At 47.0% G+C, this 52,504-nt stretch overlaps 1 protein-coding gene across 1 annotated transcript; it reads left to right on the top strand.

Annotated features, from left to right (window-relative positions):
- Positions 1–10,112: 10,112 nt before the first annotated feature.
- LOC124704756 (ent-kaur-16-ene synthase, chloroplastic-like) lies at positions 10,113–18,651 on the top strand. Its single transcript, XM_047237016.1, has 14 exons — positions 10,113–10,164; positions 10,537–10,580; positions 10,666–10,942; positions 11,076–11,256; positions 14,143–14,360; positions 14,445–14,565; positions 14,639–14,736; positions 14,819–15,033; positions 15,141–15,253; positions 15,354–15,449; positions 15,526–15,741; positions 15,845–15,986; positions 16,092–16,337; positions 18,316–18,651. Exons 1-14 carry the CDS (start codon positions 10,113–10,115, stop codon positions 18,649–18,651), a joined length of 2,355 nt encoding a protein of 784 aa, XP_047092972.1.
- Positions 18,652–52,504: the final 33,853 nt, after the last annotated feature.

Raw genomic sequence — 52,504 nt, 5'->3', positions numbered from 1 at the left:
TCAAGACGATGGGCCAACAGGGCGAAAAAGAAACTCGTGCATGCGTTTTCCTTTCATTTTTTTTATAAGAAAGAAGAAGGAGAATAAACGGAAGGGAGCGGGCCGGAGACGTGGCGATGGATCCGTTTTCCGTAGCGCACCAATTAAAGCTGGCGAGGATGGATGGATCGGTCGCATTCATGCCAGCGTTGGACAGCGACGTGCGGATTCATCGGACAAGTGCCGTGGCGAGGGGGGGAAGGGCGACGTGAACCGGTTGGGCAAACAGAGAAGGCAACCGCCAACCGGGTGGGCACGCGCGCGGATTTTGATTTCGATTTTTCGGGAAGAGAGAGGCCCGAGAGGCGGAATGCGTTTCGTTTCGTTTCGTTTCGTTGGCTAGCTCAAAAGTCGTTTCTTCGAGAGGGTGGCAAAGAGGAGAACGCCACCATATGCATGTGCACAGCTGGAGCGTGTCTCGTCGCGGTCGGTCTTTGTGCTGCTAGCTCAACACGTTCACATCCATGTGCGGGACGGCGAAACGAAACAGCGCGCCCAGTAAATTTTGGTTAATTAAGTTAATTTTTGGTTAAGTTTAAACTTATTGTATTAAGTTAAAATTAAACTTATTGTATTAAGTTTAAACTTATTGTATTAAGTTAAAATTAAACTCAAATTTTAGTTATGTTTTTTTTGTTAACTGTAGTTTTTTTTGTTAAGTCAAATTTGAGTTTCTTTTTAGTCAAATTTTAGTTTTTTTTAGTTATTTTTTCTTTCAAAATTAAAAAGAAAAAAAAACCCGGCGGCCCCTTCGATCTCTCTCCTCACAGAGAGAGCAAAGCGCGCGCACCGGCCGTGCGTGCGGCAGAGGGGCGCCGGCGTGGGCTGCGTGGTGAGGGCCGGCGGCGCCCACGGCCGGGAACGGTGGCGAGCTCCGCACGCGGGCCTACGGCGGAGGCGGACGGCGCGGTCTCGTGCGCGCGCGGCGGCGCGCGGCCGGCGTCTCGTTGTGCGTGGGCGGCGACTCTACGGCGGCGGCCGGGCGGAGGTGGCGGTTCGTCGGCGGCGGCGACTTACGGCGGCGGCGGTTCGTCGACGGCGTCGTCGGCGGAGGAGAGAGCCTCGGAGCGCGGGCGCGGCAGCAGCCGACGGCGGCGTCGTCGTCCGCGAGGAGCTCTCGATCGGCGGCGTCGTCTGCGAGGAGATGAAGCGATGAAACCGCCTCGCGGCACGCGCGAGTTTAAATAGGGAACGACCTTTGGTCGCGGTTGGGGTCACCAACCGCGACTAAAGGACCTTTAGTCGCGGTTGGTGACCCCAACCGCGACTAAAGGGTATTTTCGCCGGGTTTTCGTTTCCCGCGGAAAAATACCCTTTAGTCGCGGTTGGTGACCCCAACCGCGACCAAAGGTATTTTCCAAATTACTTTTCATTTCAAAATCTGAAAAATACAAATAATATATCAAAAAATTCAGAGAAATAAAACTAATTCATTTCAAAATCTGAAAATACAAATAATATATCAAAAAATTCAGAAAAATAAAACTAATACAATTCAAATTCTTAAAAATACAAATAATATATCATAAAAATCAGAAAAATAAAAATTATTCAATTCAAATTCTTAAAAATACAAATAATATATCAAAAAAATCAGAAAAATTAAACTAATTCATTTCAAAATCTGAAAATACAAATAATATATCAAAAAATTCAGAAAAATAAAACTAATACAATTCAAATTCTTAAAAATACAAATAATATATCATAAAAATCAGAAAAATAAAACTTATTCAATTCAAATTCTTAAAAATACAAATAATATATCAAAAAAATCAGAAAAATTAAACTAATTCAATTCAAATTCTTAAAAATACAAATAATATATCAAAAAAATCAAAAAAATAAAACTAATTCAATTCAAATTCTTAAAAATACAAATAATATATCAAAAAAATCAGAAAAATAATATATCAAAAAATTCTTTCTTCCCGCCACTTTCTTCCCGCCACTTTCTTCCCGCCACTTTCTTCCCGCCTCTTTCTTCCCGCCTCCTGTCTTCCCGCTCCCATTTTTCCCGCCATTTGTCACTACATATAGGTAGCCCGGCTTGGCCAGCATTATCACATCTCTACAATCTCTCATCACTCTCTCATGGCTTCCAGCAGCACCCACTCTAACCTACCGGCAGGTGGAGGAGCTTTGCGCCTCGAACTACCCTTGCCACCGGGCTACCGCGTCCCCGCCGGCCGGAGCCTAGCGCCGGCGGCGTGCCGGTCCCTCCCGTCCCTCGAGGTACTGCGCGCCGGGCGGCCATCACGAACCACTACTACCTCGACCTCACGCCGGAGCAGCGGATGAATCCCCGCCGGCATCCCGATAACCAGCATACTTGGGACGCCTTCTTCATCAATCGGCGTGAGAGGGCACTCGCCGTGTATGAGGAGGACGGTCCGCCTCCCGGAAACTTCCACGAGGCCGGCCGTCGGCTATGGTGGTACGGCCGGACTCGCGGAGCGTCATGGACTACATCACGGCCGGCGATATCCCCCGCCTGCGCTACCCTCGGTTCGAGCCACGAGCGCCGCCCGACGACAGCCGACGACGGCAGCCGACGACGACGCCGGCAACTTAGAAGGCGACGACTACCAGTACAACGGCGGCGGCTATGAAGACTACGAGTATGCATATTATACGCCTAGGCAGGAGTATGACTAAATCACTCCAAATTTCATGTATGCAGGAGTATGACTTAGTCACTCCAAATTTCTCGTATGCGGGAGTATGACTTAGTCACTCCAAATTTCATGTATGCGGGAGTATGACTTAGTCACTCCAAATTTCCCGTATGCGGGAGTATGACCGAATCACTCCAAATTTCATGTATCATCGGTGCTATCTCGAGTCAATTGAATCATTCGAAAATGGACACCAAACACATCACGGGTAATATAATTCACATGATTCATTCAACAAAGTTTGGTACAATAAATTATTACACATCATTTCTTCCCTTGTGTCCCTGCTTGCTTACGATTGTGCCGTATCCATGGAGCATCCTCATCATTTAACTTAATGCTTGGGTCGGTGTTCACTTTGAAGGGCGGAATTTCAGCAAACATATTATAATCTTCTGACATGTCCGTCTTGTCCTCCACTCCCACGATGTTTCTTTTCCCTGAAAGAACAATGTGGCGCTTTGGATCATCGCATGATGTACCGATCGTTTTCTTATCTTTCCGTTTCCTCGGTTTGCTACTCATGTCCTTCACATAGAAAACCTGAGCGACATCTTTCGCTAGGACGAATGGTTCGTCAAGGTCACCAAGATTGTTGAAATCCACCATTGTCATTCCGTATTGCTGGTCCACCTTTACCCCACCTCCTCGTTAGCTTGAACCATTTGCACCGGAACAAAGGGACCCTAAAGGAGGGTCCATAGTCAAGTTCCCATATCTCCTCTATGTAACCATATTATGTGACCTTTTGCCCATTCTCGGTTCGTTGCATCAAAGCGGACACCACTGTTTTGGTTGGTGCTCTTTTTATCTTGGGTGATCGTGTAAAATGTATTCCCATTTATCTCGTACCCTTGGAAAGTCGTTATAGTCGAAGATGGTGTCTTGGCCAACATGTACGAGCTGATCTACAACATGATCGTCATTCATTAAATGTTTTCTCAACCAACTGCCGAAAGTCTCCATGTGGGCCTTCCTAATCCAGGATTCGAGGCTTCCCGGGGTTGTCCGAGCGTAAAATATTCTTGTGTTTCTCAAAGTACGGAGCCACCAAGCTGGAATTGGTCGAAGCTGTGTGGTGTGCTTCGGTCGGAGAATGGCCGTCCATACATATCGTTGATTTCCTTCCGATCGTGCCTTTTCCACTTAGTCTCCCCTCGTGCCGCGATCGAGGAAGACCAATCGGCTTAAGGTCAGGAACAAAGTCAACACAAAACTCAATTACCCCCTCATTTCCATAGCCCTTGGCGATGCTTCCTTCTGGCCTAGCACGGTTACGAACATATTTCTTTAATATTCCCATGAACCTCTCGAAGGGGAACATATTGTGTAGAAATACAGGACCGAGAATGAAAATCTCATCGACTAGGTGAACCAGGAGGTGCGTCATAATATTGAAGAAGGATGGCGGGAACACCAACTCGAAACTGACAAGACATTGGATCACATCGTTCCGTAACCGTGGTAGAACTTCTGGATTGATTACCTTCTGAGAGATTGCATTGAGGAATGCACATAGCTTCACAATGGCTACTCGAACATTTTCCGGCAGAGCCCCCTCAAAGCAATCGGAAGCAATTGCGTCATAATCACGTGGCGGTCGTGAGACTTCAGGTTTTGGAACTTTTTCTCCGCCATGTTTATTATTCCCTTTATATTGGACGAGAATCCTGACGGGACCTTCATACCGCTCGGGCATTCAAAAAAGATGACCTTCTCTTCTTTGGTCGGAGCGTAGCCGGCACGACCTTGAAACCGTTCCGGATGCCGGTCATCGGGGTCTTTCAAACTTTGCTGGTCCTGCCGTGCTTCCTTTGTATCATTTGACTTCCCATACACGCCCAAGAAGCTTAGGATGTTCACGCAAATATTCTTCGTAACGTGCATCACGTCGATTGCGGAGCGGACTTCTAGGACTTTCCAATATTCTAGCTCCCGGAATATAGATTTCTTCTTCCACATGGCTGCGTGCCCGTCGGCTCCCTTCGGAACCGATTGTCCGCCGGGACCCTTTCCAAAGATGACTTTCAAATCCTTGACCATATCAAATACCTCGGCACCGAGTGTGTTCCGCAGGCTTCGGCCGGTGATCTGCCTTGCCGTTGTAATGCTTGCCTTTCTTTCTTACTCGGATGACCTTTCGGAAGAAATCGACGATGCCCAAGGTACACGTTCTTCTTACAATTTGGCAAATGTACACTTTCAGTCTCATGTAAGCAGTGCGTGCATGCATTGTATCCCTTATTTGACGAGTCCCGAAAGGTTACTAAGAGCAGGCCAATCGTTGATGGTTACGAAAAGCAACGCTCGTAGGTCAAATTCCTCTTCTTTGTGCTCATCCCACACACGGACACCAGGTCTGCCCCACAGCTGTAAAAGTTCATCAACTAATGGCCTTAGGTACACATCGATGTCGTTGCCGGGTTGCTTCGGACCTTGGATGAGCACTGGCATCATAATGAACTTCCGCTTCATGCACAACCAATGAGGAAGGTTGTAGATGCATAGAGTCACGGGCCAGGTACTATGGCTGGAGCTCTGCTCGCCAAAAGGATTCATGCCATCCTTACTTAGACCAAATCTTATGTTCCTTGCGTCAGCTGCAAAATCTTTGAACTCTCTGTCGATCTTTCTCCATTGCGTTCCATCTGCGGGGTGTCTCAACTCCCCGTCCGACTTACGGTCCTCTTTGTGCCATCGCAACAACTTGGCATGCTCTTTGTTCCTGAACAGTACGTTTCAACCGTGGTATTATAGGAGCATACCACATCACCTTGGCGGGAACCCTCTTCCCGGGTTTCCGGCCCTCAACATCGTCATCGGGGTCATCGCCTCCGATCTTATAACGCAATGCGGTGCATACCGGGCATTCATTCAAATTCTCGTATTCACCGCGGTAGAGGATGCGATCGTTGATGCATGCATGTATCTTCAGAACCTCTAAACCTAGAGGGCAGACAACCTTCTTTGCTTCGTACGTACTGGCGGGCAACTCGTTATTCTTTGGAAACATATTCTTCAACATTTTCAGCAATTTTTCAAATGCCGAGTCAGCTACACCTGCCTGTGCCTTCCATTTCAGCAAATCCAGTGTGCAGCCCAGCTTTTTCAGGCCATCATCGCATCCGGGGTACAGCGCCTTCCTGTGATCCTCTAACATGCGATCCAAATTCTCCCTCTCTTTTTCAGTTTCGCAGCGTCTCCGTGCATCGGCAATGGTCCGACCAAGATCATCAACGGGATCATCACGTGCCTCTTCTTCACCTTCCCCTTCACCTTCAGCATCCTCCATGAAAGTATCACCGAAATGAGCAAGATAGCTTTCATCGATGAAATCATCCCCTTCTTCATCTTCTTCCATTATAACCCCTCTTTCTCCATGCTTGGTCCAACAATTATAGCTTGGCATGAAACCGTGCCGAAGCGGGTGCATGTGAACATCTCTTGAGGAAGAGTAACCCTTCCGATTCTTACGAGTTAACACATGGACGAGATAACAAAACCCCCCGCTTGTTCGCATTAGCCACTACGAGGAAATCTTTCAAACCCGTACTGAACTCGCCGGAGAGTCGGTTACACGTACATCCATTGTCGATTCATCTGCATTATTATAATATAAAATATATAATTAACCATCATGCATTTGTTAAACTAACTAGCTACAAACAATATAAATTAAACAATGAACTACACACATGCATATTTTATCAATGACACATCAAAGGTTCAAGTTGCTAACCGCGATCGAGGAGGAAAAAATAAATGAGAAAGCTCAAGTGTGGCTCCAACACTTCATATCATGTTTGTTTCATGCTCTTGGGGCATTTCATCAAACACCTTATGTGCATAAGAGGAACCAAAAGCAAACCTAACACCCACTTGTGAAGTTTGTGAAGAGAATGGCTCCAAATGGCTAAGTGTTGGCTGCTGGATGGGTATATATAGGGGAGGGGCTTTAGTCCCGGTTGGCTCGGCCAACCGCGACTAAAGGCCTTCGGGCACCTTTAGTCGCGGTTGGCCAGGCCAACCGCGACTAAAGCCCCCCACGTGCACCAGCTGGCCACCGAGCGCCCTGGGCCCAGGCCTTTGGTCGCGGTTCGCCTCCCGAACCCGATAAGTCTTACGCCAGGGCCTTATGGCGCCCGGACTCAATCCCGCCCGTTCGGGATTGCTGGAGATTCATGCATGGCTATTTTGAAAAAAGATCCCTCCACTTTCTGCTAATTAGGAAATACTCCATGGAAGGGGCGATATAAATTGGAAAACTCGGGCCAGAAACCCTAACAATTTCCCTCACCCACTAATCTCTAGCCGCCGGCTGCCTCGAGGGCCTCCTCCGCGCACGGGATCTCCGGCCGGCTGCCGCCTCCTCGTCCACGGCCGGTCCAGCGGGATCTCCGGCCGGCCGCGCCGCCTCCTCGTCCTTGTGTGGGCCGCCGCTTTCTCCGGCCGGCCGCGCCGCGCCGCCTCGTCTCCGTCGGCCTCTCCACCTGCTCTCCTCCTAGAGGCCCTCTCCGGCGCGGGAGCCACGACCGGGCCGCGTCATCCACGGAGCTGCGCCGTGCGGCGGCTGGTCTCCGACGGGTGCCGTGCCGGCGCACCACCAGATCTCCTGTCTTTTTTTCTTTTTCTTTTTTCTGTTATTTGGGATCTCATTGAGGCTCCTGGATCCGGTTCTAGAAAGAAATGGATCCAACACATGTTTCTTATGGGTGTACTGTTAGATATCTTTGTATAGATCTTCATTTGGATCTTTTTGGGTGGATAGCTTCTTGATTTCTGTTGGATATTCATGCCAAATTAGTTTTTGTATGAAGATCCGTGAAGAAGTTTACATATATCTGATAAATGATACCTATAATGGCAACAGTGGATACACACTGCATTTTTTTGTGAAGAACATTTTTGACTGTTAGATCTTCATCTTCAAATTCAGAAGAACTTAAGGATGACACTATGGATCCACATTGGATTATGTGAAAGAGTTTATAAACAACAAGGACTACTTGATATGAATCCAGTAAAACCTAGGATCTTTTTCGCAAAAGAATCTCACCAATCTCGATGCAATGGACGGTGGGAGATAGAGTCCTGGCGCCATAACGCCCTGGCCAAATGCACGTCCGAACCCGATAAGTCTTACGCCAGGGCCGTATGGCGCCCGGACTCAATCCCGCCCGTCCGGAATTGCTGGAGATTCGTGCATGGCTGTTCGCCTCCCGAACCGCGACTAAAGGTCCCATTAGTCGCGGTTCCTATAGCTTCGCGACTTATGGGGCTGGAAGCCTGTTTTTCTACCAGTGATGTAAAAGACAAATTTCAGCAAGGGAGAATCTTGCGGACGAAGGACACCATCAAATGATGTGCGCCAACTTTGCTCTTCAAAATTGTCTACACATCCAATATAATGGCTACGACTTGTCTGGTGCAGGTGCAGCAGGAGTACTAGTCAGCTTGGTAATTGGAATACAGGATAGATCTCAAATTTTTTTTTTGGAATACAGGATACATTCTCCTCAGCCGATTGAAGTTTCCTCGACCGTGGGCATTTCTCACAAGGGAAACGCATGTATCTAGCCGAAGGGAGTAGCAACCGCGTTTGCGATCGAAGACTCTTCATGGAGTCGAGATGCCTGAAATAGGTATTTTTATTTCCTTTTTGGCCGCTGTCACGGGCAACACTTGATCGCAAAATACCAAACGGCCGTATGAGATAGTCTACCACGTGGGCACTTGTCAACAAGCATTGGCTCCAACTACAATGATCTAGCTAGCTACTATTCCTGCATTGGCGTAATATATAAGGGCATGCAAACTGAATTGCTGAACCAACCTCTGGCTGAGGTCATTCCATCCTCTTCCTCTCGCTTCAATTCCAGTATGTGGTCGATCTCGAACCCAACTTTCCCTGCTGCGGTAACGGCGCCGTCCTTGCCAAGGTCGTCTAGATGCCACCATCTCCGAGCAAACCCTCGTCGCCTCCAGGTCTTCTCTCGAGGCTGGCGTCATCATCCTCATCTCCTGTCCGCGCTGCGCGTGAGGACTCGCACCATGACTGCTAACTGTTTAGGTAAAGGACCTCTGGCAATTGTATTTTTTTTTTAGAATCAAGCAGTTGCAGCAGCGCCGGCTCATCCCTTGTAGCAATGGCGATCAACCTTGGCAGCAGTGCCGCCAGCGCCATGTAGCACTAGTGCGCCCAGCGGTGGCAGAAGCGCCGCCTGCCCCTTGTAGCACCGGCGGTTAGCCGTTAGCCTTTTTAGGGACGGCGCAAGTGGTATGTAGAAACGGCGCCAACGACTTGCAGCGCCGGTGGCCAGCGGTCGCAGCATCGCGGCCTCGCGGGCCTTGTAGCGCCGACAGTCAGCCCTCGGGCAACGCCCTCTGTTCCTTGCAGCACTAGACGAGCAGGAACCGCCGGAGGTTCTGGAGAATACTAACGACGGCGACGTGGCTCACGTAGACGGCGGCGGTTGCGGAGCAGGAGCAGGTGGCGGTCAATACCGCGGCACCTCGCCTGTGGTGGAGCACAAGAGAAAAAGGAGACATGGGAAGTTGCTGGGTGCAGGGCGAGAAGAAGGGTGAAAGACGAAGGAGGCGACGAGAGACATGTGGAGGAAACACGTGGTTGGGCCCAAGCGCCTGATCAGTATTTTATGTCCACTCTCACCACTAGGCCCAACACTGATCACCTCACCAAGCACCCAAAATTTTCAAGCTACACTGCTATACCTAGGCTACTGCTAGCTTCTTTTAACGGTTTCCGGTATTATTAGTCCAGTTAATTACAACACACCTTCTAAAAAAATTGTATCTCTGGGGTAACATTATACAAGATAATCACTTCAATGACTTGGTATTAGATTCTAAACAATTGCTAAACAAGTAAACATGTGCACATACTGATGCATATATACTAGCACAACGAAATATTTTTTTCCCTTCAGCACTTAAAATTACGACATAATTGCATAAAACCACCAAATTTGAGGCGGTCACCAAAAAACCCACCAACTATTGGGGAATTACGCAAAAAAAAAGCACCGGTCTTGACGTGGCAGCGGTGGTAACGACAGAATTAGGCAGCGATAACGGCAGCCATGGATATGTTTCTGCTTCTGGAGCTAGTTATGGCGCCGCAAGAGCACAAAATCACACTGCGGAATAGATTGGTAGGGTGGTAGGGAAAATGTAGTGTGGTCAAATATGGGATAGTAGAAGATAGGGAGTACACATAAGAGACACGTAAAAGGAGTAAGGCAACCTGTACCATAGTCAAAGATGGGTTAGCAGACGATGACGGATGCGACTTTTGGAATATTTTTATAAGGTGCTCTCTCTAGTTCTAGTCGGTGAGCCGACGACGCATGAGGCATTCGTTTTGGCCAGCCGACGATGGTTGTGTCCAGGGAGCTACGTCTCGTGCCTATCGTCGAGCTAGTTGATGGTGCGTTGTCACCTTATTTAGCGGCTTCGGTCTGTGTATCTGTTGTAAGTTTTTTTTTAGTTTTTGTTGAATAAATAGTAAAGGTCGCATGTATCACTTTGATACACACGCTGGTATTTTTTTAGATAGTGGACGTCCGATTTTAAATTAATAAATTCTGGAGTTCAACAAGTTTACAGAACCACACACCTAGAATATGGTTTCGAAACAAGGATCATAGGCCGGGATACTCCCCCTTTCTGAAAAAAGGATCATGCACCTAGAATATGGTTCCTTTTTCAGATACTCAGAAGAGTGTTTACTAGATATTTACTTATGTCTGATATCAACACTTTGTAATTGACGCGTGATATAAATCTTTGCTTCAACTAGCCGAGAGGAGTTTTGTAGCGGAAAATGCAGGCCTACGAAACAAGGTTTGAACATCTCTCTTTCGATCATTTTTTTTATCATTCATGAGATTGTTGTCTCAACTAAATGATGTGATAAAATGCTGCTTAGGAACGGGAGGCTAGAATAAAGAGAGAGCTCGAGGAGCCTAGACTGTCACCATCTCCATATGACATTGGATGGGTGGCTATGGTGCCCTCACGAGGTTTTCGTCAGACTCCATGCTACCCTCAATGCGTGGAATGGATATTGCAAAACCAAGAGGATAATGGATCTTGGGGTATCAGAGAATTGGATTTGTCGACCAGCAAGTGTACTCTCTTATCCACTTTGGCATGTGTTATTGCACTTAAGAAATGGAATGTTGGCCCACAGCATATTGCGAGAGGTATGAAAAGAGATAAATCTACTTGTTAGTGTTATTTTTAAATTCGTTTACTTGAAGAAATGAAAGATCTCAATGACATAAATGATATATATACTCACATGAATACTTTTTTCTCTCCTTTGGTGAGACACAGGACTACACTTTATTGGAACAAATTTCTCCATTGTTATGGATGAGCAGATTACTGCTCCTATAGGCTTCAATATTACCTTTACTGGAATGATAAGCCTAGCCACCGGAATGGGTTTGGAATTTCCTGGTAGACAAACTGATGTGGACGCGGTTCTTCATATTCGGGAGAAGGAATTAAACAGGTTCATCATACGACAATTCTACCATAAAATGTGTTTGTGTTTTTCCTTTTCACTTGTATACTGGTAGGAGAAACGTTTTCTTTGGAAATGGAGGATGGACCCCTAGTCTCTCAATCGAAAAGATGCATACGCATTTTTTATTAATTTACTTAACAACGATCAGATAAATATGATACATTAAAATAATCTGAATCCGCCATGCAACACTTAAACACCCGACAATGAGGTAAAATCATGCCAATGGGGTCTTATATGCCCTAAAAATACGAAAACTATGTTTATGTTTTTCCTTTTCATTTGTACTTGTAGGAGAATTGATTGTTATTTTTCTAAATGGAGGATGGACCCCCAGTCTCTCAATCGAAAAGATGCATAGGACTTTTTTATCAATTTATTTAACAAAGGTTTGACAAAGATGATACATTAATATAATCTGAAGCCACCATGCAACACTTACACACCGGACAATGAGGGAAAACCATGCCAACGGAGTCTTATGCTCTAAAAACACGAAAACCACATATCAACTAGGAACCGGGAACATCGTATATCACGAATCACCATCTAGGTGAAACCGGAGCGCTTATCTCATCTAGTAGATTCTTAACGAGCATCTCATGCACACACTAGAGTAGTTGTCGACGCCATTGAACCGCTGAGCAACCTTCGGGATAGAAAAAATTGGTGGCGTTCCTGCCATCGATGACACCATGACGCCAGACTCTGCCTCCGCCTTGCATGTGTTGAACATCACGCTTCTGCCATTGAGGACCTGCCATGCCATGCCACCTTCGACACACCACCATTGATGCCCTAGTAACAACACCGCTCCTCCAAGTAGACCACCTCCAGGCATCTAATTCTCCAAAATGGTGTCTGCAGAGAGAGAGAGAGAGAGAGAGAGAGAGAGGCTACCACGACTCCAACCGTCGCTGATCTGAATGGAGAGAAGTCTTGACGACATCCTCTGCGCGATCAGTAGATCTGTTGCGGGATGACACACAGCCACGCCATGGCCATTGCCACCTAGCTCTTCAACGCCAACAGCACCATGGTCCTAACTAGCCTACGCAGCCAAAATGAACAGCACGCCCCACTGCCTATAGCCACCGACCCGGATGCCCCGTTCGTAGCTATAGGGGCGGCACCATCATGCGTAGGGGGCCCCCATAACTGATCTCCTCCAGCGACCCGGAGCATCGCGTCGCCAAAACCCAACTGCCCCACCTCCACTGCTAAATGAAGGGATGCGCCACCCATGGGGAAGGGCCCTGCCCCCTCCATCCGCTGTGTAGGCTATGCCCAGCAGCCTCTTCTAGCGACAGCGAGGAAGGAGATGGGGAGGGTGCCGGCTTGGGTTAGGGGGAGGGGGATGGGGTCGGGAGGATTCGTACATATACAAGAGGTGGTATTGTGAATCTATGTTTGTTTGGAAACTTTTTTTTTCTCTTTCATTCATGCCTAAGCTTCTATTTTTTTGAGGCATTTTACGGTAGGGACAAACAAATAACAGCCGTCCATACCAATAGATTAGACAGTCCAGATTTACCGATACTTGTTGATTTAAGCAGTAGTATATTTTCGTCAAAGGGCAAACTCGGTACATGCATGCAACAAAAAAATCCGGCACGAATGGTGGAACAGATTGTGCCTGCCATATGTTGATTCTCGTAATCTCTTAATTTTCCACTTAACAACTTTCTTATTTTAACCTTTCCATGTACGCACTAGATTAATGGTATAGCGCTAACAAACCTGATCAATGCGTACGTATAAATCGTAGGGAAAAGAAGAAAAAGAACCGTGACTTGCAGAAGTTTTAAATATTTGATTAAAACAATCGTGATCTGTAGAAGTTTTAAATATTTGATTAAACTAGTGACGCAATGCGCTGCGGGTTCTCCTTCTTCAGCAGCGGCGACAATGCCTCTTTATGGGGTGCCGGAGAAAGAGGCGCTCCCGAGGGAGCACCGACTCCTTCTTTAGGACGTGGATCGACTCAGTCTTTTGGACGGGGAGGGGCGCCTCCCAGAAGAAAATGCCGATAGAGTGACGTGGTAGGGCGAAGGCTCCGGCTTGAGGCCAATCGGCGGTGTCGCACTCGATGATCCTCGTTTTTCCACATATTACACTATGTTGTAAATTTGAAACTTTTGATGTTAAAAGTGCAAATAAAAATAAAATTATGTAATTGAACTTTAAATCGCTTTTTTTTCTTTTAAGATAATACATTATATTTCATACAATTATATATTTCCTACTGTGAATTTTTATTGGCTCAAGATCAGATCAATGTATATAAGGTACTCATACTCCAGTCATTTTTTCCAGTGCATCTCGAATCAAGCTAAAATTGAGTAGATCTCGAGCCGTTCGGGAGTTTTCCTGAGCCGCTCGTAGAAAATATTTGTCGTGTTAATATTACTTGCAATAGGTACCATATAAGTACTTTTTTTTGCGGGATACCATATAAGTACTTGCAACAGTACCATATAAGTGAAAAAATAGTGTACAGTACATAGACCATAGCAAGCAAACCAGCACGTACATGTAATATAACACATTCACGTCCACTTCCAAGGAACCTGACGACCACGTTGTCTTTCTGCAGTAACAAATCAGATCTGATCTCTATCCTAATTTTAAAATAAAAGGAAAACCCATAATACCCCTTACAATCAAGGGTGAATGTTACTCAATACTACTAGTCCATAGGACTAGTAAATTGCACCGTAAAACACCTCATTTTTTAAGTACTTAGAAGATCCATAAGTAATTCGAAACGAAAAGTGATCCATGATGTCGTTGACATTTTTTGCAACGAATATAGAAGTAATAAACTATAAAATGATGATTGTGATTTAGAAAATCTTTATATTTGTGCAGATATGATGTGGATAAATCTTATGGGAGAGAATCATATATGGCATATGTTGCGGAAGGGTTGGGGAACCTAGTGGACTGGAATGAAGTTATGAAGTTCCAAAGGAAGAATGGGTCATTGTTCAATTCTCCTTCCACTACTGCTGCAGCATTAATCTATTCTTATGATGACAAAGCCCAACAATACCTAAACTTACTTGTTAGTAAATTTGGCAGTGCAGGTGTGACTATGTACCTTTAATTATGAGTTTCTTTTGCAAGGATTGGTCTGATGATAAATATCTTACAAAATTGGTCGTTTGCAGTACCAACTGTGTTCCCAATAAATATATATTGTCAGCTGTCGATGGTAGATTCACTTGAGAAGATTGGAATTTTTCGTCATTTTTCTAGTGAGATAATGAGTATCCTAGACAGGATATATAGGTAATCACCACGAGTAACTCTTTTCTATATATATATTTAGTAGGTTCTGAACTTTACTATATCAATCTTGTAGTTTGTGGTTACATAGAGATGATGAAATCATGCTGGATATAAAAACATGTGCAATGGCATTTCGTATTTTACGAATGAATGGATATGATGTTTCCGCAGGTATTTCCTTGTGATGGAATTTCCCTACTTACTAATTTTATCTTCAGATCTTGACTTAACTCAGAAGTTTCATTTTACGCAGATGAGCTGTCCCATATGTCTGAAGCCTCCGCTTTCTATAATTCACTTCAAGGGTATTCAGATGATACCGAATCTTTATTGGAACTATACAAGGCTTCAAGAGTTAATGTATCAAAAGATGAAATTATCCTAGAAAAGATAGAATATTGGGCAGGCAACGTATTAGCAGAAAAGTTATGTCCTGATGTGTTGCATAGGGTGCCATTCTTTGAGGAGGTGCTTGCATGAAAGCAATACAATTTTGAAAATTATTGATATATTTATATATATATATTTGATTAAGATCTCAATTTACATTAAAATCTATGTTTATGTAATTTCAGGTGGACTATGCTATTCATTTCCCTTTTTATGCCACAATGGAGCGTCTACACCACAGGAGAAACATTGAACATTTTGATGTTACAGGTTACCAAATGTTGAAGACAGCATACTTGTAAGATTCTTATATTTCCAAAAGGAAGTATTGGTGTGGTTATATGTATGTATATATTTTCCACCAATTTCTCATATACATATATATGTTGCTAAATTAGGCCATGTAGTGTCAAAAAAGATCATCTTGCTTTGGCTACTGAAGATTTCACATTTTCTCAAGCTATTTACCTGAATGAACTCCTGGATCTTGAAAGGTAATCTGAATTTGTTTTATTATCATATATTATTAAATTCCTTTTTTACATGATATACAACTTCTTTTTGCAACAGCTGGGTGAAAGAAAATAGGCTGGACCAGCTAAAATTTGCAAGACAAGTACAGACTTATGCCTTTCTCACTGCTTCTGCTTGTATTTTCCCTCCTGAATTATCTGATGCTCGGATTTCATGGGCCAAAAATTGCGTGCTCTTAACTATTTGTGACGACTTCTATGATGTGGGGGGATCAAAAGAAGAGTTAGAAAACCTTGTAGCATTAGTTGAGATGTAAAGTTTCTCAACTTTATCTCTTTGTCTAGTTTTTGTCAAGTATTGGCATCTTGTGCCGTTCCTAATATGCTATCTTGTGCTGGCCTAATGGTTTTCTTAGGTGGGATGAGCACCACGAGCTTCAATTTTACTCTGAGAGAGTAAAGATATTATTTTGTGCTATCTATGCTACAGTCAATCAGATTGGAGAAATGGCTTCTATAGTACAAAACCGTGATGTTATGGAACACCTGATAGAGCAGGTGATTTTTATTTGTGACCCACTAATTCTGAGTTGTATTATACTAGTAAGTATTACAAGTTCCAAATGATATTTAAGATATAAATGACTTCAAATTCATCTATAGTGGATACGTACATTGAGGTCTATGATGATTGAAGCCGAATGGGGGAGGACGAAATATGTGCCGACAACAGATGAGTACATAGCAAATGCATATGTCTCCTATGGACTAGCGCCAATTGTGCCCCCGTCATTGTACTTTGTTGGGCAAGAGCTTTTGGAGTCGGCTGAAAAAGATCAAGAGTATAATGAGCTATTCAGGCTACTGAGCACGTGTGGTCGTCTACTGAATGATCTCCAAGGCCTTGAGGTATTTGGGTTGCTCTATGATAATTTTTTGTATCCTTGTAAATTACTTTCCCATTCATTCGTCATAGATTCATAAAAAATTAATTGCTTACAATTTTTATTATATGATTCACATATGAGTATAACTAACCGCTGAGTTTAGTGATACCACTACAATATTTAAGTCTAATCAATGAACTAGAAATTTTAACATTATACTCCTACCATATGGAAATTACTAGTAGTACCATATTCATAATTAATGTGATTGGAGCCATTAAGTGTCATGGCTATAAGAAAGTATTCACGTCACATAATAATTGACATGGGGAAAATATGAAATGACATATCAAAATCGGGATTTGTGAATTTCTCATCAGCAGTAGATGAGTACAAAATCTGAATTTTAAAGCATTGCCCTTGGAGATAAAATCTAGAAAAACATTTGGAATGGTGTGGTGATTGCGGTGAGGAGTTTTTTCTGCACTCTCTCCATATAGATTTGAGGAGAGATATTTGGGGAGGGGAGCGATTTTTGGGGAGGAGTATTAGTTACTTTTCGGGGTTCCATTTTCTTTCTTTTCTGAGGGAAAGGCAGGAAGGCTAATTTCCTTAAATCGGCATATGGATACATCGTTTGACAGAATAGAAACTAAGAGCATCTCTAGCCGCGTCCCCCAAAGCGTCCCCTAAAGATTTTTGGGGCGTGTCGGACATTTATTCGTTCCTAGCCGCGCCCCCCAAAGCCTCCTTCCGTCCGACGCGGCCCTATATACTGTCCGGCGTCCCGAGCCCGTCCCCGAGGTCCACGGGAGACGCTCCAGGGACGCCGGATACAACGAGAAGCGAGGCAGAGAGTGGCGGGTCTGACGCGTCATTGACACACAAATAAGTTTGGAGGGTCGTGGAGGACGCGGCTGAGGAGCGACGTCCCCAAAACGCGGCACGAAGAAAACACATCCCCCAAAGCTCGATCTAGTGCTGTTTGGGGAACGCTTTGAGAGATACAGCTGGAGATGCTCTAAGAAGTAATTGGGAGGATCCTCATGCCAAGCAATTGACATAGACCCTTCTAAATGACTGGCTAGACTATGTGCCGCTAAATTAGCTTCCCTAGAACAATAAGAAATTGAAGTGATACAAAATTATGTCAAAGGGAGGAACATTCTTCATAAATTCCTGCTGCTGGTCCCAGCTGCTCCTTGGGCCATCGCATTTTTTTCCGTATTCGTGGACCCCTAAGCAGGTTCTAGCTAGTACAGCATTGAGCTACTACCAGGCGGTCCAGGCCGGGGCCCCTGACTCCCTAGGGCCCAGGGTGGGCGCTCCGCTCTATGGGTCGGCCCTTGGGAAAGGTTCCGACTGCGGTTATTGACGTGCTAAGGTCTCGCTAACTATTAAAATCAACCCCCTCGAAAAAGAAATTATTAAAATCAACGGTTCAGATCATTCAATGTAAAGTAAGTCCGAGCATGCTAAAAAAAGCTCCACTCACAAAGACATCGTTGTCATCTGCTCTACGTATGTAAAATTATGTCAATTCTCCAAGTTAGTTTGGTGGATCCTAGGTAAAATGTTACAGATTACTCAACCGCGTTTTACAGTATTACGTATTACAGTACTATGTATTACATACTATTACTTTTTTCGGGTTGCAGTATTACGTATTACATACTATTACCAAACAAATGTACTCCCTCCGTCTCATGAAAACTGTCTGAGATTTGTCAAAATTTGCATGTGTCTACGTACAAGATAGTATCTACATACATCCAAATTTTGTTGAATCTCAGAGAAGTTTCATGAGATGGAGTGAGTATATATTTTAAGTAAAGGGGAAATACTTACAATACATGTAGGTTATGTGTATCCAATTTCAAAAATGATATTTTTGCGGGAAATTTCCAAAATGAATTTGCAAGCCAGTAATAATACTGTTGGTTAAACCTGTAAACTGTTTCTTGGAGATTCTGACAAAAACTTTACCTACTCTTGTGTAGAGGGAGAGCATCCAGGGAAAACTGAATAGTGTTTCACTACTTGTTCTCCACAGTGGTGGTTCTATGTCTGTAGAAGCAGCTAAAAAGAAAGTACAGGACCATATTGCCTCGTGTCGGACAGAGTTGATAAGGTTGGTTCTTAGGGAAGGTACTGTTGTTCCTAAGCCGTGCAAGGAGTTGTACTTGAGGATGTACCAGGTTAATCATTTGTTCTACTCTAACACCGACGGGTTTAGCTCGCCAACAGAAATGCTCGGGGAGGTGAACGCAGTTATCTATGAGCCTCTCAAACTCCAAACCAACAACCCATCTTTGGCAGTTAAATCAGCACAATAATGATTTCCTAAAGGATTAGATGATTTCTCGAAAGGAAAAGGGATTCTGGTGCAGTATAAATGGTGACAATGTGAAGCCTCGTGATGAAGGATTGCAGGATGATCGGTCTCTAGTATAGTTCTGGTTTCTTGTGTAAACGTGTTGCATGTCTAGTATTGCCCTTGTTTTTTTTTTTTTTGAGATGGAACACACTGATTCCATTAAACTGGCTCAGCAGACTCGCTGGCCACAACAACGTTTACATCATCTGGTACATACTCTGGCCAAAGCAGCCGTACCTCATTTTGGCTTGAGCCAAAAGCAGCTAACATGTGTGCAGCTTTATTACAACAACGGGCCACATGGGAAACTATGAAAGAGATAAAGTTTAGTTGTAAGAAAATGCGGATGTCTCGAAAGATCACTTTTTTTTAAACATAAGGCTATGAGCCCGGCTTTATATATAAAGCCCCAACGGAACCGCATAAGCGTCAGATACAACACACCCAAGATCTCAACAAGTCTGCACGGCAACCCTGCCTAGGCCAGCACACATGCCCACACGGAGTACTCACGAAGATACATCAAATGACAAGCCCTGGAGCGGGTCAAATACAGTAGTAGCATAGCATAAGCAGTCTCTGACGGCGTCTTCTACCCTCCGGCTCTACTCCTCGCGTGCAGCAGTCGTACCGCCTCGAGCGCCTCGTCCAACAGCGCCCTGTCCCTCCGTCTGACCAGTACCCTCCAAGACTGCATGTGAAGCATCATATGGTAGAAGGCGTCAGTCGGGTTGTTAATCAGCTTTCCTTCAATAGTTAGGTTATTCCTAATGTTCCAAAGAGACCAAGACATGGCCGCAAAGGTGAACCAAACTAAACTACGAAGAGGGCCTGAAATGCCCTGGGCTAGCGCAATGAAATCCCCTATCCCGCCCGGGTTCCATTCGCAGTGCAGCAGTTCCCTAACTCCCGCCCACATGAATCCCGCCATGTGGCAAGTGAAGAAGATGTGGTTGCAGTCTTCCACCTCTCCGCACAAGGATCATCGGCCATTAGACGGACCACGCCGCTTGGCCACCTGCTCAGACGATGGTAGCTTGCCCCTGATAAGCTGCCAAAGAAACACCTTGATTTTTGGAGGCACCCGTGCCCGCCAAACATCTCTAAAATGTGACACCGACGCCCCCTGCGTCAGTCCGTAGTAAACTGACTTAGCCCAGAACATCCCTGAGGGTTCCAAGGACCAGGAAACTACGTCGTGTTGGTCATCAGTGGGGAGATCTTGTATCTCGCGACAGAGGTTGTCCCACTCGACCGTCTCCGCCAGGCTGAATTGCCTTCTAAAGCGGATGCGCCACGCTCCCGGCGCGCCGCCCCTATCCCTTGCCGCATCCACCGTAATGAACGGTTGGTCACAGCAGCTAAAAAGCCTAGGGAATCTCGCCCTGAGGGGGCCAGGTCCCGACCACCAATCGAGCCAAAATAGGTCCTTTTCCCATTCCGGACCTTGTGCCTTGCTCCAAGTTCGAAATACCACTTGATCTTATGAATGGCGTTCCAAAACTGGGAGCCTCTAACTGGCACGTCCCTATCAAATAAGTCCCTATCCCCTAGGTACTTTGCGCGAATCAAATCAGCCCACAGCCCTTCTGCGTTCTGATAAAGCTTCCATATCCATTTAAGCATCAGCGCGATGTTCATAAGCTTCGTGTTGAGGATACCCAACCCCCCCCCCCCCCACTTCTTTCGGCTTACAGACCGTAGCCCAATCAACCATATGGTATTTGCGCTTGTTTCCCACTCCTTCCCAAAAGAAGCGGGATCTCGGTCTGTCCATGGCAAGATGGGTCGTGTCATGGAGCAAATAGATGCCCATTGCGAACATAGGTAAGCTAGACAAACACGAGTTAGTCAGCTCAAGGCGCCCGGCCGAGGCAAAAAAAAGGCCTTGCCATGGGTCGACCCTATGTCCCACCTTCTCGGGGAGGAAGCACCAGTCCGCTACCCTAAGCGGGCGATCGCTCACTGGCAATCCCAAGTATTTCATTGGTAACGAGCCCAGTTTGCAATTAAGCATGTCCGCTACTCTATGCTTCTCCACCGAAGAGACCCCTGTCACAAAAACCTCACTCTTGTCGAAGTTGATTTTTAGCCCGGACATGTTCTCGAAACTAAGTAAGAGAAACTTGAGGTTAGCGATCCCCAGATCGGACGGCTGGATCAACACCATCGTGTCGTCCGCGTATTGTAAGTGAGTAACCCCCCAGGGATCAAGTGTGGCACCACCCCTTCGATGTGGCCTGCCTCATTGGCCTTAGACAACATGGCTGCCAGGCCATCGACCATAAAATCAAAGAGGATGGGGGAGAGTGGGTCGCCCTGACGCACACCCCGAACATTACGGAAAAAGGCCCCGACCTCACCGTTAACGTTGATAGCAGTTTGGCCACCCATGACCAGCTGCATCAGGCGGTGGACCATCATCCCAGAGAACCCCTTGCGGAGCAAAACCTCTCTAAGGAAATCCCAGTTGACGCGATCATAAGCCTTCTCGAAGTCTAGCTTGAGCAAGAGGCCCCCAAGCTTCTTGGCCCGCAGCTCGTGAGCAATCTCATGGAGAGCCAACACTCCCTCGTGAAGGCATCTGCCACGAATAAACGCCGTCTGGCTCCGATCAATGATCCTGTGAGCCAACGGGGCCAGCCGAATCACGTAAGCCTTTGCCACAAACTTGAATATGACGTTAATAAGGGCAATAGGCCGGAACAGTCTGATCAAGTCCGCGCCTGGGACTATCGGAATCAGCGAGATAACACCAAAGTTGAGCCTTGCGATATCCACCCTCCCAAGGACGAAATCGGTAAGGAGCTGCAAGATTGGTGCCCGAAGGGTTCCCCAAAACCGTTTGAAGAAAGACACCGGCAGGCCATCCGGACCTGGGGCCGTGTCCGTCTTCATACTCAAGAGGACCTCGTCCAGTTCCTCTTGAGTGAAGGTGAGCTCCAAAGCCAGGTTCTCTGCCGGCGAGACCCGCTTCTCCTCCCCCCAGAGGTTTGGAGCCAAGGAAAATACCCTCTCTTCTTCGGATGACCCCATGAGGCCAATGTAGAAATCGTACACGTGCTTCATGAGGTCGGTTTGGTCCTCAATTTCTCCATGCTCAGTGATCAAGCGCGGTATGGCGCACTTGCGTCGCCTCCCATTGGCAATCGCATGGAAATACGCCGTGCAGGAGTCCCCCTTTAGGGTCCATTGCACCCGACTGCGCTGTCGCCAGTACTCCTCGTCGAGCCTATCCAGCGAGATGAGCTGGTCCTCCAGGAAATACCACAGCGCCCAGTCATCCTCGTCAAGCCCTGACGAGTCTGCCCGACGATCGAGATCCGCGACCTGAGCGAGTAGGCCCTCCTTGAAGAGGCGCTTCTCTTTGCCCAGGTTGGCTCCCCAGCCCTTCAGGAATTGGCGCGAGTTGCGAGCCACCAGCTGCCAAACATCGATCGAACATCGGTCCAACCCACGCGACTCCAGGTAGCTCCCTAGCTTTCCTGTCATCAGCTCCTGGAACCCTCGGACTCCAAACCACCACGTCTGGAAGAAGAACCGCGGTTGTCGGCGCGGAGCCTCCTCACCGCTGTCCAACAGGAGGGGGGTGTGGTCCGAGCCGATCCGGGTAACAGCCATCAAGGAGCACAAAGGGAAGGCGGCCTCCCAAGCCGGCGAGACCAGTACCCTATCCAGGGCGCAACTAATGGGGTTCAATTGCCTATTGGTCCAGGTAAACCTAGCGCCAACCCGGCACAGTTCCCGCAGAGCCATAGAGGCAATGGCCTCATTGAACCGGCGCACCCTAGGCCAGCAAATGTTGTCGTTGCTCTTGTCGCCAGCCGTGCGGATGAGGTTAAAGTCCCCACCAACCACAACTGGGAAAGGAGCCGCTAGAACTTCCCGTTCCAACTCGACAAGGAACTCGTCCGTCCTGCGGTGATCCGCAGGACCGTAGACGAGGAAAAAGCACCACTTCAGCCTGGTCTTCCGCTGAAACACCGAGGCGCTAAGGAAGAATGTCCCCTTCTTCCACGAGCCTACCTCGAAGCATTCATCCCGAAAGCCGAGAAGCAGGCCCCCTGAGTGTCCATCTGCTGGAAGCCAGTTCCAAGCAAACTGTCCCCCACACTCCAGGCTACGAAGCTCCGCCGTCGAGAAATCCTGTTTAATAGTCTCCTGAAGGCCAAGGATGTCCAGACTATGTTGCTTCATGTAATCTCTCAACTGTGTGCGCCGGCCCCCACTGCCGAACCCACGAAGATTGTAAATGAGGGCTTTCATTTGGCGCTGGACTTCTTGCCCCTTCCCTTCCGCACGGTCAACGTGGACCTGCGAGGAACCCTAGCGCGAGTCCGCCGATCCCCCTCGGCACCTGTCGTCTGCGGGAGATCCCCTCCCAGCCCTGCAGCCAACCCCTGGCCACTCTCGTCATCCTCCACGCCGCCCACCCCCTGGTCAGCGCGAGGAGGGTCCTGTGCCGTCGCGGTGGACGACGCGAGGGACTGCGCAGCCTCCCTGGCCACGCCCTCAGCTGCCTCCTGCGCCTGGTGGCGCGCGACCGCCGCAAGCGAACCCTGCAGCCTCTCCTTGGCCCGGATGAGTGACAAGGCCTCCGCGGGCGTGCCCGCACTCGGGGTAAAGACAAAACAGCAATCCGAAGCCACGGAAGATAAATGCGAGTCAGGGAGATGGTCAAGAACAACGAAATTACCTGTCTCGAGATTCTTCTCCACGGCACGCTCCATCGCCTTCTCCAGCACCGGCTTCGACGCCGTCGTGCCCTTGTGCCTCGAGCTCTTGCGCAGCGCCGCCGGAGTGGACGAAGATGGCACCGGCACCGCCTTGGAGCGCCTGGCCCTCGCCGTGGCTGGTACCGCCGGCACCTCCAGCGCCACCATCGCACCCGGCGCGCCCTGCTGCACCCTCAGCTCCTCCTCCACCACCAGAGTCTCAACACCCTCCATGCTCCCCTCCAGACCGTCAACGCAAGCCATCTCGTGCGTCGCCAGGGGCCCAGCACCCGTCCCGGGGCGCGCCGAGCATGGGCTGGGGAGGAGCCACGCCTCCACCGGGTCAGTGACCTGTGAAGTAGTCTCACCGGACACCAGCGAGACGTCCTCGCCCCCAAGCCCCACCTCCATGACTTCCGCCGGCAACCTCTTCTTGACCACCAGCCCCTCCTGGTCGACCGCGGTCGGGATGATGGCGCCCTTGGTCACCACCGCCTCCAGCAGGGAAGGAAACGCCCCCAGGTTGGAGCCGTATGCGGTTGTCGATGCGGAACGCTGGTTTACCCGACACCGGGACACTCCACGAGCCCCCGCCGCGGGAGAGCTGCGACGCGCCCCCCGCCTCGGTTTGAGCTCCCTGCTCCGCAGACGACTTGGCCTTGCCGTTCCCTTTCCATCCGTGCCGGTTCCAAGTCTCCACCTCCCCGCTGGGGTCGGACTCGTCGCCGCCGTCCTCGCCACGCGGAGCCGGGGGCATGGGTGGCACATCCGGGGCCGAGCCGCCCGACGCCCCACCCAGCTCCGCCTTCACTCCGATCGTGTATGGCTCCCCATTCACACATAGTTGGAAAGAGCCCTTGATGCGCTCGGGATGGCGGCATTGGAACCGCACACGCACCGGCTCCGTGGTCCACTTCCTGAGCGATAGCTCATCGACGTCGATTGGACGCCCCACAAGGACCAGGGACGCCATGAGCCGGTCCCGCACCAGCACATCCCGAGGCAGGCCAGTCAGTTGAACCCACACCGAGGGGAATGGCTTCCCGGGCTTGGGCGCGACGAAGGCCTCCCGAATGTACACGTCAACGTCGCTCAGTGGGAGGTGCAGCTTGCCACTCCCCGTGCTCAGCTTCAGCGTCGCCCTCGACGGAAACTGCACCGAGAACTCCGACTCGGACTGCCTAGTAACCTGCCAGTCCCAGCATTCATCGACCAGGCTCTTCAGCTCTCCCGAGAGCTCCGCCTCCGAGAGGGGGTTGTTGGCAAAGCGGATCACCGCGGTGAACTGCGCCCCCTTGGCCTCCTCGCGGATAGGATCCACCTCGATGTTGTAGAACCCGCACCCTGTGAAGGCATGCTCCATCTGCTGGAGCATGAGAGGCCTTCCCTTGTCGGACAGTTGGCCGAGATGTGGCCCTCCTTGCTGCAGAGAACGCACAGCGGGTCAAAGCTGCAGTCGGACTGGAAATGCCCCGCACGCCCACAGCGGAAGCACTCCCCCCGACCGCCGCCCCCTGGTTGTGGCCAGCTCCCATCTTGGCCTTGCCCTTGACCTTGGCCGGGTCGTGCGCTCCCTGTGCTTTCGCCGGGCCAGCGCCAGAGCCGGAGCTCCCGCCGCCCCCCTGCTGGCCCTTGCCGCGGCCGCCATGGTGCCCCTCCTTGCGCGCCTGCCCTTGGTGCTGATGTTGCTGTTGCGGAGCCGCCCGGTCGTCGCGCTCCGGCCGTCGTCCTCGCTGGTCCGCCTCCGCCCAGCGCTCGCCTTCTTGCGACCTCCGGCCATCCCCGTCGCCTCCACCACTGCCGTTCCCTTCGTAGCGGCGCTTGTTGCTGTTGCCTTGCCCCACGCCGCCGCCGTCCCCGCCGCCGCTGCCACCCCTTCCTGCCTGCCTCCCGTCGTTGCCTCCACGCCCCTCCATGACCAGCACCTCCGCAAACGAGCGCTCGAGTGGTGGTGGGTCTGGGATTCGGAGAAGCTGGCGCGATGTGGAAGCAAGCCGCCGCACCTCCGCCTTCCTCGCTGGAAACCCTAGATAGGGATTTTTGCAACCCCGGGGCAGCCAGAGCCAGCCCTTATATACCTGCCTTTGGTGGGCCTCCTGGACCGGAGCAGATAGTTGGGCCGTTCCCAGGCCATCCTGGGCCAAACCAGGCCACTCCAGCCCACACCGCGTGGAGGCCAGGTCACCCGGCCCGCACGAGGCCCCCACCTCGTCCGGCACGTGCGGCGCCAGAGGCCGCGGCCCAGGCCTGTCCATGACCTCAGCCCCAGCAAGGTCGTCATCCTCGAACCCTAGCCCCGCCGCCTGGTGGACCGCCGCCGCCAGCAGCTTCGCCGGCGCTGACCGGCACCCCTGGCCAGCCACCCGAGCCGCTCCGCACCGCCGCCGCGCGTTGCGCCCACACGCATCAGCACGGGGCCAGCTCGCGTCTGGCCGTCGCCGCCACGGCCCTCCTCCGGCGCCAAAGCTTGAGCCCCTGCCTCCAGGCGCAAAAGCCCGCCGCCGTTGAGACCGCAGGGAGCCCCCAAGCTCCGCCGCGCGAGAGATGAAGCTCTCCAGGGTAGGCCGCGCCGGCGGTCGTCGCTGCGAGTCGGACCCGTCCGACCCGAACGCCTCATCAAGCGCCTCGTCGTCGTCAGAAGCCTCCTGCTCGGAGGACGACTCCCAGAACTTACCTCGCACCGACGAACCGCCCGCCGCCGGCGTCCCTACTGGCGCCGGCCAACTCCAGCCCGCGCTGCGCTCGCTGGAGGCCCCGCCGTCGCCATTCAAATCGCCTTCCGCGTCGCCCGTGTCTGTCCGTACCGGGGTACCGGTTCGGTCCATGGCCACCTCTCTCGAAAGATCACTCCTTCAGGCATGAGGTCATATTGCGAATTGTTCAGGCACTGACGAGAATTGTAGAGTCAGATTCTAGCTCGATGCATCCCATCCCCCATGCAGCACTCGCGTGCACAGCTTCCATGCAAGCTGGCGCCTCTGCCTGCAATGCACTTGCCACATAATTTATTCGTCCAGCTCCTGAGCCCCTCACTTCACCATATTGGTCCCTCACGATGAAACCCCATCCCCCTTGTCGTGTCTCCGACACGTATGCTCCATCAAGATTGATTTTCAGTGAATCGCCTATCGGCTTCCTCCAGCGGCAGCTAGGACTCGGCGCAGCAGGTATTGTTTCCTTCCTGCAGTACTGCAGTGATTCAACCGCTCAAAACCTAGCTTGGCGTAGAATTATTTCAGCTGGCACATTTTTTCCTTCTCTACTCATTTTGTTCCTCTGCAGCCACCAACGCCATAGTAGGCAGAGAATCGGAACTTTCTTCTCATCATTGAGCAGTAGGATTTCTTGCACCACTGCTTGTGCATTCTCATATGTGCTCATGCGATCACATAGCTCCTCCATGCCAATACTCTTCCATAACCCTCTCATTTCTTTGCATTTCAGAAATAAATGTGCCCCGTCTTCATCTAGCCTTTTACAGCACACACACAGTGTGTCACATAATATCCCCCTCCTTTCAATATTCACCATTAGAGGTAAGCTATTATGTGCAAGTCTCCATGCAAATTGTTTTATTTTGGGCAGACATGGCAGATCTCAAATCTTTGTCCACTGAGACTTCTCCTCCACACTATGTGATGAGCTTGCTTGTTAGCATCCCGAATTTGCACATAAATTCTATATGCTGATTTCACCGAAAATATGCCCTTGGAATCATGATTCCAAGCTGGGAAGTCTTCAAAATCATCCCTTAATGGTGTTGATAAAATGATTCTTGCATCCATTTCCCATAAATTGTCACGAACCAGAACTTCATCCCACTGTCCAGTGTGTGGATCTATAAGTTCGCTCACTTTTGTTAGCACACTCTAACCTCTTGGTGTGATTGGTTGACGAGAACCATCTCTAGATAACCATGCATCAGTCCAAATATTGACAGTTGTCCGCCCATCTCCAATCCTCCAAATAAGACCTTCTTTCAAGAGAGATATTCCTTTTAATATGCTTCTCCATGAGTAAGATATACCTGCACTTGCTGTAGCCTCCAACATAGAAGTGTTTGGGAAGTATCTAGCCTTCAAAACCCGGGCACACAACGAATCGGGATTGGTGAGCATACGCCATCCTTGTCTTGCAAGCATGGCCATATTAAAACCATATAAATCTCTAAAACCCAGCCCTCCTTCATTTTTCGGCTTTGTAAGTGTCTCCCAGCTCAACCAATGCATTTTATTCTCTTTATCTTGTTGTGCCCAGCAATATCTGCATATCATCATGCCTATCTCATCACACAAAACCTTGGTTAAATCAAAACATGACATAGCAAACGTCGGAATATCTTGGGCACAAGCTTTAATTAATATATCCTTCCCTGCCTTTGACAACATTTTTTCCTTCCATCCTTGTATCCTCTTCCAAATTATGTCCTTCAGATACTTAAAAGTCTTGGATCTTGATCTACCTACATAGACCGGCAACCCAAGGTATTTCTCCGTTCTTGCTTCTGCTCTAATGTTCAGTTCAGCCAACACTTGAGAGCGGTGTATGGCTTTTGTATTCTCACTGAACATCACGGAAGACTTATCGAAATTGATGGTTTGTCCCGAGCATACCTCATAAAGTTGTAGTACATGTTGCAGGGACTTGGCACTCTCACGATTAGCTTTGATAAGTACCAAAGAGTCGTCTGCAAACAAAAGGTGGTTAAAACTTGGGGCACCATTACAAATCCGAATGCCTTCCAATTCTCCTTCAATTTCTGCTTTATTCAACAAGGACGAGAAGCCTTCCGCACATATGAGAAACAAATAAGGAGATAACGGGTCTCCTTGGCGCAGCCCTCTTTCCGGAATTATTACATCGGTCAAAACTCCGTTCACCCGTACTTGGTAGCTCACAGAAGAGAAACAAAGCATTACTCTACCAATCCAATCTTCGGCAAATCCTAATTTCCTCATCATCTTCTCCAAGAAGACCCACTACACACGGTCATAGGCTTTGCTCATATCTAATTTTACTGCAGCATATCCATCCTTTCCCTTCTTTTTGCTCTTCATAAAATGTGTGCACTCATAAGCCAATAAAATATTATCCGTAATGAGCCTCCCCAGCACAAATGCACTTTGATTTGGTGAGATGATCTCGGTCAATATCACCTTCAGCCTATTAGCAAGCATCTTTGATATCAATTTATACACCACATTACAGAGGCTAATTGGCCTTAAGTCCTTCATACATTCTGGTGTGTTTGTCTTTGGGATAAGCACAATACATGTATCTTTCCAATCCGGTGGCATAGGTCCTCCATTTAGAACATTTAGAACTTCCTTTGTCACCTTCTCCCCAACAACATCCCAGAACTTTTTATAGAAAAGTGCATGCATACCATCCGGTCCGGAGCCTTCATATCCCCAATACTATCAAGTGCCTCTTTCACCTCCTTCTCTGAAAATTCTTTACACGGGATCTCATTCATTTCTTCTGTCACTCTTGGATCAATTCGGTCTAGCAACTCATCCATACGGTTACCTGTAGAGGAAGTAAAGAAGTTTTGAAAAATAATTAGTTGCCACCTCTCTCATGGCCTCCTCTTCCTCCACCACACCTCCATCCTCCTTCTTTAGCTTTGTAGTTCAGTTCAACTTTTTCCGCTCAGAAGCATAAGAATGAAAGTACTTTGTGTTACGATCTCCTCCCTTCATCCAATGAGCGTGTGCTCTTTGCCTCCAGTAAATTTCTCGCTGATCTTCTAATCTACTAAGCTTGAACCGAAGCATCTCTTCTTTTCTAACTTGTTCATGCCCAATCTCCTTCCTCCTCCACTCCTCTAGCTCCTTTTTTATTTTTTTTATTCTCTTCTCTAAGTCTCCCAGTACGTTCCTACTCCAGTCTACCAAATATCCCAACACCCCTTTCACTGCTGCCATCACCCCTTTATTGTTTATGCCAGCCTCCCTTGCCCAACCATTCTCCACAATACCTCTACAGTCCACCTCTTCAAGCCACCTTGCTTCAAAGAGAGACATTTGGCCCCGAACCGGGCTCCTCCTTTTCTTATCTGCTCCATTTGTATCAATAATCACAGGTCGATGGTCTGAATGTCGATGATCACCATTGACAACACGAAAACCAGGGAACCTCAAACGCCATGATAAAGTTGCCACCGCTCTGTCCAATCTTTCTCTTATATATTTCTCCTTTGTATGACTATTGTTCCTCCAGGTGAAAGTATCACCTACGTACCCAAGATCATCAAGCGCACACACTTCTAGAGCCTTCTTAAAATTATCCATCTGCCCCTGCGGCTTTGGTACCCCTCCTTCCTTCTCCCAAGAATGTAAAATTTCATTAAAGTCACCCACACACATCCAAGGTTTATCACTTTGGTGCTTTAGTGTCCGCATAAGCTTCCAAGTATTCTCCCTCAACTCCGCCTCTGGTAGTGTAGTAAAGCCCATTAGAAGTGAGATTCGTTGATTCTATCAATAATCTTAAACTTAAACCTCGTGAAGCCCTACCCTAGGTAAAGGGCTTCTCCTCCTTTTATTCCTGAATCGGTAGAATCTTTCAAGAACCCTACTGCAGTGGTTGAAGGATACGAGAAAGTGACTTACTGGACGACTAAAGATATCCAACCATTAGTGAAACATACATTCACGCATGAAAAACCAATTCTGTCTCGGTAGGACATAGATTTCTATTACTATGAAATTCATAAATGAAAATGAAGTAGTTAATGGGAGGGCTACCGTTATCCTTTTTCTTGTATGTGTTCCTAAGAGAAGTAATTTGTCCGGATGTTTCGAGGTCTCAAAAAAAGGGCGTGGAAACAGATAGAAACTCTTGAATGGAAATGGAAAAGAAATGTAGCCCCAGTTCCTTCGGAAATGGGCCTTCGAATCAGGAACATTTAGGCGAAGAGATAGTAGCATCTTACAGTAATGCATTTTGTGATTCATCTGAGAAAGACGTGCCAGCATCCGTAGGAGAATTTACTTCGGATAGACGTGATCGAAACCTCGGAAAAGGTTCATTGCCGTGCGGTTTAATTAGTACTACTTCGGCTAGCCGGGAAGCAGAGTTCACGCTTTGCTCTAAACTGAGGTCTAGCCAGTAGATAGTAGAGAGGAGGCTAAATCCAGGTTAATGTCCCGTCGCTCAATCCATCTATTTTTCTTTCACGCTAGTGAACTATTTTCCACGGAAGCCGGCTCAAAATATTTGATCTTAGGTGCATTTCCCTCTGGAATATTAGTGTTCGGGTGCGACCGGACTACTACCGATCAATTTTTTGGATCGCTATCCTTCTTCTTTCGATTAGCGAGATGATCTTCAAAACTACAGGCCTTAAATTTGCCTTTCTGAGCTTGATTGCACATTCGGTGAAACCAAACCCCGATACCAGATTCATAATAGTAGCCGGGGCAGGACCCCTTTCTTTCATCAACCATCATTCTCCCAGCCTTCTCTTCTAAGCTAGAACTAGCTGAACTCAAGTCCTCGCTTTGTGTGGGTTCCACTCTCTCTTTGGACTGCGTAAATAGGCCAAGTAACTAAAGCAATCTCTTGTTATTGATGGGATTATCCAAGCTGCTCCTAACGTTTACAAATTCGAAGATACCCCCAGGAGCGCCTAAACAATCTATAAAAAAAGATGTTCACATTCACCTGCCAGGAGCAAATTGGCATCAAAACCTATAAATAGTGGAAATTGATCTTCGTCTACTAAGAAGAAGGGTAAGGGCACTTCGTTCGCTGTGGATCAACTCGTTCTGGATTGTCTAACCCACACAACTTTGAGTTGAGCATGTTCTTCTTCAGATCCTAATCCCTACCCTCCACTGGGTCATACCTTGCTCCTCGGAATTCGTTTATTTCGTTCTGATAGCTACGCAGAGGTCTTTGGTAGTATGGGTCTTGTTTAGCCGGAACACCTAAGTGTACGTCTCCTAGTAGCTCGTACCAACCATAGGTATCTTATCTTCTCCTTCAAAGTAAGGGCTAGCTGCAACTGAATAGGCAATCAGCAGAATGTCTTATAAAGCGGACGTCTGGGTTTTGGAAAGTGTCATTAAACCACAGCTTTAGCTCGCGGGTTCGGTTGGTCATGTCCCCGCAATCAAGCCAAAGAAAGCGCTTTTCCTAAGCTAAGAATGTGGTGCCTAAGAAGGAAATAGCCTTGATTCCCACGAGGCAAGATAAGTTGAATGAATCCGGTGGGATTGGAAGTACAGAACTATTTAGTAGAATTAGAAATCTCTTCAATAGTGATTTCGCTTGCTTTTGGGAATGACTATTCCCTTGTTGATCCGGGCTTGGTCCAGGAAAAGCTTTCGAGAAAACCCGAGCTTTGGGAAAGACCGGATCATAACATGAATTTCAGGGCATACTTAGGCGTTGAGGCAATAACACACCAGTGGGGCAACCTGTTTCATCAATCTGTTCTCTTTTTAGATTTGCTTTTGGGGGTAGGCATTTCCAGTGATTGACTAAACCGTCTATCCAGTACTGGCTTTTCACACTCGGGAATAGAAACTGATATAAAGGGAGTCAAAGTAAAAATAGCGGGTCGTCTCGGAGGAAAAGAAATTGCACGTGCCGAATGCATCAAAAAGGGTAGACTTCCCCTCCAAACAATTCGCGCTACCCAATATGAGGATGTTCTTTATATGAGATGGGATACCAATGTCCTTCTAGCTTCAACAAGCAATGATTCATATCTGGTTGAGAGAGATGAGATTCACAACATCTTAAATCATGTGAATCTAAGTGGAAAAGAAACCAGAATCCAAGAAGAAGGACAGAGTGGGATGAGGGTTCGAGATGCCTGAAAAGCTGGAAAGCGCTCCTATCCACTCCTACCAGGGAGGGGAGCCCCAAGTATTTGTCAGTGAGCGATTCGGTGACAATATTCCGCAGGTTGCATACCTCTTGTCTGTCCCCCCTATCTGTCTAAGGGTCCTTGGTAAAACTCTCTTCATTGAAGGCAGTACGTGGGCCAAATTTCATAAAGGAAATACATTATTTATGAAATTGGGGTATCTACTGATACAAACAAGGTAGAGGGCATGACATCCCAAATTCATCATTCGGAATTTCCTGATAAAAAGTCTCTCGAAAACGTCTGATGTGACTTCACCTGAAAGTGCATCTGGAACCGCTCCCAGTGCTGATTTAGATGCTGTAGGAACGAACAAAGATTGTGGTGCTGAAACAAACGGACAACTGGATCTGTCCTCCCCTCCGCTTTTTGGGGCATGGGGAAAGCATTTAAGAAGCAGTATGTGACAGGATATAACCATTTACGCTGAGGACAATGAGACTGACTTAGGCCTGCGAACCTACCCCCAAGACTTTCATGTCTAACGGAAAGTGAAAGTGCTGAACGCATTGCTTTCTTTCAATCAAGAAGAAGATTATTTCAGATTTTATCACTATCCGGACTGCTATCTACTATCTACCTATCTATCTACCCGGGCTCGTTGTGAGGCGGGAGGAGTGTAAACCACGTACGAGCGAGCGCAGAAAGCGAAATGTTTTGCAGCGAGTCAAGCGTAATACGATCAAAAGGAAATGGGGTCGATGCTAAAACTCAAACAGTTCCCCAGAGGGGGCCCCGGGTTGAAAGAGCGAGCTACATTCTTTCATAGAGGACAGAAAATAAGAGGACTGATGCTTTCTTACTTCATCTTAATATAGGGATGCTTTATGTAGCTTCCAATGAATAGGGGTAAAAGCTCTATCTTCCCCTTCTACCAATAAAAGAGGTGCATGATCAGACCCAGCCTGAAGCAAACTTATAAAAAAAGCAAAAAACAAAATATGAACTGATGACCAAATGTTTCTCATATATAGATGGATTCCTTCCACCAATGCCAACATTGAATTCTAGACGACGTGCTTCATACTTCAGACATACTTTACGGCTTCAGCTTCCCCGGTTTAGTTGGTTTGGAGGATTAATTGATTGGATACCCAATCCGCATAATCTTTCAAAGTCACTGCTTCTACGACGATTGGCGTAAAGGCATGATTAGTTCCACGAATCTCACTGCACTGACCATAGTAAACCCCTTCTCGTTGTACCGAGATGGAGGTAAGATTTGAACGATCAGCATGGTTTAGGTCTAGGTCATAATGAATTTTCTGATACCTTCCTTCGTCCATAGATCAGCGTTATGCTTCTGTCCCGTGATGAAGGTTGTCAGCTTCCTCCGATGGCACCACTTGTACTCTCTGTCGGAATCTGTAGACATAGTTTCTGGGCGTCTTTAAAAACTGATCGACATAGTTGTCACACACAAACCTGCGCAACGGCTTTGGAGTAAAAGAATCTCCTGCCCGGTCACACACATCATCTCGAGCGCGGAATCTACTACTCTAACAAGATACTCGGCTCGGGTAAATCATGCTTTCGTTATGCGAGGAAAGTGAAAGGAAAGAGGGAAAGGGAGACACTGGGCAATCCGGAATCGATGAAATCACTCTTTACTATATTTAGAATGCTTTTAGGGCTAGTGGAATGAATATAGGTTCAATTGCCGACTCACCTCGTACCTTCTTAGCAAAGAAACCCTTCACGTCTCTTTTTCTAGAAGCCGGTCTATGTTCTTATTCTTAATCGAATTCTAAAGAAACGTCAGTTTCAAATCACTTCCATTGGGCTGAGCGGGTCTTTTAGTTACTACTAGAGGTCTAGGTGGTCAGGGGTTTAAAGGTCTGGAATAGGTGTGAGTGGTGGTCGTATTCAGTACCAATGGTACGGTCTAAGATCTGGGGAACTAGAACAGTCCAGAGGGCACTACACAAGGCAGGAGAGGCAAATCCCGGCAAGTTCCTATCTGAGATTACCACCGGCCCTGCCCTGAGCTGACTTCTTTGCTAGTAGTGAAGTGCGTTTTCACTTAGCTGGAAAAGTCCATAATCCGATTTGACCTCGGGAGCCTGTCCACGGATCTGATCAAAGTATGATTCCCTAGTGCCAAAAACCGGGGAATCCAGATTCCATAAATGGTCAGGATAGCTCAGTTGGTATAGCCTTGAAGATCTTAGTTCTTTCGCGAACTATCAATATTGGAAAGTCGAGGTACTTGAATTCAGGAATTTCAGTTGTTGTATCATCCGGATAATCAGTTGTAGTAGAATCTTCATTTGTAGTATCCTCTTATGGAGAGCTAGATTCCGTAGTGGAGTTGACTTAGCTAAATTAGCAACTTATCGATCTGCTGTAGCTTTTCAAATCCGTTCGCTCGTGGCGGGGGAGTAAGTCAAAATAGAAAAAACTTTTCATCTTTTCATCAAAGAGTTGAACAATGAAGATAGATGGCAAGTGCCTGATCGATTTGATCAGGCCGTGTAGGAACAAGGTTCAAATCGTTTGTTCGTTAGCGGATACTTGATTCCCTTCCGGCGAACAGAAAAGAGAGATACGAAGGAGTAATGACGAAAGGTTGATTGTTCGTCGGGTCAATCCCCCATTGGGGAGGGTATCACGTTTGGTGGAGTTCGCTATCAGCCAAACTTGAGCTCTTTTGACAGTCCTAAGAAAATCACTCACCCCGGCGGATCCGGAATTCCATTATCAGGGCAATCTTCTTATGCTCACCGCAGACGCACCTCTCCTAACTATGGAGGCAGCTTCCCAAATTGGGTAAAAGTGCAATCCGATCGCCGCCGAAGTAGGAATAATAGCACCAGAGATAATATTGTTTCCATAAAGTAAAGAACCAGAAACAGGCTCACGAATACCATCAATATCTACTGGAGGGGCAGCGATCAATAGCTCGCATATGTGTGTTTCAGATTCTATAGTACTCGGTTCTTCTGTTCGACGAGTTCTTATTTTCCTAGGTCTAATAATATGTTTACTGGTTCGTTTTCACCGGAGGAGGCAGCTGTTTAGGTATTCGAAATAGCGAAATACATAAATTATCTATCTCAAGTACGTCTCCAACTTATCTTGAGCCATCAGTCAGATTGAATGCAGCGCCCTGCCGGCAGCTCCTGACCTCTGTTCCTCTTCGGTTCTCCATAGATACTCGTAAACCTCCACACAAAACCACCTGGTTCAGTTATCTCTGTATCGATGTGATATCTAGAGAAAAATCCAATAAGCTTAACATTAACCTCATTTTTCCAAAACATCACCAACCCGCCACTTCTCCCTTCACAATCTTTAACGATCATATTAGGCATTCTCAATTTCCACCTCAACCACTCGATCTTATCCTCCGTCAATTTTGTCTCCGAAAAAAGCAACACATCAGGGTCCTCCTGCTTCTGGAACTCCAGAAGCCCACGAATAGCCGGGTCATTCTCCAACCCCTGGCTATTCCAACCTGCTAGCTTCATTGCGACTCGCGGAGCTGTTCCGACAGCCCCGCTTTCTTTAGGTTTGTGTTCGCACCTTCTCCACTCCCCTCCTTTGGTTGCACCTTAATCTTCTTTGGACTGTTCTCCTCATCAACGTCCATCTCATCAGGCCCCCTCTTCTTGTCCGCTCTTCTACTCCCATCTTTCTTCCCAACATTCAAGCGTTGCACTCTTTTAAAAGAACCTCTCTTCTTTTGTTTGCCCGCCTCACTATTGACAGCTGCATCTTTAACATCACCCCGACCCTCTTTCAAACTCGCCTCCTCAAATATATCCTCCTTTCCCACCACTTCCATTTCCACCGCTTCACCCTCTGTTCCATTCTTTACATTATGTACCCCCAAACTTGCCGCAGGCACTTCTTCTCCCTTCCCTTCCCCTTTCTCCGTGTCCTTCTCCTTAGATAGAAGTACACCATATGTACCTTTATTTTCATTTTCCTTCAGCACTCTTTCACCTTCTGCTTTGTCACCCTTTAGTGTAAGTTTAAGCTGACTGGCCCCCTCCTTCTGTCCTCCATCTATAGTTTTATCACTTTTTTGGCCTCCATCTACATCCTTTCTCCAAGAGGGACCATCACTCGCCCATCTATTTTCATTGTTTCCCAACAGATAGTTCCTCCTTCCCCGATTCTCAGTCCAAACTCTTTGGTTTGAAAAAGTGTTCATTTTCTTTGGCGGTATCCATTTGAGCCACTTCCCATACTGTGGCTCCTCCCCTCGCTTCAGCTTTTTCGAGCAAGTCTTGTTCACGTGTCCAAGGACTCCACAAGTGAAACAAAAGTCCGGCAAGTGCTCATACTCCATCAGACACCAGATCGTTCTACCTTTGTCATCAACCTCCACCATAGTTCCTCTCATAAGTGGTTCAGCCAAACACTTCCTCACTTTAATTCTCAAACATTTACCTATGGCTACTCCATTCTCCATCCCATCCACCTCCATGAATTCGCCCAACCCATCACCGATCAGTATCCCTTCTCATTTTCCCTAGTGGCAACTTATAAACACAAACCCAAATAGGGACATGTGTGAATGTGTACTCATCAAGTCCCTTAGATGGATCAAACTCCTCCAAGACTAGCAACTCATTCTCAAACATCCATGCCCCCCCCCCTCCATTGCCTTCCTCCACCCTCCAAACTGATGAAAAGTAAATAAGAACATATTCTCACCAAGGTCCTTGCAGTGAATTCCCTTCATAGGACACCATATAGGCCCGAAGGCGTTGGTCACAGCCTCCGAATATGCTTGCTTCTCAGAAAACAGCTTTGCTATGCTTGTGGTTCCCCCTCGGACGAGCCTTCTGACTCATTCCCCCTGAGCCTTATGCCCCTTCTTTCCACTTCAGACAGCTTCAGCCCTCTCATCATCCCTTCTATGTTCTCCATCAGCGCCTCCTTCCCTTCAAAACTCCTTCAAACGAGAGACAGCCAAAGAAATTCTAGGTGGGTGTTTTACGACCGCAGGCCCTAGTCACTTGCGGAAGGCTTTCGCGGATGGATTTTGGACAGGGAAATTTGGTTTCCGTGGATGCTTTACGGAGACGACGGTGATCACCGACGACGGGAGAAGCGGCAGAGACCAAGATCGGAATCGCCGTCCAGTCGCCAAAACTGTCGCGCGTTAATTACGGAAACCGTCACCGTAATGGGACGGGCAATATTGCCCTTGTTCATGGGGCATTTTCTTATCTTAGATCAAGTACCATTGGATGTTATATCTCTAATTCTCAAGGATGTCCTCTACTTCTTCACGCAGAACTAGCATCGCCCGTAGACAATCTAGCTCCGCCAAAATGTTTTTTTTTAGTGGCAGCTCCGCCAAAATGTTTTTTTTTAGTGGCAGCTCCGCCAAAATGTTTTGTCAGGTGCTTTTGGACAAGGGCTAAAACGGGGACAGTTTGACATGGGGTGTTGAGTTGGCAGATTTTATTTTATTTTAAGAACAAGGTGGTCCAGTTGAATCAATAGGGAGTGGGAGCTGTGAGCTGCCTGCCACATGGTCATAGGCCAAGCTCGAAGGAAAGATGTGGCATTACCCGGTTTCCAAAAAAACACGAGTCCTTATAGCAACTCTAGTAGATTCCTGATAATAGCCCAAACCTGAAAAACTCACGCCCTTATCCGGTTTTATGCTATTTTTGTGCCCAGGACAGAACCCCAAAAATGGGCCAGCCCAGATAATTTTATCAAGTACACAACGACGCACTCTATATCCAGGACGATAGGGGTATCGGGTAGCAAATCCTCATTTCCACCTCTGTGTATGACCTCCTCTGCCGCAAAATCGCCCATTGTCTCTACGCAATCTAGCGAGCAATTAACAGCAGATCTGGCATACCCATAGCCGGATCGACAACTGTCGTGCACCTTCAAGCGCCATCGTTAGTGTGCACCCACGCTCAGTTTGTGCACAGGAGAGCACACGAGGTGCACACGCTCGCTGCAACACGTACACCGCACGGTTCCGGTATCCCACTCCTGCTTCCCCTCCTGCGGCAGAGAGCTCCTAGGCAACCGAGCGCTGGTGCATCATTGTGTACCCGGTGGCTTCGCACGAGGAGGAGGAGGAGGAGGCCGACGACGCTTCGGAGGCGGCGAGGACGCAGAGGAGGTAAAAGAGGAGAGCGATGAGAATTTAATCGCTCCCGGAGCCGAAGATGTGGTGATGTGGTGGGTCCTCACACGATCGATGTGCGCAGCCGTGTGCAATGAGATGAAGCTTTTCACTTACGAATGTCACGGGGCACGGAGCCTCTATTGGCGCCAGCAGGCACGCCTCCATTACTCACTCAAGCCGAAGACCGCGTCGAGGCGTCACTAGTGAAGTCCCCCTGTGACCCCACGCCCCTTTTTATTATTTAAGTTTAGGTTTAATCTAAGTAGAAATGATGAGCTATCTGTTTGCTATGATGAACTATGGATAAGAGCTATCTATGTCGAAAATAGTTTGCAAACATCAATTTCAAATTTGTAGTTTCCGTTTCCAGCTTCTAATCTCCACGATGTATTTTCTGGACCTTAAAGCTCTATTGGGTACTCAATCCTAGTCTACTCAATGTATTTTCTAGACCTTAAAGTTGTATTGGGTACCCAATCCGTGATATCTAGGTTGGGGATATCGCCATACCGGGTCCGCTAGAGTTTCTCTTACTAAAACGCTAGCTAGAGATGGCTTGACAAGGGAGAAGTATGAAGTGAGGGCCCATGCAAACCCTTATTATATGAAGTAGCGTGGCTGGTATTCGTGTGGCAAAAACTGACAGGCTGTCGCTCCCTTGCAGGAACATGCCCTGGTGTGTGGGCCCGGTGTCCCCGGCCAGCGGCATATTACTGATGGTGTGGCCATTAGCGTGGCACATACGTCGACCGAAAATATCGTGGCGGGTCCACAGCCAGGCAACTATGGTGTGCCCCATTAGGCCACGCTACTAGTAGCCAAGCTAGCCCACACACACCACACAACCTAGTTTACCTATGTGTACCGTCACATGTAGCTTAACTTCCCACTCACATCGCCTCCTCCTCTCTTTGCACAATTTCGTTTGCTTTGAGCCGCCGCCCCACTTCGTTTGTGTCGTAGCATCCACCGGTGAGCCTCTCCTCTGTTCTCTGTTTTATTGATTTTTGTACATTAAAAAGGTTAGATGTGTAGTGTATTTAGGAAATTTGTAGATGGTTTAGTAGAATTTGATTTAGATTTACTAGAAATTATTAGATGATTTATTTGATTTAGCCATGTTATACGAGCAAGTACAATCTTTTGGTAGATGATTTGGTGAATTTATGTAGTTTATTTATGTTGCTGTTACTATAAATTGTCGGTAGATGATTTAGTGGAATTAGTGTAAGTGTAAAAATGTGTAGTGTACAAGTTTTTTATTTCGTTAGTGTAGTAGATTTTAGTAAATGTTTGAAATTGTTAGTAGAAATGTAAACATGTGTAGTATATAGGTTTTTTTCATGTATTCAAAATGAGTGTCAATGTTTTGGGGAAACATTTGTTTCGTCAAATTTTTAGCACCCAATTTGTCAAAAAATTAGTAAGGGTCATGCCGATTTTTTTTATCAATTCTTATAATTAGTTTTTTCTTATTATTTGTTAGATCTTGGTGCCATAACATGTTGTTATGTGGGGGGAGGAAGCGAAAATTTTGGGTGAACATCATGTAGAGAGGCAAGAAGCCCTAGCTTGGTATTTGGGGGAACCCGGAGCAGGCAGCGTGCGCCTATGACTTTATGGCGGTCTAGTACTTTGGCGATGGGAGAAGCTTAATGTCCCCGTTGATTGAGATAGCATTGATTTCCTCAAGTCAAAGGGGAAGGATCACAGAGAGGTTGAGCGGCAGCTGAACGGCCATGAGGTGGCGAGAATCCTCGCCAATGAGCCATGTGTGGAGGCATACAGCTGCAAGGAGTTCATGTCTCCGAGTGCAGGCTCCTCCGGCGTGCGTCAGCAGCATGACCAGGGGGCTGGCCTATCTAAGGCGTGCCACAAGCATGAGTGTTAGCTCCAAATAATAACACTTTTTACCGAGTATTTTTCATTGCTTTTCACTTAATTTTATTAGTTTTCATCTTTCAACTACCGTTAATATCGCAAAACAGAGAAACCTTGTTTATAATTTGACTTTCAGGTGTTCAACACTTTTGGAAGGATCTGAGGCGCTGACTGAAAAAAGTCAAGAAAATATCTAATTAAAGACTTTCCGATTCAAGGTCTCCGACATCCTTAACGAGCCTTATTACGCCCACAGCCTGCCCGTACGGCCCGCCGTGCAACATGCCACCGTCTTTTCCAGGTCAATACAAATACTTTTCGCGAAGGAGGCATAGAAAAAAGACAGACACATCAGCCGCGAACTATCACTACTAGGAAATAGGCTATAGCCGCAAAGATACAAAGGGTGCACCAAATAAGTGGTACGCTAATGCTATATTTACCGCTGACGAATGATGGCAACAACTCCGTGTGTACCAACCTATTGGGACTCCAAGTGCAGAGTGTGTAGCAAGCTCATTTTCCCCACAAGGATGACTCGAGGGTTTATATTAAACTCTTGGGGAAATTAGTGAAGAATTACTCCCCTTCTTCTATTTGAGCAATCTACAAAACAAAGTAAATTGCCTGTGTCCCCAAATCCACCGTGTGGTTATCAAGCACTAGGTTTTGTGTAAGTAATGTGAAGAGTATAGTAAATAAATCAAAGTAAAGCAATCTATACTAGACAATAGAAGTAAAACAATAAAGTAAAGGACTTTTAAGGTTTTGGATTTGCAAAAGGTAATAGTATTTTTGGATTTTGGAAATTCATAAGTGCTGAAATTATAGAGGTTGATAAAAGTGTTGGTGTGGTGTTTCTTATGATTAAAATTAGACCAGGATTTATGGTTTCATGTGTCTACTCTCTCATAAAGGTATAATGAACTTAAACAATTCATAACTTATATTATGTTGGTGTAATATCATATTGTGAAATAAGTATTTGTATGAGCATTATGGCCTAACATAGAGATGATGCAATACATCTCCCTTATATACTCTTTCAGAAAGGGAAAACTCCAAGCATTCCGGTATATAAGAATTAACATGGTATAGCTTTAAGAACTATAACATAATGTTTTGATCTCAAATATACTACCTTGATTTAACAAGATCACCTAGAATGTCCCTAGCTGAAACTATATATAGCACATGTATCCACTTAATCCCTATTGAGGCAACAAAAAAGGTAAAAACCACATGTATCCACTTAATCCCTAGTGAGGCAACAAAAAAAGGTAAAAACCAGAGTAGATCTTGAATTTTGTGTCAGTAATATTCAATCATTACCCCCAAGTTACTCCATCTAATACACACATTCCTCAAAAATCTTCGCTCATACAAGTAGGATCAAAAGAGTACTCAATAAGGGGTACATAATATGCATCTACTTATACATCTCACAAAAAATAGGATTTCAATCTCAAATATCAACTCACAGAAAAGAGATCCACCACAAAGGGGTTACATAGATGACCATTGTTTGTCAGCTCATATGGTGCTAATACAGTGATAGAACAAGAGAGATATAAAACAAGCAACTGCCACAAACCCATAGTCCAGAGGTTGACTAATCCCTTCTCATCATGGTGGTGTGGATGTATATGTTGGAGGGGTAGGAGATCTCTCTGGTGGCGGCTACAGTAGAGGTTCCCCCTCTAATATTTGTTGTTGTTGACTCTATTTCGATGTTTCTTATCTATGTCCACCCCTTTTCGATACGCGGCGGGGTCCTTTATATAGGCATTTATAGATCAAAACCATCATCTAGGGCTGTTGATGGACGGATGAAGATGCTCGAGGAGGCGAAACACCTAGGTGGCACGGCCGGGGGTGTGAGCCACACCACCCATAGGCTTTTTACCTTTCGGGCTCTGACGAGGCGGTTCCTCGGCAATGCCCACCATGAGGGGCTTGGGTTTTAGAGAAAGGCGACGACGGAAGTTCCGGGAGCGAGGCGGTACACGACGTACCCAGTTCACGCCCCCGCGGTGGAGGGTCGCTACGTCCTGCTAGCAATCTACTATATGAATATATGAGTACAGGGGGCCGCCATAGGCGGAGTTGTTGGATCTAGTCTAGTTCTAATCCGCGGGTTGCGGTTTCTAGGCGTGTCGCCTCTATAATTATGTTTCTGATTATGCGTGTCCCTAAGGGGTGCCCCTGCCTGGCTTTATATATCAGCCAAGCTAGGGTTTACAAGAGTCCTAGTAGGATTCATATTGAAGTCTTCTTTCCTTGTAGTCCAAGTTGAGGCGCGTGCAGGTCCAGCTTGTCGAGTCCTTGTGCTGGTCCAGCTTCATAATTTGCACCGGGTATGGCAATGCCGAGTACCCGAAGGGTTATGCCCACGTCAGTAGCCCCCGAGTGTCTGGCCGAAGTGAAGCTTCGGGCAGGGACTAAAGTTGTCTTCGCCGAATGTCTTGATCATCTGTTGAATCTTGTGCTTGATGTAGAGTCGAAGTTGCTTTCTGTCGGGTGCGCGAAGCGCTCCCGATGGGAGTAGCCCCCGAGTCTATGGGCGGGTGTTTGCAGCCGCACATAGACTCAAGTTGTACTACTCGAAGATCTTGATTGTTGATGTCGATGTCTTCAACTTTATTCTTCTTTGTTGGCGAGGTTGCCATATTTTTTATCGGGTGCGCGACAAGCGCTCCCGATGGGAGTAGCCCCCGAGCCTGTAGATAAATATGAAATAGTTATGTATAGGGTGTAAAAAATACCAAGTCAAACACCGTAGACTTTTTCAAGTTCCGAGAACTTGATGCCGATGACTCTGATGATGCCATAGATAGAGGAATTGATGATTCAGATGATATCCCAGTGGAGCCGATGATTGAGATGATGGCCCTGAGGAGACGATGATTGAGATGATGGCCCAGAGGAGCCGATGATTCGGATGATGGCCCACAGAAGCCGATGATTCGGATGATGGCCCAAAGGAGCCGATGATTTGGATGATATCCTGGAGGAGCCGATAATTTTATCGGGTGCGCGTCCAGCGCTCCCGATGGAGGTAGCCCCCGAGTTTGGGCACTGATGCTTGCAACCGTGAGTAGACTCAAGTCGAGCAACACGATGTTCACAGTTTTTCTTCAGGTGCCGTTGACACATTGTTGTCTATTTTAAGGGGCAAAACGCACCTTGAGCATCGTTGATGCCATTGTTTGTAAGTTTTTTGGTAGGTACATGTACATGCACTTTTACCGTATCAATGCCGTTGGCAAATTTTGAAGGAGCAAATCTTAATTGTCCGTTTAAGCGTATGTGTATTCGTTGGTCAGCAAATTGTTTGAGTGATCAGCTCGTGTTGCAGGTCTTGCTAAACCCGTTGTATGTGCAACTTTGTTTTCAACCGATGTATGTTTTGACCGTGGGTCATTTTCGTACGTGTTTCATGATCCTTGGTATCTGCGGCACTCTTTGAGGCATCTATAGCAAAGAAAAAGAGCAAGGTCCCCGTTGCTTTATGATCCTTGCTATTTGCGGCACTCTTTGAGGCATCTATAGCAAAGGAAAATAGCAAGGTCTTCGTTGCTTCATGATCCTTGCTATTTGCGGCACTCTTTGAGGCATCTATAGCAAAGGAAAAGAGCAAGGTCTTCGTTGCTTCATGATCCTTGCTATTTGCGGCACTCTTTGAGGCATCTATAGCAAAGGAAAAGAGCAAGGTCTTCGTTGCTTCATGATCCTTGCTATTTGCGGCACTCTTTGAGGCATCTATAGCAAAGGAAAAGAGCAAGGTCTTCATTGCTTCATGATCCTTGCTATTTGCGGCACTCTTTGAGGCATCTATAGCAAAGGAAAAGAGCAAGGTCTTCATTGCTTCATGATCCTTGCTATTTGCGGCACTCTTTGAGGCATCTATAGCAAAGGAAAAGAGCAAGGTCCCCGTTGATTACCATCCATTGCAGCACTCGTATTTTCAGAGGCTTTTAGATGATAACTTCAGGTATAAGAAGTCTTCATTTCCTCTTGAATTCCAATACACCAGTGCTCCCGATGGGAGTAATAATTCCAGCACACCGGCGCTCCCGATGGGAGTAATAGTCTTCATATCTTCTTGGGTTCCAGCGAACCGGCGCTCCCGATGGGAGTAATAATCTTCATATCTTCTTGAATTCCAATACACCGGCGCTCCCGTTGGGAGTAATAATTCCAGCACACCGGCGCTCCCAATGGGAGTAACCGCAATAACTCGAAGATATTCCAGGAGCCCCCGAGTAATTCCAGCGCTCGATGGGATCGCATCTGGTCGATATTAAATAAGATGATATCCATTGAATATTCCAGATGATGAATCCACCAACCCGAGAGTGCATCGGGAGGAGATATACCCAGAGCCGAAGAAGATAAGTCCATCGAGTAATCATAGATGATGGAGAAAATAAATCCACTGATTCGGGGAAAATAAATCCACCGAGTAATCGAGAGTACTGGAGGTAACGATGTAATGGCGCCTCCCCAATCATCGGGCGTGGCGAAAGGAAGAGGAACATTTAGTTCTGCAGGCGCAGTCGAAATAATTACGCCATCCAAGATAATTCATGCCGGCGGGTGCAGCCGAAATAATCCCGCGGCCAGAGATAGTCCATGCGGCAGGCGCAGCCGAAATAATTCCGCGGCCAGAGATAGTCCATGCGGCAGGCGCAACCGCAATAATTCCGCGGCCAGAGAAGCCGAAATAATTCCGCGGACAGAGATAGTCCATGCGGCAGCCGCAGCCGAAATAATTCCGCGGACAGAGATAGTCCATGCCGCAGGCGCAGCCGAAATAATTCCGCCATCCAAGAGAGTCGACGCGGCGCCTGCCCGACGTGGTCGATGAAGAAGACGTAGTTGATATGTCCGATTCGTCATGGGTGAGCACCCAAATATATTGAGTCCGCAATATCTGGTCCGCGGCAGGCGCCCCCGAACATGTCGAGTGCGCGATGGCAGGCGCGGTCGTCCGAGCAGAGTAGTCGAAGTTTAGCCCGATCTGATATTTTTGTATCGGATAACGGATCCATATTATATCAATCGATGAAGTGATAGATCCACAACGGGTGAGTTCTTGAGTATATCGACTGTGTGCGGCGACGCAGTCGAAGCTTATTCCCGGTATTTTTTCTTCGTCGGCAGTCTTGATGTCACACTTTTGCTGATTTCTTCCGCCGAAGACTGTGCTGGCTTTGATTAATCTACAGCCGACTAGCACCTCCAGTCTCCACTTGAAAAGTTATTCAGGCAATGCCTCTCGTGAAGAGCAGCTTTTTGTTTCCTTGAAATTTTGGACCACATCCAAGCTGTCCATTGCCTTTTCTTTTCTTACGTGACCCACTTCGTGTCCTGCCGTGTATGCCTCTTTTTCTGGACAGCTACAGCGGCCACCATGCGGGAGATTCCTTCCAAAATCCCAATAGCTTTGCTGTACGGCATGATTTGGTCTCGGATGAAAAGATGCTTCTTGATGAAATCTCATCGACTGTTTTATGTTCGAACCGATGAGTTGCTCCAGATTTGTATGCGCGAAAACTTCCAACGATCCACCAAACGAAGTAGTTTGATGACGAAGTCGACGATTTTCTACCAGATGTGATCCGGACATGGTTGATGATGATCCCGCCCAGATGACAAAAATCCACTCGTCGCTTCCCCACAGACGGCGCCAATTGACGATGCGGTTCCTCGGCAATGCCCACCATGAGGGGCTTGAGTTTTAGAGAAAGGCGACGACGGAAGTTCCGGGAGCGAGGCGGTACACGACGTACCCAGGTTCACGCCCCCGCGGTGGAGGGTCGTTACGTCCTCGCTAGCAATCCACTATATGAATATATGAGTACGTGGGGCCGCCATAGGCGGAGTTGTTGGATCTAGTCTAGTTCTAATCCGCGGGTTGCGGTTTCTAGGCGTGTCGCCTCTATAATTATGTTTCGATTATGCGTGTCCCTAAGGGGTGCCTCTGCTCGGCTTTATATATCGGCCAAGCTAGGGTTTACAAGAGTCCTAGTAGGATTCATATTGAAGTCTTCTTTCCTTGTAGTCCAAGTTGAGGCGCGTGCAGGTCCAGCTTGTCGAGTCCTTGTGCTGGTCCAGCTTCATAATTTGCACCGGGTATGGCAATGCCGAGTACCCGAAGGGTTATGCCCACGTCAGGCTCTGTTTCCGTGATTTCAAAGCTTCATATCATCAGTCTTGGTAAAATATTGATCCTCAAAAAACCCCAGGTCCATTTGACTTTGTATAGGTCCCTGGAAGTAAAAAAAAATACACAAAACAAGAGATTCCAGTTCTGCAGAGTTATAACCAAAATAAAAGGAATCCTTGGAAAATTTCCAAAAGCAATATAAAACATTGATATAACCTTATATGAGATGCAAATATGAAGGAATAAGTGGCGATAAACTACAACGTTCATGTATGCATCAGTGTACCACTTATTTGGTGTGCCGTTTGTATCATCATATCGTTGGCGTACCAGCAGTTTTGTACGGCAATGGTAATGAACATCTAGATCACAGTCCATACTACCACCGGCTCACCTACTATTTGATACATTGCGGTAAATTGTTACTGTCAGCGTACCAAGTGGTGAGTGTGCCGGTGATATTTGGAATTCAGACCAATGCGCAGTAGTACATCCAAAGGCACGCACGATCCAAACCGCAAAAAGAAAAAACCTAACACCATGCACACCACCCCACACACGCACACCACACCACCACACATGCACACACTCCATGCCCACACCGACGCCACCTAACACCACGCACCGCACCATGCTCACTATCCCACCCCACACACCATGCACACCTCCACCACGGCACACCATACACAGGCGGCGGAGGAGCACACCTCACACCACCTAGTCTTAGCTGGTGAAAAAAAAAAGTCATGAAAATATTAGTGTATTTCTCCCATAAAATAATAGTGCCCCTAGGAAATGCTAGCAATCAATATTTTGCCTCTACTCTAAGTGAGAAAGGAAATATACGCAACTTGGCCGCATCGGGGTCAACATCTTTTATGCAGATCAGGTCTCATATCTTTTATGCCTTTTAAACGTCAGTTTCAAGATTTTCACGAATGTGGCCACCATTAGACTTAATACGGTTGCGGATCATGTCGTTCAACCTTCACAGACCGCTTTTATGCAAGGAAGGAATATCCTTGATGGAGTGGCAGTGTTGCATGAGACGGTACATGAGTTACATTCTAAGAAATTAAACGGGGTAATTTTAAAATTAGATTTCGAAAAGGCGTATGACAAGGTTAAGTGGTCTTTTCGCAGCGCAGACACTTAGGATGAAAGGTTTTTCTCCGAGTGGCGCGCTCTAATTTACGATTTTGTGTATGGAGGTAGTGTGGCTATCCGGGTTAATGATGACACCGGCCACTATTTTCAAACACGAAAGGGGTTACGCCAAGGGGATCCGTTATCACCGATGTTGTTTAACATTGTAGCGGATATGTTGGCAATACTCATAGAGCGAGCTAAGTCCGATGGCCGGATTGAAGGTGTGATCCCACATTTGGTTGATGGGGGTTTATCTATCCTTCAATATGCCGACGATACAATTATTTTTATGGATCATGATCTCGAAAAAGCTCGCAATCTCAAATTAATTTTGACGGCGTTTGAGCAGTTATCGGGATTAAAAATCAATTTCCATAAAAGTGAGTTGTTCTGTTTCGGTGAGGCCCAAAACGATATGACTCTATATACAGAGTTGTTTGGTTGTGGACAAGGCCAATTTCCCATTCGCTATTTGGGTATTCCGATTCATTATCGGAGACTAACAATTGCTGAATGGAAAATTGTGGAAGAAAGATTACAAAAACGCCTTAGTAGTTGGAAGGGTAAATTGTCTGTCCCTCGGAGGGAGATTGGTTCTCATTAATTCAGTATCGACAAATATGGTACTCGTATATGTTATCATTCTTCCTGCTGCCAAAAGGAATTCGCATAAACTCGATTATTATCGATCCAGATTCTTTTGGCAAGGGGACAGCGAGAAAAGAAATATCGACCGGTTAAGTGGAGTGTAGTCTCGTAGTCCCAAAGATCAAGGTGGACTTGGAGTTCATGACCTAGAGGTTAAGAACTCAGCTCGCTAGGTAAATGGCTTTTTAAGCTTCTTACCGAGGATGGGATTTGGCAAACTATTCTTCGTAGAAAGTACATTGGATCGAAGGCGTTATCCCAAGTGGTTTGGAAACCCGGGATTCTCACTTCGGGCTGGTCTAATGGCGACTAAGAATGTTTTCTTTCGTCATGGTACTTTCTCTATTAAGAATGGAGAACAGATACGCTTCGGGAAGATGTTTGGTTAGACAATGCTTCCTTGAGTGAGCAATATCCTGCCTTGTATAGTATTGTCCGTCGCAAGGGTGATACCATTGCCACAGTAATGGCTACCTCACCACCTAATGTGACGTTTAGAAGGGTTTTGCTTGGACAAAGGCTTGTTGCATGGAATGATTTAATTCAACGGTTGGGAGATATTCAATTATCAACCGAACCGGATGAATTTAGATGGAATCTTCATGTAGATGGTACTTTTTCAGTCAAATCCTTGTACAATGCGATTCTCCATTCCGATATACCGGTTGATAATAACAAGAAAATCTGGAAGATGAAAATACCACTAAAAATAAAAAATTTCGGATGGTATCTTCGTCACGGAGTTATTCTTACCAAAGATAATCTTGTCAAGCGGAATTGGCATGGAAGTACTAGGTGTGTTTTTTGTCAACAAGATGAAACTATTAAACACCTTTTTTTCCAATGCCATTTTGCGAGATCTATTTGGTCAGTCATCCAAGTTGCTTCTACCTCGTATCCCCGACTAGTGTAGCCAATGTTTTTGGCAATTGGCTCCACGGTATCGATTCAAGGTTTAAGTTGCTTCTTAGGGTGGGGGCGCTAGCGATTATCCGGGCACTTGGCTAAGTAGAAATGACAAGATTTTTAATGATAAAAATTGTTCTTTGTTGCAGGTCATCTACAGATGTACAGGTATTCTCCGTTCGTGGTTACCTCTTCAGCGGATGGAGAACCGAGACCTATTTACGGAGGTCTGTACACGGTTGGAGGATACGGCGAGGGATACTTTTTCCCTACATGGGTGGCAGCATAGTCTACGGATTGCAGCACCACCCACACCTTAGGCGATTTATGATTCATCGTTCCGATATGTATTTCGCCTAGTTTTTTCTTTTTACATTGTTGGTTACAGACTCTTTGAACAGCTGTGTGCATCCTGGTTATGCAGAGGCTGGATGTAATTGCTTTCCAAAAGTAATAAAGCATCCTTTATCGAAAAAGGTCTCATATCTTAGTAAATGTCTTTAAGTGCAAACCTGAATCCTCAGCAGAATCCTCAGCAGATGAACCTCCAAATTGGTTCTATTGAACTAAGTTCCTTAATTTAGGATTAATTTCATAGTTCTCCGATGTTACATCGGACTGAGTGATAGGTGTACGCATAAGATCATCATTATGGGTAGCATATTCCCCAAGCTTCGTTTGTGCCATATTGCTAATTTTTATGTGCTTTTCTATAAGATGAATGATAAAAATAAGTAATTAATAAAAAAACTAAAACAAAAAAACAAAACCAAATAACAAGGTCTCTAGTAACCTTACGAGGATGGCAAAATTACTTCCCAGCAACGACGCCAGAAAAAAAAGGGTTGATACCTTCAATCCGGCTTACGAATGTCGTATAGTAGTTTTTTTCCTAGTAGACCTAGGTTTATCAAACCTTGGGAAACACTTTTCTGTTGGTTACAGGACGTGTACAAGACTTGTTAATTAATTTGATTTTGTGTTTACCACACCTATCCAGTTTACTATATATCTAGTTGAGTCGATGGATGGAGATAGGTCAGGGTTAAAGTTTCACCTGCACCTCTACATAACTATGGTATAAGGAGAAAGTTAAGTATATTCTTTGTAGATGATGTAATATGAGGATTTATGGGAAGCACATTCATAACTACTATACTATTTGGGAACAAACATCTTTTTTGTATGAATTTTGAGCTCATGTGAGGATTAAGCTGGGTTTGACACGTATTTCTTGGGCTGGTTTGGTTTCCATGGATATTTTCGTGGGTACAATTTTGGTGCTATGTGTCATTTTATTCTAAGGTCCAGGATACCAAAAGATGTAACTGAGTGCTTTCCTTCCTACAAGTGGGGTGATTTGGAGCGTGGCGGTAGCTGATGTGTGAATAGAAAAGTGGTGGGGATGGCAGCTTTTAGTTGGAGCTGTGTGGATTGGTCAAACCGTCAAAGTCAAAGAGATGTAGTGCGGCGATTTCGTTTTGTCTCAGTCTATCTTCCAACGCGTGGTCTCACTCGACTCTTCTCCTATCTTCTTCTCTTTCTTTGCACATTATAATTATTCACCGATTAGAAAAAATCCTCACTGATCTCCCTCCCCACCGGCCATTCCCATGGTTGAGCTCCTCCGAGCCATAGATAGCCCCCTTGATCTGGTCCTTCCTGCCAGCTCTCCCCGACCTGGTCGGGCCGCCGCCTCTTTTCGTGACTGCAATTCATGCGCGCTTCCGTGGCGGGTGGCGCACTGCTATCCTAGCCGAGCTATTACTGAGAGCAGCAGTGAGGCGTGTCACAGCGAGAAAACTCCAGCCTCGGGTAGAGGAAGCAAGCGGCGAGAGGGGAGGCCATGTCGCGGTCGTCGATGACTTTGAGGCGGCCTTCGACGAGGACTCGGAGGAGGAGGAGCTCGAGCGCCCGGCGTGTACTGCCGGAAGCGGCGCAGTACATGGTTGTGCGACCCCGGCCATGGGGCAAGTGAGCGGCCGAGATCCGCCACCCTGTCAAGGCAGTCCGGGTCTGACTGTGTTATCACCAGAATTTGACCGAGTCAGAGGTGGGCCACGATTGAGATAGACTTGAAGATATACATGGAAGGAAGAACAAGAATTGGCCTTATACGCGAAGTTGGGCTGAATTGCCCATGTATCTGTAATATAGTAGATCGCATCTTAGATTGAAAGTTAGAGTTTTACTCGTGCACGGTTAGGTGCACGTCCGAATTAGAAAGTCCGCTGGACTATAAATATGTATCTAGGGTTTATGGAATAAACAACAACTCACGTTCAACCCAAAACAAACCAATCTCGGCGCATCGCCAACTCCTTCATCTCGAGGGTTTCAATCAGGTAAGCGACATGCTGCCTAGATCGCATCTTGCGATCTAGGCAGCACCAGCTCCACGTTGTTCATGCGTTGCTCGTACTGAAGCGTCTTTGATGGCGAGCGACGTAGTTATCATAGATGTGTTAGGGTTAGCATAGCTCTTCGTATAACATGCTTACGTAGTGCAACCCTTGCATGTCTAGCCGCCCTCACGCCTATCTCGGGTGTGGGGGCGGCACCCTGCTTGTTCATCATCTAGTAGATCTGATCCGTTACGATTGCTCCTTGTTCTGCAAGGATTAGTTTAATATCTGCAATAGTTAGGCCTTACAAAGGGGTGGAGGATCCAGCGGCACGTAGGGTGGCGTTCGCAAGTCCTAAACAGGATGTTCCGAGGATCAACGTCATGTTGGTTTTTAGGCCTTGTTTAGGATCGGCTTATGAGCACCGTGCGTGGCCGCGAGGCCCAACTCTGGAGTAGGATGATCCGATTATGCGGTGAAAACCCTAAATCGTCGTAGATCTCATTAGCTATATCTTGATCAAGCAGGATCACCAAGTATTCGTGCACCCCGTACGGATCATGGGTGGATCGGCCCTTTGAGCCGATTCACAGGATAACCTGAGAGCCGATCGAGGCTCGTATTTAATGTTTACGTGTATGCCATGCAGGAAATAAGCGAGGCATCCCCATCACCTTCCTGACCAGGTATAGGTCAGGTGGCACGCCCTTGCACTTCGCATCGCCGTGTGTGACCAGAAGAGCATTGCGGGCCGTCGCTCGGAGGGGTCTCAGCCAGCCGCAGCTCTAGGCTCTTCCCGGCTCTACCGTGTTGACAAGCCGCTGCCCGCCGGTGGGTTTTGGCAGTCAACACATTCTGGCACGCCCGGTGGGACAATCGTCTACATCAACCACATCGCCATCTACATCTGAGATGGCGGACGGCACGCCAGTCACCTACGAGGAGCTGCCTGACGAGCTCAAGAAGAGATACGACGAGATCAAGGTCACCCTCGAAGCCGACC

Source organism: Lolium rigidum, chromosome 1 (assembly GCF_022539505.1).
Source record: "Lolium rigidum isolate FL_2022 chromosome 1, APGP_CSIRO_Lrig_0.1, whole genome shotgun sequence".
Taxonomy (NCBI): domain Eukaryota; kingdom Viridiplantae; phylum Streptophyta; class Magnoliopsida; order Poales; family Poaceae; genus Lolium; species Lolium rigidum.
This window is presented reverse-complemented; position numbering and strand designations above follow the sequence as displayed.

What these genes read in the sequence shown, in the direction of transcription:
- LOC124704756 (XM_047237016.1), top strand. Translation starts at nt 10,113, where the DNA reads ATGGTTGTGTCCAGGGAGCTACGTCTCGTGCCTATCGTCGAGCTAGTT. An exon ending in TATCGTCGAGCTAGTTGATG is followed by an intron (nt 10,165 to 10,536) that starts GTGCGTTGTCAC and finishes TGCTTCAACTAG; the next exon opens with CCGAGAGGAGTTTTGTAGCG. An exon ending in GGGTGCCATTCTTTGAGGAG is followed by an intron (nt 15,034 to 15,140) that starts GTGCTTGCATGA and finishes ATGTAATTTCAG; the next exon opens with GTGGACTATGCTATTCATTT.